The sequence below is a fragment of the Ptychodera flava genome, assembly GCF_041260155.1.
Source record: "Ptychodera flava strain L36383 chromosome 3 unlocalized genomic scaffold, AS_Pfla_20210202 Scaffold_27__1_contigs__length_13241970_pilon, whole genome shotgun sequence".
NCBI lineage: Eukaryota > Metazoa > Hemichordata > Enteropneusta > Ptychoderidae > Ptychodera > Ptychodera flava.
The window spans coordinates 10,893,970-10,966,058 of NW_027248281.1; positions in this window are offsets into that span (position 1 = coordinate 10,893,970).

Sequence of the window (72,089 nt, forward strand, 5' to 3'; positions counted from 1 at the left end):
TTAACTAAAGTATCAATGCAACAAAAAGATCCACATGAACGACACTATTGTAGTTTTTGAAATGTAGCTCTGTAGCTGAAACAATGTGTCAGAATAAGCTGCAGTCCACATTGAAAGTAATGGCATGATTCATGATCCAAATCGTTCATGGTCATTTCCAGTAAATCTAGGAATTGTAGGAATTCATCATCCTCTTCTTCACCAGCATTGTCATGAGTAAAAGGGTTGCCACAGTTATCGCTGCCTTGGCTGGAACAAAGGTCTGTGCAGGGAAGATTAATTTGACAGCAGACACAATTGGTGACATGTAATAAGAGAAAGCAGCTCCACACATCGTTCATATCGTAGTCGTTTGAATTTTATGTATGATATTGTGTATATTGTAAGTGTATATTATGTTATGTTTGGCCGTTTTATGTATAGTGTTGATTTGCCATGGCGAGACGTAGCCCTAATGTACGTGTCCTGCCCTAAGGGGTAGCAAGACTAATGTGACACTGCGATCCTTTGATGCTACCTTTCGAGAATAGAGTTGTCTTCATCAGTCCTTCATTTTCTTTTGGTGAAACATGTGCACTGATTGAATGATTGTAGGTGTTACCAATCGAGTTGTTCTACTGAAGTTCAGTTTGTTCAAGTACGGAAGCTAGAATGTCTACTGTTCGTTCAGGCTGTATTTGTGTATGCTCATTTGAATCGGAGATCGGACTGTTGTAGGTTTTGTGAAGTTTGGCATCATCGTAACGCTTATATTTCCGTTTCTTATGTATGTGATTAGGCTACGCTCACAAATAACGGTGAGAAGCGGAGGAATTCGGGTTGGATTCGAAAATTTCGGGAGATTGTAGAGGGGTACTTGGAGTTTTTGATCTGCATATAGGGGACCTGAAAATGTTTTGGTTCCCTTTTACTTTGTACGATTCCAAGCTTTTGAAATTAATTTAATGAAAATTTAATAACATTTAAATGTCATCCGATTGTCCAAAGTTAGTAATAATTAAACAAGATTTAGAATCGTTTTGTCGCATTTCATTACTTTTATCTCGAAAATATCTTGTATTCTGTATTGTCTTGTTGTTGCATGATTGTTCTTATGTATCGTAATGTTTCGCGTTTAACAAGGCCCTTGAATGTTGCCGTTTGGTTTCATGAACCGCACTGTATCTGTTGGTTTTGTGTGTGTTTTGCAGTCGAGAATGTTCTCTTTGTTGCACCGATGACCTTTATAGATAATGAGGTCTAATGATATGATTTCTTGAGAAGAGCGTTCGAAAATTTGAAAGTGTGATGCATTTGTTCATGTTTGATATGAATTCATTAAGCTCGTGTTGAGTTCCAATGAGAATCATACATCGTCTCTGAATCTCAGTCAGAGCGATATTTATTCAGTGTGTTGCTGAATTGTTCTCATTTCGTCTTGTGAAATGTAATGTCGGGAATTTCTGGTAAAACTTGAGATCCCGTACCGCACCCAAATACCTGACGGTAAAATTCACTATTGACTTGAAAGTGTTGTTTTTCAAGATCATTTTCAGCACAGCTATCATGTATTTTGTTGTTGGACTGTTTCCTGGTGGGCGTCATTTTGTTCACTTGTATTTTTAGCATGAGTTACCAACTTGTAAGTGGTGCTAGTATTTTACTGTTAACTGGAATAATCGCCATGGCTAATTAACACTTTATATAAAACAGCCAAACATAATATACACTGACAATATACACAATATCATACACAAAATGCAAACAACGAAGATCTGAACGGTGTGTTGAGTTGCTTTTCCTTCATTATATAACATTATATAAATACGATAAATGAAATATGGTGCCTTCCGTCTACATATTCCACATAACTGAACTGAAAATACAGATGTAACACAGATGTAGTAACCAATGATGTCTCCATCAAAACAAGATTTCTAGAGAAATTGAAACAAAAATGACATCAATAATACAAAAGGGCCATTCAACACACAGCTATTTATAACAAGATTGCAACTAATTTGGAATAATGGGATGGTGAAGTAATGTCGGTTTAATTTGCAAATTTATGCTTATCTGCTTTTCTTTTTACTTGTTTTAAGAGTAACTTGTTATATTTCAACACTCAACTATAGAGCACAAAACACGTTTTAGAAAATTTGCAAAATATGAAGACCCAATTATCCCGAATTAGTTCCAATTGGTTTTATGTATTCTTGTTGTTCAGCTATATGGAAATTAGACGGGAAAAGGTTCCAGTCTGCGTATCCTTAATAAACAAAAAATCAATTGCAAAACAAATTCAGATATTTATCCCCATAACGTGAGCATTATTCGTATTTACTACACAATATTTTGAATATTAAAAACTAGTCAAGATGTTTACGATTTAATTGAAAATATTCAATAAGAATATTTTGAATACACGTTTGGAGTTCATGATTCTATTCTACATGCAAATATCTATCATTTGATATATCACTTGATAGTTCAAAAGTAAGTTTAGAGTACTTAACAATGGATTTTTGTAATTGTATATCGTATTCATGCAAATTAGATACCCGTGTGCATTATGCAAATTAAATAATTACAGCCCTATTTGTCAGCTGCATATCGTCATTTTTCATGAGGCAGAGATAATAGGCTTTCAAATAACGTTTGATGTGGTTGTGTGATGCGGTTCTATGTGTTAAAATTATTAAAATATCGTTATTCAAAAGGGGAAAGTATGTTGTTCTACATTAGTGCGAAAACATTTTAGTAAAATCATTTTAATATCTCTTTGGATATCCGTTTTGTATTCTCCATGCAAATACCTTTCATTTGATACATCACTCGATAGTTTAAAGTATGTTTATAGTAGTTAATAAATTTCTAATTTTATATCGCATTTATGCAAATTGGGTACCCATGTAAATTATGCTAATTAAGGGCCACATCCGTACTTGACAGCTCCACATTGTCAATTTTCTTGAAGTAGAGATAGTAAGCTTTCAAATGACGTATGATGATGCAGTACGATTTGCCTTTTAGTATTACATTTTTTTTTAATATTGTTATTGAAAAGGGGAAAATATTTTTTTCAATATAAATATGACAATATTTCAGTAAAATGAATTTAAATATCTTTTTGGATGTCTGTTTAGTATTCTACATGCAAATACCTTTCATTTGATATATCACTCGATAGTTTAAAAGTATGTTTCGAGTAGTGAATAATAAATAACTAATAATATATCGCATTTATGCAAATTGGGTACCCGTCGGACTTATGCAAATTAGGGGCTACGGCCGTACTTGACAGCTAAATGTTGTTAATTTTCTTCAAGTGGAGACAGTAGGCTTTCAAATGATGTATAATGTGGCTATATGATGTGGCTGTATGTGTTCAAATTTTTAAAATATTGTTATTCAAAAGGTGAAAATATTTTTTTCAATATAAATGTGAAAATATTTCAGTAAAACCATTTTAAATATCTTTTTGGATATCAATTTTGTATTCCATATGCAAATACCTTTCATTTGATATATCACTCGCTAGTTAAAAAGTATGTTTAGAGTAGTTAACAATAAATTTCCTAATTTTATATCACATTTATGCAAATTGGGTACCCATATGAATTATGCAAATTAGGGGGTTATGGCCCTACTTGGCAGCTCCACATCGTCAATTTTCTTGAAGTAGAGATAATAAGCTTTCAAATGATGTATGATGTGGCCGTATGTAAGGTGGGTACATTAAGTGTGAAAAATAGGTGAGCCTGCCGCTCGCCTATAAGTTATGTTAAATCTACATTGGTTGAATTTGGATGGAATATTGAAGATGGTAGTAGTTATGCCAACTGATCATTTTTATGCAGCAAGGAGATAGTTCTCCTGCAAATGTTGAAAAGCCCCGTTCTTGCACGCCATTAATCAACTTGCCCCGTTAACCATAAATGCAATAGCATCTTAGGTATTTTGTTACCTGTATTTTTTCATGTGAACTTAAATCAAACACTATGCACTATGGGCAAAAAGGGCCCTAAATTGTTCAGTACAGCGCCCCCGCCGGACAACGCTTTGGGCTGGTTGCTAGTGACGACAGCGAACATTGTATCAATTTCATTTCAATAAATATCGATCGAAATCTGCTCGCCTGTCGCTCGTAATTTCAGGTTACGCCATGAATTTTTCCATGACAGCCCGTATATATTGACTGATGTACCATAAAATCAACGTATCGGTTGTTTTCTTCCACTCAAATTGAATCGAAGACAATTTGTTCAGTTTTGGTGATACTTTTATGTCTCAGCATATTTTGGCGCTCTTTTGACAAGTTTGGCGCCATGCGATCCGCGGGTATGCAACACAACATTGTAACAATTCGCAACAAAAGAATATCGATCGATAACGTTCACTACACGTTCACAGTGGAGACTCTACACCAGTTCGCTTTCGTTTCGTGTTATTTTTACCAATTTACTGCGATATTCATGGTTCATATTCACCCAAATTTTGTATAAAAGACAACAACCTGACAGGTATTTGATCTGTACAATTTAGGAGACACTTGCTGATTAATTTGCGTCAATTTCAGACCCTTGTTCTGCACATGTAAACGCCGTCAGATCGCCATATTGTTGACGGCAACAGTATATTTCAGTGATCAGAATAAATAGAATGGCAATAAAAAAATCTAACGAAGAAATTCAAAAATCTAAAATGATACGATTTTTGCTTATTAGTCAGAAGATCAGTGTACTAATTTTCATTATCATTGGTTCAGAATTGAAAAATTTAAACCGGCGAGAAGTTTGCAATGTGTTCGGTCGATCGGACGCGCATAAACGCCATTGTTTTCTATGGGAATCGAGATTATTCGGCACATCGTAAAATGAAAATACATCTGAAAAAACCCGCCGGACCAACTTTTTTCATTTCGCTGTTATTTCTCACAATATTTGAGATTAAGCATCTCATGAAGGTTCACTAAAACTGTGGTTTTAGATTTTTTGAATTTCCCTCTTATTTTTATGAAATGATGAGTTTACGATCGTTTGTGCTGTTGGCCGTGTTTTCGCCTATTTTTACATAGAGTATTTTCGCTTCGGTATTTTAAGAATTCCTTCATGAAATTATTGCCGAAATATCATAATGGACAGAGGAACATATGAGGAAATGGAATCTGCATCTCTTTCCTGAATATTTAGCTGTGCGGCTAGGAAATTCGGCGAAGTTTTCAACATTACACGGAAGCTTGATTTGGCTCTCTTTACGCTCATTCAGCGTATGTGCGGCAAAAAATTGTCACATGTTGAGTGAACAATATAGAGGTCATTTTGCCAACAGTGATGAAGGACAAAGATATGTAGTTCCAGCTTCCGCTCTGACGGACCACAATAGCACACTGACTCTACGGTTTTGAACACCATGCTGCATAATTCTGTAGCCTAAAGAAGCATGTTTGCAACCTCACTGAAAGTTTTATGATCAAAATAATGAACAATGTGCACAACAGATCAATTCTTAAGGTCAAGTCCTCCAAGTTATGTATGCCAAACTGTGAAAGTTCATTAGATGTGCAAATTATAAATTAACTCACTGGAAAAAGTGAAATGACTTTCAATATGGTTTTAGCCTTGTTTCATCAATGTATATAGCATAGCAAGTTTTTTAACTTTGATCAAGTAAATCCCAGTATATATCCCCAATAAGAAAAGCTCATTAAATATGCAATTTAGGAATTGGCTATACTTTAAATTTACTATCTATTATAGTATCTTTGATTTACATAGCAAGTTTCATCAAGTTTAGTCAAGTCAATACAGATAAATATCCCTAATTAATGAAGTTCTTAAAAATGAAAATAAGGAATTGGTTAAAGTGAAAATGCTTAAAGACTTTCAATAATGTTGTATCATAGTATCTTTAATGTACATGGCAGGTTTCATCAATTTGGTCAAGTCAATTCAAATAAATATCCATAATTTCAAAAGTTCAGCAAATATGCGAAATAGGAGTTGGATGAAGTAAAAATGCTCAATGACTTACAACAATGCCAAATCATAATATATTAAATGTACGTGCCAAGTTTCGTTAATTTTGATCTAGGCGTTTAAAATATACATCCATAAGTTCAAAAAATCACCACAAGTGCAAATTAGGAGTTTGATGAAGTTAAAAATGCTCAATGACTTTCAATAATGTTAAATCATAGTATCTTCAATTTTCATACCAAGTTTCGTTAATTTTGATCTCGTCAATTCTGATATATATAACCTTAGGAAAAATTATTAAATATGCAATTTAGAATTATCTTTCATGTCGACCCTTAATATCTTTCACAGCTGATACATCTTGGTATGATCTTAAAAATTCAAATTTGGATTGTGTTTTTGAGTGCACTGATGTTAATTAGCGTACGAAAAGTTTTATTCTTATATTAAATGAAATAAGTGACAGAAATGCACCACTTATTACCAAAACAGTTAGCGATAATAAAATTCGAAAACATTGGATTACAAAAGCAATCAAAAAGTCTATCAATATCAAGCATAAATTTTATTGTAAGGTAACCAAATCAAATTTTACCTCTGCTGTTGTTAGCAAGTATGATAAATATAGAAACACGTTGTTAGCTGTTCTCAGGAACGCTAAAAAGATATACCACAGTAATACTTTTACTGTATACAAAAATGATAGCAATAAGATATGGAAAACTACCAACAACGTACTTGGAGGTCAGAGTAAAAATGCAGTTAGATCTCTTCCAGAGACTCTGTGCACATCCATAAATGGTGTAGAACACATTGTTTCAGGAGAAATAATACAATTAAAGCGTTGGATAACTACTTTGTCACAATAGGGCCTAGTCTAGCAAATAACATCACTGAAAAAGTAGCAATTATACAGATTATGTTTAAGAACCTAGTTCAATGTCCTTTTTCATGACGACTACAACTGAATCAGAGGTTAAAGCAACGATTAACACTCTTAATAAAAAAAAGGCTCTTGGTCATGATGGAATGCCAGCCAGACTTTTAATTCATGCATCAATAGTCATAGCCAAACCACTTTCTTATATTTTTAACCAGTCTTTTATATCAGGTACTTTCTCTAATTTACTGAAAACAGCATAAGTAATACCTGTCTTTAAAAAAGGGTCCACCAAAAATCCAAAACATTACCGGCCTATTTCAGTTTTGCCTCTACTAAGTAAAATGCTGGAAAAATAGCAAACGCTGGCTTGATAAATGTAAATAAATGTATATTATAAACATCAATATGCATTCCGCAAGAAATATAGCACAAAACTTTCTCTAATTAATCTCATAAACTATATATTCAAACAAATAGATGAGGGCAGAGTAACTCTTGACATTTTTCTCGACTTCTCCAAAGCCTTTGATACTATTAATCACGATATACTTCTTGAAAAATTAGCATACTATGGTACACGAGGAATTCCACTTCAGTGGTTTACCAACTATTTACAGCAAAGGTACCAATAAGTGTCTGTCAATAATGACACTTCACCAAGTCTTGGTATTGAATGTTGAGTATCAAAGGGGTCAGTTTTGGGCCTTACAGTGTTTTTCATATTGATCAATGACATAGCCAGCTCAACAAACTTCTTCAATTTTCGTTTGTTCGCTGATGACACAAATATTTTCCACACTTTCCCTGAAAACAACTTCAATATAAATCTACATGATGTCGACTTGCAATTTAAAAAAGTTACAGATTTGTGTCATGTTAATAAACTTGCCGTAAATCGTGCTAAGACTAAGTATATTTTCTGTAGAAGAAATTAAAAGAAAAATAACTCAGCTAGGTTCACTCCCTATCAATGGTGAGATTATTGAAGAAGTTGAAGCCACATCATTTTTAGGTGTTGTTATTGACAGGCATCAGACATGGTCAAAACATATTGAACAGGTTAAATCTACAGTCAGGAAAAACGTTGGCATTCTTTTCAAAGTGAGAAAGTACCTTCCCAAACACATTCTTGTATTAATCTACAAAGCTTTCATTCAACCTCATATAACATATGGAGAGGTATGGGGAACCACATATCAGTCTCATTTGACGTGTATTCACCTAGCACATGAAACAGTCTGATCGATCAACCATATTAGGAGGTGCTCATTTAAATAAAAAATTTACATACATTAGTATGTAGAACACAATCCGGCCAATCACATCGCCGGATCTACCTGCCACTCACCTATTTCCCGCCTTTTGTTGTTAAATTCGACGACCTTTTCTTTTCAAATGTAGATTTCGGGGTCAAAAAAGTTGTTTAGGGATACCCAACCTCAAGAAAACTGAAGATCACAGTCCAAACTTACTTCCTTGTTGAGAAGAAAATTTTTCACCAGTGCTTTTTTGAAATATTAAATTTCGATTTTGGCGCCTTCATTGCATTTCGACGACAGCCGTATGACAAGGCGCGAATGACATCGACACAGACATTTACTCATACCGCCAGACGACAGTGCGTAGTCTCCTCGTCTTGCGATTGCAGAAAGATGCCGGGAGCGATTCTTCATGGAGTTTTGGCAGTTGGGATGGCCCATTACAAGGGTCCTCTAACTGTTGGGTCGGCGTATCGCCTCCTGAGAGAGAAATCCAACTCTCACGACTCGAATGCAGTCGCGATCGTTGAGAATGGGAGGGACGCCCGACAGATATGTGGACACCTGAAGAGAGATGCTGCGCGAGTGCTCGCAAGGGCGATCGACGCAAGGCTGTCTTCGACTGGTGTGTACTATCTGAAACCAAAGGGCGTCCCGTATTTCCATTCAAGGCGATACGGCTGTGTACAGTTATGTAATGTTGGGTTTCTCCTGGAGGAGGCCGACGTCGACCGAGCCCGTGACATTGTTTTCAATCAAGGATTCCGGGTCACATACAGGCCTTAAATGACACGTCTGTGTTCATACCAAACGGCCCTTTTCAGGGCCACACATCCTCCAAAAAGAGATATGCCGTTATTTTACGTTTACATAAATGTTTTTACTTTTTGTTCATTTCAACTCTCCATTGATGTGTTTAGGCACCCTCGATTTCAGTCGTGACATCAAATAAAATGACGAGGCAAAGCTTCAGAAGTTCAGTTACTTTTCATTCGCCCAAAAGCAATACTCTCTGGCATAGACCAGAACTTGCAGAAGAGATGCCTCAAGCTTCGCACTCAACTTTATTTATGTGACCCTTGAACCTTGCACGCAGTTACTGATTTCGAAAAACTTTAAAATGTGTGTGGCATTTTTGTTGATCATTTGTTTGGATACAATACATTGTCAAGACAAGTATTGACAGTAATGGAAAGAATATTCAATCAATGGCTGCAAACTTCTGAGGTTGAAATTCAAGAGTTAATATGAACTTTAAACTTTGCACTCTCTGCTCAACTGCCAGGGTTACATGTTCACTGATTATGTTTGCAGTATACAACCATGGATGATGGAGGTAGTTCCTACCTCCATGATACATATAAAAGCAGGGTTTTATGTACGTGCCGTTTGGAGGGATTATATAGGTAAGATACTGCAGTATAAATAATCAGGTAAGGTACAGGGAATGGGAATATAAGAGGAAGGGATTATGAGTAGATAGTACAGCATGGTGCCATCTGAAATGAGAAAAACTGAATTCTAAAAAATTGTCAGCAATAGTACTAGCGTAGAAGAAGCGAAAATAACCTTTCAATAGTCTAAATTTTCGTCTAAATTGACATTATTTTGACAGATTGATAACTCCAGGCAGCAAATAGGTAAGGGACATTACATGAATGATCAACATTTGCTCTTTCAATGTCATGTTAGTTTCAAATAATTTGTGACTGTACAGTATAAGGAATATTACCAATAAAGAATAAAAATACATTTAGTTGAATCACAAACAGCTGTCATATATTTATTGAAATTGACATTTATTTATTTCCTTCATTAATCTATTGAAAAAAATGGAGTGTGATAGTTAATACTCAATTTAAATAGAGGGCAAAAATATTTACATGATCTTGAATTTTAGAACTTTATGTGAAAATACAATTAAAGACATACATACATCACGGTCCTTCGGACCATGCACATACATACACACACAGACACACAGAGACACATACATACATAGATACATCCATACATACATACATAGATACATACATACATACATACATACATACATACATACATACATACAAACATACATACATACATACATACATACATACATACATACATACATACATACATACATACATACAAAAAGATAAACTATGTCATTTACCAAATACTGGAATCCAAACACTATATTTAAAAAATGAGTTTTTTGAAACACATGATTGTTTAAAGTTTAAATGATTTTTGATTGAATTTGAGTTGGAAAATTAAATGTTGTGTACATATAACACTCTGTATCTTGCCAGATGCAAACAAAAAATACAGATTGTGAATGAAATTATGTAAATATGAAATGATACACAATATATTCTTGATATAAAAATACATTTCGGTATAAAAATACAAACATGTATAAAATACAAATATGAGGCTATACAAAACAATACAAGAATATTGCACCAGAAGAGTTAATTACCAGGCTTCCAAACAAGTTTATAATATGTATGATTGAAAAATAACATTGCTTGATAATGTAAGAAAGGAATGAAAGTTATGATTGCTATTTAAAATGTATTTAAGATGAAATACTGTTTTATGAAAATATTGGTATTTAATTTATCCTTATTTGGAAACCTGAAGTGAATGGCAATTATTGCTAAATCAAAATGGGAATACAATTGTAAACTGATCAAAAATGTAAATAACATAAAGTAACTGGTCATAAATTAAAATGATGAGGTTAAAATAAAATAGTTGTCGAGCAGTTTAGGGTGAATGAGGTCATATCTGGCACACTGTTCATCTTGCCAAGGTTGCTGGCTGTCATATCACTGATTTTGAATGATGCCAAAAAATTACGTATACTGTTTAAAGTTATATTTTGAAAATTTTCCAAATGGATTTTACATAGTCATTACACTTGACCTCATCCACCCAGTGCTTCTCAACTGAATGCCAAGTACAAGTGTATAAAAGATCAGATCCAGTGTTACCTCAAGAGGATAAGAAAAAAAATTGAAATGATAATAATGAACATGATTTTTTAACTATATCTTTGTTTTGCAACGGCAGTCTCTCCAAAGCATTGTGAAACACCAAAAATGTAGCATGTCAACCTAATACCTTTAGATATATGTAAATGCATTGTAGTATTTGTTCACATTTGAATTAGTGTAAAGACTAAAATTCACTTGTCAACAATGACAAAGTTGTATACTTTGGTAAAAATAGAGTTGAAAGAGAGTCAAGTACAAGAAGAAAGTGTAGTTGACGTTTACATTCATATAGTTAACAAAATATCAGGATACAGCTGCAATCAAAGGAAAATAATGTTAATTAAAATACAAAAGCAATAAATCAAGAAAACTTCAAATAAAAGAGACAAAGGTTACTAAAAAACGAATGTAAATATGATCAGCCTGGAAAAAATTCAATATATTAGTATGATAGAGTGTACTGTATTATGTGTATTGTCATGTTACAAAACTTGGATCAAGCAGAGTTTATAAGATTAGCAAGCACAACATGTTTGCAAATGAAATGCAGTGATATTCACAGCTGCATTTCAAATTCAAACACGTCAGTAATAGTTTCTTGCAAATCTTGTAAACTGTGCAGAAAATCCAAAAGTTTTGATTTGGTTGTTGCTCTTTTTAATTGTGTGTGCATCTGTGATTGATTTGCAGTGGGTAAATGCTGTATGATGTCATGGCAGTCTTGTCGAAGTTGGGCATTTGTCTTGTTTTCATCTTTCTCTCTCTCCTGTCTTTCTGCAAAGGTAACATAGAGAGGATTTTTTTTTGCTGTGCCTGGGTACTCACCTTTGCAGATCATACTTACCAGGGTACTCCGTCTTCTTTCGGCATTGATGGTAAAATTGCCGAATTCACTGTCTAAGGCATCTCCTAAGATGGTAGTAGGAGACCGGCCTGCCTGATACTTGACATATTGCGTCTGTCTCAGTTTTCCCCTGAAACCCGTCAAGTCATTGGTGTAATCAGGATGACTACGTTCCAATGACCCAGGGTTTGCAAGGCTGACAACTGAGAAGACTGTCTTTCTCAGACTGGCCAGGGCATCATGCCTGCCACAGACAGTGATCCACTTCTGTGAGTCTGGTACTGGAGGAGCCCAGGCCTTGATGTTCTTGTTGTATTCCTCCAGTATAGCATCCGCACCTTGATGGGCATCAGGCCTGCCAGATCGTGAAATGGCCTCATACTTCTCCAAGGTATGGCGAAGTATGGATGGATACCTGACACGGTCAATCTCATCATAAGTATCAACAAGTTGATACATGGGATGATTTCGACCGTGCCACAAGGTGCGGATAAGACGTCGTCCAGCCCTCAGAAGTGGAAGGTCATTGTTGCGGGTACCCTGCCGAAAGAGAAAGATTCCATGTAAATGTCTAAGTAAGATGTTATACATGAAGTTCATATGAGAATCACTCACTGCTGCTGCACTTAACCAGCCCAGAAATGAACTGGCAGATACATCAGCAGTGGGATTGCACACATGAAATTCATGTAACAATTCACTCCAAAGACAATCTCTGAATTTGTGAAGAAGGTCAAAGGAAATGTGATGGTCTGAACACTTCTTCACAAATTCAAGCGATTTATCTGAGGAGTAACCCTGAGAAATGGCAAATTCCCTGTAAATTACATCCCAATACATCCCCACAAATGATTTGACTGCATTGATTTCTTCATGTAACAACCCCGTCCTTAAAACCACCCAAGAAAATAGTCCCTCATGATCATCTGATAAAATCTTTCTAATAATTACATATGGCAAACCATCACACCTGATTATAACCCATTCCCTGTAATTACAATTCCCACCCTCCTTGTCATGATTGAAATATTGTCGAACATTAAGCACTTCTTTGATTGATTCAGGGCAATTTGGGTTAACAAAAATAGGTGACATAACTGAAATATTGATTTGATTAGTTGATTCGGATTTATCGTTAGTATCAGCTCTAACTATGTTGGTAGTTTGCTCACCTGAACTATCTACCTTTACTTCACCAGTGCACTGATGGTATACTAGTGCCTTCTTTCTTCTTGTAGATCTTTTCCTGGGTGTAATAAAGGTAGATTTTCTACTTTTCCTCTCCATGTCCTTCCGATACTTACCCATCCAAATGCCACAACTTCGGCACTTTACTTGTCTTGATTTGCCCTTAATGTGTAGAAAACCACATTTCGGGCAAATCACAGTCCTGTCATCTTGTTGCTGTTTCTGTAGGTATGTGTCAATGTTGTCAGTCTGTGATGTTTGCTCTGAACCAAATGTAACTGAGGCAGACAAAATTAAGTCACTAACATAGGAAGCGACAGATTCATGAAGAAGTCTGTCAAACTCATCATAATGACTATCCTCTGTGTTGGTAACATCTGTATCTGAAACCTTTGGCCACTGACTTGGCTTCAACCCAAACTCATATTGTAGGGATGAGTTTGGATCCAGCTGAGAAGCAATAATGTTAGTAAAAATGTCCACTGTAACCTTATTGCCATTCCTGTTGATGTAATTTTTGGTTAGTCGTTGGGCGTTTTCATTGTGTTGTAAAAAAAATCTTTATATTATTCTATGTGATCTGTGTGATCGCTCTACCCATGTAATGAAACAAATTTTTGAGCCAACTCTAGAAGTCAATGCTTTCTCGAAGTCACTGAATTTTGACAGAAAACTTACTTGTCGAAACCCTAATCCCATGTCTAAATGAATGAATGAATGAATGAGTGAATGAATGAATGAATGAATGAATGAATGATTGATCGAACGAACGATCTATTGACGGTAATGCACGGAAAGGTGTAATGGTTAGGCATCTGTCAGAAATCAGTTGTCAAACCACGGTCCCTGTGGAGGGACTGTGGTCAAACAAATATATAATAAATGATTCTTTTATTCAGTCTCTGTTGGAGCGACTTCAATTTTAATCGCTGAACTCAGAACTGATGACGAAAGGAGATATGACACATGAAATATGACTTCCAGAAACACCTTCACAATAAACGCTTTACAGTGGAACTGAAAAATTATACACACGTACGTACCATGTTTCTCAAGCAGTCTGTGCAAACGGATCCCCGCTTCCCCAATCCAGCGAGAAAATGCCGGGCATAAAACGGAAGCTTCACGTTTGGGAACAACGGGGCCTTTTTTCTACTGCCCCAGGATGTGTGATTGGGACAGCAGCATGATTTCCGGTATCGCCCTGACTTGCAAGCTCTAGGCCTACTGCTCATCTTATCGCACGTCGTATCGTTACCACTCCACGAACGAACTGCAAAATATACCGCGCAAGACTCTGAGCATCGTCTGCTGAATTGTGTCACGGACGCCCTGGTTCAATAGGAGCCTAGACATACACAAGTGGGCGCGCAAATCAAAATTATATATTTTCAAAAAGCACTGGTGAAAAGTTTTATTTTCGACTAGGATGTAAGTTAAGTTTACACTTTCATGTTTTCATATGACGGGGTATCCCTAAACAACTTTTTTGACCCCGAAATCTACATTTGAAAAGAAAAGGTCGTCGAATTTAACAACAAAAGGCGGGAAATAGGTGAGTGGCAGGTAGATCCGGCGATGTGATTGGCCGGATTGTGTTCTACATACTAATGTATGTAAATTTTTTATTTAAATGAGCACCTCCTAATATGGTTGATCGATCAGACTGGAAAATGGCAGATAGAGCAATGACCTTTAGTCATTTCACGGCACATTCGACAGTTACGCATTCTTGATATTTTCAATTTTCACAAATTACAAGTTTGTCCTTTTATGTACGAGTTAATTAATGAAACCTTGCCTCGTCATTTTTCTAATTACTGTTCCATTCCATCACACTGCTATAGTACTCGACATAAAGAGATAGGAAACCTTTTTTCCAACTATCAACACAACTCTGGGCAAACATGCAATATCCTACACAGGAAGTATTTTATGGAACACCCTACTACATGGTATTAGATCAAAATCGTCTCTTAGCTCCTTCCGACAACCCTCAAAACAATGTTGACATACACATAAAGAAGATGCGCCCATAGACATGACGGAGTATTAATTCGTGTTGAACAAGAATTGATGTACTATCGCCCTCAAATATATGTCTTTTTAGATTAATCACTTATGTATTCATAAAGGAAATGGACTTTGACTAGCAGTTTCGCTATTTTTCCAATTCCTATTACCCTGTGACTTATATATATATATATATATATATATATATATATATATATATATATATATATATATATATAAGTTATAAGTATATATATATATATAAGTTATGTATATTTAAATTTGTTTGTAAAAAAGGGTAAATAAATAAATTATTATTATTTTATTATATTATTATTATTATTAAATGATCAACATTTGAAGAAAATCTTATAAAATTGTGTGCAGTCGTTCACAATGTATATCCGTTTTTTTCCTAAAATGATTAATTATGCAAAAGAGCAAAAGGTAAGCAAGCCACTTCCTTAAAAAGTAATCATTCTTGCTATTTACAAACTGAATTTATGTACTAGTTGTTACGTGACAGAAAAAAATTAAAGGTGAACTGGTGAAAAAAGTGAAAAAATGAATTATTACGAAAAAAAACAAAACAAACTAATTGCTAAGTCAGGTGTCACAAGATGGTAGGGACTGCCCTAGCCAACTGGAACATTAGTTTAGAATTGCCGAATATAAGTTTTAAAGGAACCAGAGTGTATTGTGCGGAAAAGAGCTCACATTCACACAATTGATTATGATTCAACTATTCTGTAATTTTCACCAAATAAATTAAATACAAAAAGTATGCACATTAAAATACCCCCATAAGAACTCAATATAATAATGTGCGTGACGACAACTTTTTGCAAATAAAAGCACAACTCACAAAAAAGTAGTATCTACAGTCCTCAAAAGTAGAACGACAGAACAAGCACTGATGACCGACGATTTGAGTTCCTACTTGCTTGAAGACCGGAAACTTGAAGACAGGGACGTAGACGTAGACAGCCGAGTTCCTACTTGCTTGAAGACCGTAAACTAGAAGACCAGGGACATAGACGTAAAGCAAACTTCCTACTTGCTTGAAGACCGTAAACTAGAAGACCAGGGACGTAGACGTAGACAGAAGAGTTGCTGGTAGTAGGTAGACCGTGCGGACAGTATACATATGGTTGGTACATCGAAGCTCACAACTGCTTGCTGGCTGGGCTGACAGGCACACCAGTTGAGTACAACCACTCACCAGAAAGACGTGTAGACGGCTAGCAATCAACTTACACTGAAACGAACATCAATGGTGACTTCACAACCTGAAGTAAGCAAGTTCCCTTCTCAAAATATTTAGTCTGTCCAACTGCGACCTCAGAACTGCTGGGTGTAACGAATGACAACCTACACATGCAGCACATGTAGTATGTTAATACATCCCACCTGTCGAACTCACCCGGTCAGTTCTACTCTTATTCTCAAACATCATGTGCCTATATCTACAATATGTAAACTCTCTGAAGTAACTATACATTATGTCGTTCACCCGATAGAAGTCAATGTACTGACAGACCAATAACCTACAAACAATAAACCATATCTTCACACTGCTCCCCCTTTGAGACAAAATTGGGGAGGTATTTTTATCAAATATGAACTTTTTCGAGTTTTACCGGAAAAATACGGAACTTAATAAATGAAACCAAATACAATTACAACTGTAACATATGTTTTTTTGAATGAATTACGGTATGAAACAACAGACAACTCCATATTCCAGCAATGGTTGTGTGATAAACACAAAATATCATTTAGTTCCAGTTTTATTCTGTGAAACTACGGCTTAGGTAATCAGCTCCAATATTTTCAGTACCTGTTATAAGCAGACACATTGTAGTCGACTGATTGCAAATACAGTGTACATCTCATCAATCTACTTGGCAATTTTAGCTTTGTTCAAACATCAATGGTTGTTGGTCTGTCTCTAAAATGAACTGCTTACCGTACAAATATTTCTGAAATTTCTGCAGTGCCCAAACAACTGCTAGACATTGTCTTTCAATCAAGGAATACCGTGTTTCTCTTGGCAGCAATTCCTGCTAGAACATACAGCTGAAAAATTCCCATCAAGAAGGGTTTGAAATAAAGCTGCTCCAAATGCTACATTGCTTGCATCAGTACGTAAATAAATGGTTACTTAAATCTGGGAGTCTCAAAACTGGCTCTCTACTTAACATACCTTTAAACAAAACGCTCTTTCTTGAGCATCGCCCAACTGGACCTTTCTTGGTTGACTTTTCGTCGGGACAAATTAGTAAGAGGGGTCCATATAGCAGCAAAATTTGTATCAATTTCTTGGTAATATCCTGCCAAACCTAAGAATGACTTTACTTCGGTTACAGTTCAGGATGTTTAACTTTGACAATTGCCTTTGTTTTATCAGACATTGTCATCAAGAGACCTCTACTAACACCATACCAGACCAACAAACTCCAATGAGGCATAACCAAAGAAAAATTTGTTGGCCTGGCGGTTAAGTGGGTATTACGTAATCTCATGAGAACTTCTCTCATGGTAATAAGGTGTTCATCCCATGTTACGATACCAGTAAAAATGTCATCCAGAATATTTGTAACATTGTCCAGCTGTCACAAACGTTTCTCAATGCATGGTTCAATGTTGATGGTGCGTTATTTAAACAAAACAGCATTTAAAAATTTGGTACAACCCAGAGGGTGTAAGGAAAGCCATTTTTCTTTGCACTCCCCTTCAAGGGGATCTGCCAATAACCTTTGGTCAGATCTATCTTGGTAAAATATCGCCCTTTGGATAAATGGGCTAACAATTCATTTGGATTCGACATTGGTTCTGATTCAAAAAACAGTTACCTTATATAGTTTTTTTGATATCGCTACAAATCAATTGAACCATTTTTCTTTTCCGGCAAAACTATCGGTGAAGCATAAGGCGATTCAGATGGTTCTATGACATTCATGTGTAATATCTTTTGAACTTCTTTTTTGAATTCCTCTGCTTTGGCAAACGGTAGAGGGCATGGCTTCGATCGATTGTATTCAGAAGTGGTCAATTTAATATCATGCTCGCCAACTGTGTTGTGGCCTGGGAGATATGTGAGCACATCTGAAAACTCCTGAGCAGACTTTTTAATTGATTTTGTTGTTTTTCGTCCAACTCAGGCGAAACATGAACGTCCGCAATAGACGAAGTCGAATCTGTAAATAAATGTCAACCAGCTTTGAGCTCGAAGGGGATATCGCAATCAGACTCGTCGCCATCAATAACAGCACTAGCAACACAATACATTACACACAACGCTATAACAGAATCAGTACATGGTCAGTTACATTACTGGTGTTATCACTAGCATCTCTCACTTCATACATTTTCAACAAATTTGCATTGTATAATTTAGACTTCCCATTCACATCAAAACGGTATTCTAAACCGCTACAACCTCAGTAATTTCGTATGGACCTCGCCATTTCATTAGCAATTTGTTATAATTTGTAGCAACAACACTAACACCAAATCCCCAACTTGAAAATTTCTTGGTTTTGCAGTACAGTCGTAATATTTCTTATAGCGTAACTGGGATTTGGCCAATTTATTCTGAGCCAATATAGGTTTGTTCTAGTCTCTCGCGCAAGTATAACACATACTAATACGTACTTTTGACTTCAGTGGTTTCAATTTCTTTTGTCCACAATTCATATAAAATGGTCATGGGCCCCCTAACTACGTCCATACAACAACTCAAAGGGAGAGAACCCAGTACTCTCTTGAGGGGCTTCACTGTATGCAAATGAAAAATAAATATGTAACGTATATCTTTGTGTATGGAACATTTCAATACGTTGAAATGTGTAGCATATATCTATGCAGTTTATAGGTATGCACAATGCAGATCTTTGCACACCAAGTGTACACTGTAGTTTTGCATTATTTTCAGTATACGTACGTGTATACTGAACGTATTTGAAACAAATACAGAATCAGTATATGTGTATATATTGTTGTATATCAGCATTTTGCCCAGTGTATATTGAAAAAGTATTTATCGCTTTTGAATAACAATATTTTAAAAACCTAAACACATGCAGCCACGTCATACAGCCACATCATTCGTCATATGAAAGCTTATTATCTGTACTTTGAGAAAATTGACGATGTGGAGCTGCCAAGTAGAGCCATAGTCCCTAATGCGCATAATTCACACGGGAATCCTTTTCGCCTGAATGGGATATAAAATTAGAAAATTCATTGTTAACTACTCTAAACATACTTCTCAACTATCAAGTAACATATCAGTTGAAAGGTATTTGCATGTAGAATACAACATGGTTATCCAAAGGGATATTTAAATTTATTTCACTGCAATATTTTCATATCTTTTTTCAAAACATATTTTCCCCTTTTGAGTAACAACATAAAAAAAAATTAAATATGCAGCCACATAATACAGCCATATCATTCGTCATTTGAAGGCTTCATATCTCTACTTTATGAAATGGACAATTTTGAGCTGTCAAGTAGGGCCATAGCCTCTAATGTACATAATTTACACGGGTACCCAATTTGACTAAATGCGATATCAAATTAGAAAATTCATTGTTACCTACTCTAAACATACTTTTCAACTGTCAAGTGATATATCGAATGACTTGTATTTGCATGTAAAATACAGCTTGGATATCCAAAGAGATATTTCAATTGATTCAACTGAAATGTTTTCATATTTATATTGAAAAATATTTTCCCCTTTTGAATAATAATATTTTAAAAATTTTAACACTTGCAACCATGTCATACAACCACATCATACACCATTTGAAAGCTTATTATCTGTACTTCAAGAAAATTGACAATGTTGAGCTGTCAAGTAAGGCAATGGGTACTAATTTGCATAATTCTCACCGTACGCAATTTACAGAAATGAAACATACAATTATGAATTTATTAACTAAGGGAGCCGTCATTATTTACGGCCTGGGGGGGGGGGTCGGAGGAATTGCTTTCGAAACTCCAAAATTTCGATTAATCCCCCTGCCAACCATGACGTGTTTTAGTAACCCCCCTCTCTGCTACAGAAAATTTGAGTGACCCCCCCGACCCCCCCCCCCCAAAAAAAAAAAAAAAAAATTGGGAAAGTTAAATATCTATACAGTAAAATGGATTGCTGCTGCGACAGGCCCTGTACAGAGCCTTTTCAAACCCTGTGGTATAGGTCTTTGTTGGAAGGAGGTTCCAATTGCTGTGGCAGGGGCTGATGTACAGGTCTGTATCCAGTGCTCTTGTGACATGCAGTTTTTCTGTAGGATTTTTTTTCAAGAGGGGGAAGATGTGGTGCAAAAGCACCACAAGAGACCGCATAAGCGGTCGCGGGGGGAGGTCAGGAGGGGGATGTCGCCCCTCCTGCCATTGGAGCTTTGAAAAATAGAGATTAAAATGGTGTTATTTGGTGGCACTTGGGGAGTATTTTTTCGTATAAAAAACTCAAAGGAAAATAAATCTGAGACAGTATTCCAAAACTATATTTCAGTTCACTGATTTCAACTATATTTTTTGAAACCAAAAAAAATAGCGACAGACATACATTTATTCACATTTATTATTTATTATTATTTTCCTGCAATAAAAGATGGGTTTGTTGTCAAGGCATTCAACTGGTTTTAAACTTTATAGCATCAGAATAAGCTTGCTTTACACATTTTCCCCTATCGGTAACCTATACAATGTAGAATATAGAAAGCAGATGTTTCTCATTAATGATCAGGCAAGTATATCAATCTTTAATCAGGAAATACTGAAAAATGTACTCAGTACTAGCCTCTAACATACGGCTTGCCACGTCGAATCGCTGATCATTCTCGTCTGAAGATCACAATAACGTGAAACACATAGTGTAATGAGATTTTATTTCTACTTGAAACCACCTGTATTATGATTTATATATATATATATATATATATATATATATATATTATATATTATATATATATATATATATATATATATATATATATATATAATATATATATATATATATATTATGTGTGTATGTCTGTGTGTACACAATTACCGGGAATGAATATACATATCTTTACTATTATTGTTGTATTAATTCGTAACTCCACTAAATGCTTCAATACATGTCAACAAAATTGAGTAGCCCCCCTTTCTTTTTCTCTACTTTTGAGCAACCCCCTTGTAGCTTTCGATTTTTTGAGTGACCCCCCCAGATTCCTCCGACCCCACCCCCAGGCCATAAATAATGACGGCTCCCTAAACATACTTTAATGTGACTGAGAAATGCTTGATATGCAACAATATATAAACACATATACTGATTCTGTACATGTGTCAAATACGTTAAGTATACACGTACTCATACTAATATTGATATATAATCCCATGGTTTTTTTCTCTGTTTGACGTCATCGTATACGAGTGTTTTTCGCGGGAGCCGTACAACTTCGAGCCAAAGGCGAGAAGTTGTGCGGCTGTACGAAAAACACGAGTATACGATGATGTCAAACAGAGAAAAATTCCATGGGATTATATATTTATCACATGAACAGTCTTCTTCTTTTTCTTTGATGCGGATGGATCAAAATTATTGTAACAAATTGCATGATTTTTATCACGATATCGATCACGACAAATCGGTAAGTGTCGCGACGTGCACGTACGAACGGTACCATTGCAGGAAAAAAGTTCCGGTTGATGACGTACAACAGCGGTAATATGGATTTCTTATCTGTGCTGGTGTACGTCACACAGGTGAAATACGGGCCAGTTCATGTGATAAAATGGAAAACTACAATGTGCACTTGATGTGCAAAGACCTGTATTACATATACTCATGATCTACAAAGATGTACGTTTCGCATATCGACGAATCGGAATGTTCCACATGCAAAGATATGCGTTACCTATGCAATTAGTATTGCGTTCCATATACTTCAATATACGTAAATATACTGAACGTATATCAAGCATTTTACCCAGTGAATACAAAATAGATATCCAAAGAGAAATTAAAATGATTTTGTTGAAATATTTTCATAATGATATCGATAAAATATATTTTCCCCTTTTGAATAACGATATTTTAATAATTTTAACACATACAGCCACATCATACAGCCACAACATCCATTATTTGAAAGATTATTACATCTGCTTCACGAAAATTGACGATATGCAGCGGCCAATAGAGCCGTAACTCTTTAACTTCCATAATGCATACGGATACCTAATTTGCATGAGTCCCATATAAAATTATGATAATCCATTGTTAGTTACACTACACTGGCTTTTAAATTATCGAGTGATATATCAAATGAAAGGCACTGGCATGTAGATATTCTTATTGAATACTTTTATTTAAATCGCGGATATCTTGACCTATTTTAATATTCAAAAAATGTGCAGTAAATACGAATAATGCCCACATTATGGAGCATAATATCCGAATTATGTTTTGCAAATGATTTTTGTTTGTTTATGATACGCATACTGGAACCTTTTACTGTCTAATTCCAATATAACTGAACAACAAGAACATAAAAAAGAAAAACGATTGGGACTAATTCGGAATGATTGAATCTTCACGTTTTTCAAATTTCTCAAACGTTTTTCATGCCCTATAGCTGAGTATTGCAATATTACAAATTACTCATAAAAACAAGTAAAAAGCAAAGCAGATGAGATTACATTTGCAGATTAAACCAATATTACTTCACCATCCAAGTCCGAATTAGTTCCAATCGTGTTATAATTACACTGAAAATCGACCGTCCAGCAACACTCTGTGGGTTGAGTTGTTTTTTCAATTGATGTCAGCAGCCGATTATATTGGGCGAACACAGCAGGGATGAAATCAAATCAGTGATATCAGTGAAATCATTGATATCGAGTGGCAAACTCTGACGATTTCTTGTCTGTGCTTAGTGTAAGTTGTCTCATTGAGACTGGCTGCCTGCTTTGAAATATACAATATCACTTATTTAATTACATCCCTTTGTGTGTTAGCCCAATATAATCGGCTGCTGGCATCAATCAAAACAATGACGCATCCTACAGAGTGTAGCAGGAAGGTCGATTTGCATTATTGATGTCATTTTAGTTTGACTTTCTCTATAAATCTTTTTTTTGGTGGATAATCACTTGTTACCACTTCTGTGATAAACCGATCGTTTCAGTTATGTGGAACATGTAGACAAAGGCACCATATTTAATTTATCGGATATATTGGTATGTAATAAAAAGAGAGCAACTCTATACAATGTTCATATTTTCGTTTGCGTTTTGTGTGCGATATTGTGTATATTGTTATAGTATAGTATGTTTGGCTGTTTTATATAAAGTTTTGATTAGCAATAGCGAGTATTCCTGTTAACGGTAAAATACTAACACCACTTTCAAGTTGGTACCTTATGCCCAAAATACACAGAATGACGCACTGTCGGAAATAAATTCGTAGGACACCCAATTATAAGTGGATGATGCAGTCCAATCTTTCACATATCATAATTCATTGACTATTTTCTCAAGCAAATCTTAATAAAATGATCAACATACATCAAAGATATAACAGGCTTTAACATACGATAGCTGAAAAAAGTTTCGACGATGCGACATTGGTAACACCAGACAGTGTGTCAATGTACACAAGTACACCGCACAATGAAACAGTCAGCAGAGTATCCAATCAGTAAAGAACCTCAAATGATAACATAATCAACAACAATATACATAAACAAACTATGCTGAAAATAATATTGAAAAACAACACCTTTCAATTCAAGAATGAATTTCACCGTCAGATATTTGGGTGCAGTATAGGATGGCCACCTTCAACGGAAATTCCTGACATTACATTTTACGAGACAAAATAGGAATAATTCAGCAACACACAGAACAAATATCGCTTTGACTGAGATTCAGAGACAATGTATGATTTCATTTGAACCCAACACGAAATTGATAAATTCATATCAAATATATAAAATGCACCCTACTCTGAAATTTTCGAAAGCTATTCTAAAAAAAATCATAAGCGTTATACCTATGCCAAACTTCACAAAACCTACAACAGTTCTATCTGCGATTCACATGAGCATACACAACCACAACCAGACCAACGGTGGACATTCTATCTTCCTTACTTAAACAAACTTAACTGCAGTGAAACAACGTGGTCAATTAGTACACACGTTTCACCAAACGAAAATGAATTTTTAGCGACTGATGAAGACAACTCTATGCTTGAAAGATAGCATCAAAGGATCGCAATTTCACAGCAGTTTTTCCACTCTTGTGCTGGTTCAGGGCAGGATACGTAGATTAAGGGTACGCCCGCCATGGCCAATCAACACTTCACACAAAACAGCCAAACATATCATACACTAACAATATACACAATATCATACAGAAAATTCAAACATCTTTAACATATAAACGATGTGTGGAGTTGCTTTCTCTTATTACATGTCACCAATTGTGTTTGCTGTCAAATTAATCTTCCATGCACAAGGCAGCGATAGCTGTGGCAGCTCTTTTACTCATGACAAAACTGTTTAAGAAGAGGATGATGAATTTCTAGAATTACTAGATTTACTGGAAATGAATGACACTGTATCGCCGTCAACGATTTTGATCATGAATCATACCATAGCTCTGACTACAGCTGATGGGGATCTTTCTTTATGTTTTGATGAAATAGTAATTGGTGATGCTTTCCCAACATATCTTAATGAAAAAAATGTTGGCGTTCAAATCATTAACAATATATATGTTAAAAATCAACGTATTATATATATATATATATATATATATATATATATATATATATATATATATAACACGCTTGGAAATATTTTGGGTTTATAGGATTTTGAAAATTTTATCAAAATTATTGAAAAATAAGGTATCAGACCATAATTTATTGCTACAGACTAAGGTAAATTTCTTAATTTTGTTCAATCTACTTGGCAACAAAGTTAAGCTAACTGTTTTTTACTAAATCTAGTCAAATTTGCTGTTTTTGAAAATGTAAATGCAGTGTCATAAACAAAAAGTTTGCTAGCCTGTACTTATCATATAATTCTGCAGAATGTTTGAATCTTACAAAGATTCATATCCTTTATCTGCTTTTGATATATCACAGTTGTCAAAGTGCGATTTTCAAACAGTTATTATCACTACTTTGTTTGACTGCTGATTGTACCTTGTAAAGTCTCTTATTTTGCCAAACTGTCATTTTCATTATGTGGTAGATGTTCAGGAAACTAAGATATTTTCATACTTTTGAAGTTAGTACCTCAATAGGGCAAAGTAAAATAGTTAAATTCTATTTCTTTATTCGATCTGTTTAAAACGTACAAGGTATTCAAGTAGCTGGTGAAATATTTGTATTAAAATGATATTTTGAAATTGAAAATTTTAAAAAAGTCTAAAAATTGTTCATGACAACACTATCCTACATGATAAAATATCCCTGTAAAATTACGAAGGCAAAAAATCAACATGAATTTATCATCCTTTATTTTTCAAATGCTTAAATGATTCCTACGTTGCACTTTCAACGCCACCTTTGACATGACCCTCTATATTTCAGGGCCATCTTGGACATGACCATCTATTTTTCAAGGCCACTTTGAACATGACCCTCTATTTTTCAAGACCATCTGGGACATTGCCCTCTATTTTTTAAGGCCACCTCAAAAATGACCCTCTGTTTTTTAAGGCCACATTGGACATGACCCTCTATTTTTCAAGGCCACCTTTGGCATGACCCTCTATTTCTGAAGGCCGGGCAAAGATAAATCGCGTCAACTAATGTTAAAGGCCATGTTGATTAATGTGTTTAGAAGGCCATGATAGTTATGATTTTACATTGATGAGGACCACAATGTCAAAGGACAACGATTATACCTTGGGTTAAAACGTTAAGGTTTGCTCATTTTGGAAATCATGATTGTAATCCTTTTTTGTTAGTGTTTTGCTCATGAAAAAGTAATCAATCTTATAAAAAGCTGTTTGAAATGTTCAATATGTGACCTCAATTTTTAGCTTCGCTGTCAGCGACGCGGAGCTTATCAAATAGGTTGATTTTCCGTCGTCGTCCGTCGTCGTCCGTCGTCGTCCGTCAACAATGGCCTTCTCCTCTGAAACCGCAAGTCCAATTTCTTTGAAATTTTATATGCAGTTCACTTGGGGTGACCTCACTTAAGTTTGTTCAAATCGTGGTGAAATTTGCATATTTGTATTTTTGGGGCATTTTTTGGTGTTTTTGGTAAAAAAATCTTCTTCTCTGAAACCGCTTGTCCGATTGCTTTGAAATTTGATATGCAGTTTACTTAGGGTGACTTCAGTCAGATTTGTTCAAATCGTGGTGAAATTTGCATATTTGTATTTTTAAGGCCATTTTTGTCATTTTTGGTAAAAAAATCTTTAAAAATCTTCTTCAAAACTACCAGTCAGATAGCTTTGATATTTGGTACATATGTCCCTAGGGATGATCTATTTCAGATTTGTTCAAATTGTGCAGAATTATGCTAATTTGCATTTTTAAGGCAATTTTTGCCATTTTTGGTCAAAAAATGTATTTCTCAAAAAGTACTGGTCTGAAAGTTTTGAAATTTGGTATACAGGTTTCTATAGAGGAACTAAGTAATATATATGAATTTCTGATGAAATCTGTAATTTTGTAGTTTTGGGGCAATTTTCACCATTTTTGGTCAAAAATGTGTATTTCCAAAAGTACTCATCTGATAGCTTTGAAACTTGGTATACAGGTTCCTACAGATAAACTAAATGATATTTATTGAAATTATGATGAAATCTGCAATTTTGTATTTTTGGGGCAATTTTTGCCACTTTTGGTCAAAAAATGTGTATTTCCAAAACTAATCATCTGATAGCTTTGCAATTTGGTATACAGGTTCCTACAGATCACCTTAATGATATTTATGGATATTATGATGAAATCTGCAATTTTGTAATTTGGGGCAATTTTGCCATTTTTGGTCAAAAAATGTGTTTCTCAAAAGTACTGGTCTGATAGCTTTGAAATTTGGTATACAGGTTTCTACAGATGAGCTAAGTAATATATATGGAATTTCTGATGAAATCTGTAATTTTGTATTTTGGGGGCAATTTTTGCCATATTTGGTCAAAAAATGTGTATTTCCAAAACTACTCATCTGATAGCTTTGAAATTTGGTATATAGGTTTCTATAGATGAACTAAATAATATTTATTGAAATTATGATGAAATCTGCAATTTTGAATTTTTGGGTCAATTTTTTCCATTTTTGGTTAAAAAATGTGTTTCTCAAAATATACTGTTTTCGTGTCTTGTAAGCCCTTGGGGCTGGGTGAGGCAACCAAGCTGTTTAAGACCACACATGACACTTTAATAAATAGATATAACATAGCATAACATAACTGCTCTAACAGCTTTGAAATTTGGTATACAGGTTTCTATAGATGAACTAAATTTGATCTATTGAAATTATGATGAAATCTGCAAATTTTATTTTTGGGGGCAATTGTTGCCATTTTTGGTCAGAAAATTTTATTCTCCAAAAAACTACTCATCAGATAGCTTTGGTTGACATGTTCTTAGGGATGATCCGATGTGATATATTCAAAGTATGATGAAATCTTCGATTGTGTATTTTTGCAGCTATTTTAGCTACTTTTTTCTGGCCACTGCATTGAGCTATCAAAGATTTCCACCTTCTTCATCAACATGTGTCAAAAATAGTTATTCTCTACATAAACACAGCGGAGCTATATCGGCCGCTAGGTCGCTTGTTCATATTTAAACATAGTTGGGAGTTCTAGGAGAGACTGAATAACTCCAGATGTCAACAATTTGTGATTTTAAACTACCTTTGAATTTTTACAACAAAATACTCAAATGACAAACATCTCAATTTTTTTCCAAAAACAAATTAAATTGTATTATTTTCAACTGGATATATAGATTAAAATATTACCATGATATGTACAATTTTGGAAAGCGCCATACAAGGGAATTAGCTATTCAGTCACTGAAGCGTTTGCCTATTTTTTAGACATATGTACCTTGTAAACAACCACACGCAGTATTGTGTAGATGAAAAACAGACATATACGAAGGTAGTAAAATATGACTCGTTTTCGAAACGCACGGCGTCGGTTAAGATCAACGCATAGCTGAACCATGCTTCGGAACTTTAACCAAAGTTTCACTTTGGAGAGGTATATTTCGAAGAAAATACAGTACTTACCTTATCCCATAAACTTACAAGTCTTCAAAAACAGATGAACTAATTAGAGATAAAAAAACTTTCTTATGACATATGATGTCGCTCTATGATGTGGCTGTATGTGATAAAATATTTACAATATTGTTATTCGAAAGGGGAAAATATAAACATGACAATATTTCATTTAAACCAAATTAAATGCCTCTTTCAATATCCATTTCGTACTCTTCATGCAAAAACCTTTCATTTGATATATCACTGGATAGTTTAAAAGTAAGTTTAGAGCAGTTAACAATAAATTTCTAGCTTTTTATTGCATTTATGCTAATAGGATACCCTTGTGAATTATGAAAATTAGATGCTACTGCCGTACTTGACAGTTAAACATGTCAATTTTCTTGTTGTAGAGATAATAAGCTTTCAAATGATATATGATGTAGCTGTATGTTGTGTCTGTATGTGTTAACGTTTTTAAAATATTATTATTCATGAGGGGAAAATATTATTTTCAATAGAAATATGAAAATATTTCATTGCAATCAATTTAAATATCTCTTTGGATATCAATGTTCATTCTTCATGTAAATACCCTTCATTTGATATATCACTGGTTTAAAAGTGAAAGTTTAAAAGTAAGTTTATCGTAATTAACAATGAATTTTCCAAATTAATATCGCACTTATGCAAATAGGGAACACACGTGAATTATCCAAATTAGGGGTATGGCCCTAATTGGAAGCTCCACATCGTCAATATTCTGGAAGTAGAGATAATAAGCTTTCAAATTGAGTATGATGTGGCCTTTTGTAAGGTTGGCACATTTAACTCCTAAAATAAGGCCCTTTGTGGATTCGCCGCTCGCCTAGAACGGTATAACCTTGATTTAGATGAAAGAATCGTGCAAAACTTGGTTTTAACGGAATGAAAAAGCTTCAGTGAAAATTTCGTAATCAGATCTAAGCAAACTAATACGTCTCAAGGCTTTTAGAATATAGTTACTGTAATCACCTTTTGTGGGATGGGAGTGTGAAAGCAGCTCTGCAACAGGAAGTTTGAAGAAGGCCATCGAACAACGATTGTCGAAAACCGTAAGAAAATCAGCCCCTAGAATCGACCACTATATTTTATAAATTTCTCAATGTACGTCATACACACCTAGTGTTTTACCATTTGCAATGTTCATGAGTACAGAGGTGTATTCATCTAGACTAATGGGCTCATAAAGGTTAATAACTGTCAGCAGGTAATTGAAGGAGATAATGAAACTGAATATTTTTGTGCTTTAGTTAATGACTCAATTCTTCAATCTTCTCATCGGGCCAACTTTCAAAGAATTTTGTATTTTATGTACAATAACCTTCAACATTAAGAAGGCTAGCATTGAAAACAACGTAGTGGATTTTTACTGACACAAGGATTTATAGGAATAAAAAATGTAACAAGAGAGTGGTCAGATAATCCATTAGGAGAGTCAATAGAAACATATTTTATTTTCAATGTCAACCTCTTGTCAATTAAAAAAATTATCAAAACGACATTAATATTGATGCTTTTCTCCCTTCCTAGAAAAAAACTGTTTATGGAGATGGCGTCAGCGTCAGAAAGCTTCCAACACAGGTCAAATAAGGAAAGGACTTTCAAAAAACTACAAACGTTGTTCAACCTTTCCAAGTCAGGGACAAGAGTGTATGTCTCCCCTGACGATATTTCATTGTCAAGGTCAAAATAAAGGAGTGACTTACGAAGAACATGCAACAATCGCCTTTATTAGCAAAATATGAACTTAAGCAAATAAATACCAGTGCTGTTCATTTTAAAATGCAAATGCAGTAATCGACCCTGAATCACGCTTTTGACAAAAATAACATCTATAATTTGAGTCCCAATGGCCATTGCCCTTGGGAACTTATGCACACCCATTTTGAAAAAGAGTTTTTATGATGAAACTTTGTAAAAGTATTTGCCACACAGAGCTCCGCTAGCACACAATGAGATATGTCAGTATTGCTAATTTGCATATTTTATGAATTTTTGTATGTCTAGAAATACTGCAGCAAATTTGATAAAATGGGTAAGATCTTTAGCTAACAGTCTCTTGATACTGCACAAACATACTTAGCAGTGTCCTGCAAATCAATGGCTTATTTGCATATTTAATGAATTTCTATCTGCAGAAAAACTGCATCATATTTGATGACACGTGGTACTGATGTTGATCTCTCAGTACTGTAGTACAGTACTACTGTGTGATGACAGTAAATTGCATATTTAATGAACTTTGATAATTAGTGTGATTTGTCTAGAATTGATCAAATCGATGAAACGTTGCAAAGATGTTTATATTTGGGTAGTGTAATGGCGTGCATTTGCATATTTAATGAATTTTCGTTTTAGGCTGACATGTCGAGAAATGGTTCATAAAAATTCATGCAACTTGGTACAGATAATCAGCTAACATTAGCAGTGGTATTTTAATTGATTTTAATTTATATATTTAATGGACTTTCCTAATTATAATGATATGTCAAGAAATACTACATAAAATTTGATGAAACTTGGTACAGAGTTTGATCTCACATTGCTGTAATACAATTCATTGACACTTAGCAGTGGTATCGTTTATGAAATGTGATACCGCTGATAATCTGTTAGTGTTATAATAGAATGCAAGAATTTTTTGCTACATCCAGTCGATTATTTACTAATTGACTTATTGAATGACCTTTTGTAATTATGTTGGCAGCCCATATTGGTTTTACGTTTTCACCACTATAGAACTCATTGTTTAACAGACTCAATTGAAAAATATGACTCTATCCTCTCCAAGGACTTGTTATCAAGGTACCCATTAACAAGTGGGGACTATGTCATCAACGGTGACTAGTTGCTTAATGGAAACAGCAGAGCAAGAAGAGCAGAAAGACTTGTTCCATGAGAGAAATAAATAGCATACGCAAAACGACTTATCACTCTGTTTGGATTGGTTTATTGTAGAAAAAAAATCAACGCAATGCTTGGACGTCAACTATTAACAATATAAGATATCTGAATTGGAATCCTTAGGTTTGCTTCAAAAATGACTTCAAAATCTGTGACCTGATTTACCCTTTTAAGGAAAGACTCTGCAATACAATAGTTAAGATCAATATGAGATTTCCTGTTAGAACAAGAAATGCGAAACATTTTTGGACATTCGAATCAAGTATCCTCACTTCATCAAACCTTCAATCTGTTAATATCATCTTAAACTTTTAAGCGAACTGATTCTGTATCGGTCTTAATATTTTAGCATCATCTGCATATAACAAACTTTTAGAATTTGTACAACTATGTGGTAAATTCTTTATGTAAATGGTAAACAATAAAGACCATGTAATGACCCCTGGGGTACACCAGAAGACACTGCACCCCATCAGAAAAATGATTGCCAACCACTACTCTCTGCTTGCGGTCAGCTTAGTAGGATTAAGCAACTATAGCAATTGACTTTTCAATACATGTCGCTCAAGTTATATACAAGATGTCTATGATTGACTGAATTAAAAGCTTTACAAGAGTCAGTAGAAACACTATCAATTTGAATTTTCTTATCAAAGCAATCAGGCAAATAATCTACATAACACACAAGATTAGTTTTGTTTGACCTGTGCTTAATAAAACCATGTTGCGAATAAGAAATATATTGTTTAACATTGATTGAACATATCATCAAAACTAGCCTTGTCAAAAACCTTACCGAGAAGTGAAAGAAGTTAGACAGGTTCATAATTGGTAACATCACATTTGGTACCTCTTTTAAAAAGTGGAACCACGTTTGCGGTTCTTAGCTGGCTTAGAAATTTCAAACTTTTGAGATATTTAGTGAAAATAACAGAAATAGGGTAGACAAGTTGTTCAGCACACATTTTATGCAAAATACCAGAGATTTAGTAAAAATAATAGAAAGTTGATAGGCAAGTTGTTCTGCACACATTTGAAGCAAAATAACGAGATACTATCAGTACAATATGCCTTATTAGGGTCAAGTGATTTAGGATGGTTTAGAACGGTGTTTGTAGACACATTGATATTACATAACACCTCGTCGGTGACATCATCAAAACATGGGACGGTACGCAGACGAATTAACACTATTATGACCCTCGATGCGCCTTGTAAATAGTGCCCTAAATTCACATCGAAGATCACAAGTTTCTGTAATTTACCATTTCCCAACAGGAGTTCAGGGGCTTCACTGCGTACGCAGCGCGGACATACAACATACACAGCACTGCCCATGCAACTTCTGCTCCGACCAATATACACCACACGACCAATAGTCCCGTAAACTGCAATAAAACTACTGACCATTTATCCGGAAGAACAACTATACAATTCTGGCATGGATGTAGCGTCCTGATAGCAAAATTCCGTAGAAAACCTGGTAAATTCTTCCAGGCGAAACTGCACTAGTCCTTCTACATGTGCCTTGTTCAGAACTCGTTAGATTCTTTCAAGAAAAACAAATGCACATGCGCCTATTTCTATCCTACATCCTTTTTACTTTCACAGCGCCAGGGCGCCAGACTACAAATTCACTTTCCAAGCCAAGCGAAGCTAAGTACAAGAGAACTGTCCGGTCAAATCATGTTGCCAAGCATGATATCCTAACATCCTGGACCATGCCCAGACCTCGTCCGGTCAAATCATGCTGCCAAGCATGATATCCTAACATCCTGGACCATGCCCAGACCTCGTCCGGTCAAATCATGCTGCCAAGCATGATATCCTGACATCCTGGACCATGCCCAGACCTCGTCCGGTCAAATCATGCTGCCAAGCATGATATCCAATACATCTGTAACTTCATAGATAATCAAATGCTGAACGTAGTGGGTTGACTGGCCACTACTGGATCATTGTTATTATAGCTGCTGGTAACTGCAAGCACACCAGTACCACTAAGTATGTGCTTCCAGCAGTGTGCACAGCTTATCATATGGTCTCTCCAAAATATTAGATCTGGTCTTCACCAATACACGTCGCACCACACCTTTTTGGTCAGGCATAACTTTGACGATTACACCCTAAGGCCATGCATTTTTGGAGGGGCTCCCATCCTTTACCAATACGACATCTCCATCCTTGTAAGTTTTACTTCACTTTCAACCATTTCTGCCTTTCTTGCAGGGAAGGTAAGTATTCCTTTGCCCATCTTTTCCAAAACAAATCTGACAGATACTGCACTTGCTTCCGTCTTTGTGCAGCATACAAGTCGCTCCTCTCTGTCACGCCAGGAGGCATTGTTGCTCCCTTCATAGTAAGCAACATGTTTGGTGTCAATGCTTCTAAGTCTCTAGCGTCGTCCTACGATACTGTAATTGGGCGGCTATTAATAGTGTGCTCCACTTCACACAGGAAAGTATGAAGACTATCATCTGTGAGCTGTTGCTGCTTAACAATGACATTCAGCAACTGTGATAGTGCGAATTTGCCTTTCCTATACTCCTCCAAAGTGGGATCCATACTGCGGGTTAAACTTCCATTCTATACCTTCTCTCAACAGGTTTTCCTTGATCTTAGCCTGGTTCCATTTCTCGAGCTCCTCCTTCAACACTCTATTCGCTCCAACGAAATTGGTACCATTGTCTGATCTTACTGACTTCACTGGTCCCCTCGTAGATATGAATCTTCTCAATGCATTGATGAAAGAATCCGTACTAAGAGATTCTGCCACCTCTATGTGAACAGCATGTATGGTTAAACACATAAATATTACACCATATTGCTTTACTGTACTTCTCTTTATCTTCACCTCAATCGGTCGAAAGTAATCAATGCCAACATTGGTAAATGGTGGTTCATTCGACTGCAAACGATCAGCTGGCAAGTCTGCCATCTTCTGCTCACAAAGTCTGGCTCGCTGACGTCTACAAGTCACACATTTACTGACTATACTTCTAGCTGCAGAGTTTGCGCCAGGGATCCAATACTTCTCGCATAACTTTGATAGGATGTAGGCTCGCCCAAAGTGTTGCCCTCGTTCATGTATTTCACGCAACAGCAACTCTGCAATATGTGAACACTTTGGTAATATCACAGGGTGCTTTGCTTCTTCTGCTACCGTGGACAAACTCAGACGTCCTCCTACACCAACAAACCATCTGCTCCCATGACAGGATCCAGTCTGTAGATGTTACTATTTCTTTGTGACTTCTTGTCTGTATAGCGATCTGCTGACAAACTCTCAACATCTTTGGGAAACGCTTTCTTTTGTACAAACTTGATGATCGCAGTTTCTGCTGCTTTCATGTCTTCCACTGTAATTTCTGTGGTCCATCAACACTACAACTTTTGTTCTTGGCACGTCTCAACAAGTATCACCAGCTGTACGTATCCAAGCCACTGCTTTCTTCAATTTATACCATCTTGAGTAAAAGGCCGTGGGCTAGAGGGTCTCTACTTGCACCCAAAAGGATAACAAACCTGTATTTTTCAAAAGCCTCGGGATCCCTAGAATACGAAATGAAATTTTAACAGAAAAAATATAGCGACGCAATAGCTGTTATGGTCATGTTTTGAAGGGTACCGCAAAATCACCATTTTCCAACCAAAATGCATTTTCGTCAAATTTGTCTTCTTATAAGTCATGTGCTGAGCTTATTAATTAACATAACCTCACTTATTTGGTATCATTAGAAAAGGAATTTATTCGTCTTTAAAATGATATATTGTACTATGCAATATATTGTACAGTTTTTGTGAAATATGACCAAAACTTACCCCATACCCCGAAATTTAACATTACAAATTACAGTAAATCTAAAATTTTACCAATTTTTTAGCTTGGCATAATAAAATATGCAATGCTTTGTATGAAATCTGTTTTATTTGATACAGGGACATGTAAGAAATATGAAATTTAAAAAAAAAATATCGGGACTTTTAACCAAAAAAAATATCGGGACTCTACACTGTGTTCCCTCTAAGGTTTTGAAGAGGGTGCGTACGAAACTTGAGATACGCGTGATTGCCTCACAGCTGGGTCCGTTCATGTATATGCTAATTTATTGAGGTACAATCACAACGTAAAATGAACGTTGGTGGCAACTGCGCCGCCAACGGGCGCTAAACTCAAACCGCGGAAGTAAAATCTACGCTCAGATCGCACATTTCGCTCCGAGTTTACATGTAATATCGTTTCCAAAACTATTACCGATCAAAATGACTGAAACTAAAGTTGCGCAAAACATGAAATTTCACTGCGAGAGCAGTCAGAGACACTGCGCAATTAGCGCGCAAATAAGCTATAGCGGGAACACTGCAGTCTAGAGCTGTAATAGTTCATATTTTGAAGGGTACCGCAAAATGACAGTGTTGCAGATTTGCATGCATTTTTGCTATATCTGTCGTCTTATAAATCATCTGCTGAGCTTGTTTTGAATATAACCTCACTTGTTAGGTATCATTAGAAAGATAATTGACTAATCGTAAAAATGACATTTTGTAACATGCAATAACTACTATAGTGTTTCATGAAATATGACCAAAAGTTTACATTGAAAATTGCAGTCATAGCTAAAATAAAATTCTAATTTTTTTTCTAGACACAAAACATCTGGTCGTTTTGCGATTGAATCTGTTTGTTTGGTACAGGGACATGTCAGAAATATGAAATAGACTTTTAACAGAAAAAAATTGGATTCTACAGCTGTAACAGTCATATTTTGAAGGGTAGCGCAAAACCTAAGTGTTGCATATTTGCATGCATTTGTGTTAACTTGTCTTCATATAGGTCATCTGCTGAGTTTGATTTTGCATATAACCTCACTGATTAGGTATCAAAAGAAGAATAATTGACAAATCGTTAAAATGACATATTGCAACATGCAATAGCTTGTATAGTTTTTTTATGAAATATGACCAAAAGCACCCAGTACCCCAAGTTTACATTGAAAATTGCAGTCATAGCTAAGAGCGTTTTTGCTATTAAATCTGTTTTATTTGGTACAGAGACATATCAGAAATATGAAATAGACTTTTAACAGAAAAAATATTGGGACTCTACACCTGTAACAGTCATATTTTGAAGGGTACCGCAAAACCACAGTGTTGCAAATTTGCATGTAATTTTGTTATATCTATCTTCTTATAAGTTATCTGCTGAGTTTGATTTTAATATAACCTCATTTGCTTGGTATCATTGGAAGATAATTACCAAATCTTTAAAATGACATATTGCAACATGCAATATCTCGTAAAGTTTCATAATATATGACAAAAACCTACCCCATACCCCAAAGTGTACATTGAAAATTGCAGTCATAGCTAAAACCAAATTCTACAATTTTTTTAGCTAGACACAAAAAATCTGGCCGTTTTTGCTATTAAATCTGTTTATTTGGTACAGGGACATGTCAGAAATATGAAATAAACTTTTAACAGAAAATATATTGGGACTCTACAGCTGTAACAGTTATATTTTGAGGGGTACACCGAAACCACAGTTTTTCAGATGCGTTTCAGATGCGTTTTTGTTAATTATGTCCCATTATAGGTCATCTGCTGAGCTTGTTGTTGAATATTGGTGGGTATCACTAGAAAGATAATTTGATAATTTGCTACAGGGACATGTCAGAAATATGAAATAGACTTTTAACCGAAAAAATTGGGACTCTACAGCTGTAACAGTCATATTTTGAAGGGTAGCGCAAAAACTACGTGTTGCATGTTTGCATGAATTTGTGTTAAACTGTCTTCTTATAAGTCATCTGCTGAGCTTGTTTTTAATATAACCTCACTTGTTAGGTATCATTAGGAAGATAATTTACAAATCTTTAAATGACATATTGTAACATGCAATACCTAGTGTAGTTTTTATGAAATATGACCTAAACTTAAGTTTACATTAAAATTGCAGTCATAGCTAAAATCAAATTCTACCATTGGTTTACCTAGAAATATAAAATAAGGCATTTTTGTATGAAATCTATTTCATTCGGTGATGGGTCATGTCAGAAATATAAAATAGACTTTTTAACAGAAAAAAAGATCGGGATTCTGTAATTGTAACAGTCAGAGTTTGAAGGGTACAGCAAAATTTCAGTATTCCTGACTTGCGTGCGTTTTTGTTGAATCTATCTTCTTATAAGTCATCTGCTGAGCTTTTTATAGAATAAAATGTAAATTGTTAGGTATCATTAGTAAGATAATTTACTAGTTTTTAAAATGACATACTGTAACATGCAATATCTTGCAAAGATTTTATGAAATATGACCAAAACTTACCTCCATACCCCAAAGTTTACATAGAAAACTACTGTCATAGCTAATGTCAAATTCTACCAATGTTTTGCGCAGACATGAAAACGTGGGCAATCTTTTGTATGAAATCTGTTTTATTTTAAATTTGGCCATATCAGAAATACGAAATGAACTTTCAACAGAAAAAAATATTGAGATTCCATAGCTGTAACAGTCGTATTCTGAGGGGTACCGCAAAATCTCAGTATTCCTGATTCGCATTCGTTTTTGTTAAATCTGTCTTCTTGTAAGTCGTCTGCTGAGATTGTCATTAATTATAACCTAACTTGTTTAGTGTCATTGAAAAGGTAATTAACGAATCTTTACAATGACGTATTGTAACATGCAATATCTTGTACAGTTTTCATGGAATATGACCAAAACATACCCATACCCCAATGTTTATATGGAAAGTACTGTCATAGCTAACTTGATCAAATTCCGCGAATTTTTAGCTAGACATGATAAAAACAGCTCTGTTTTGGTATTAAGTCTGTTGTATTTGGTACTGGGTTATGTCAGATATGTGAAATAGACTTTTAACAGAAAAAATATGTGGATTGTACAGTTGTAACAGTCATATTCTGAAGAAAAATGCAAAATCAAAGTACCACAGACAGGCACCATTTCTGTTAAATTATTCTTCTTGTAAGTCATCTGCTGAGCTTATTTTGTAACACAACCTGGCTTGTGAGGTATCATTAGTAGGACAATTTATTCTTCTTTAAGATGACATATTGTAATATGCAATGTTCTTCATAGTTTTTCTGAAATATGGTCAAACTTTACCCCATACCCCAAAAGTTCAAATCGCAAATTACGGCTTATCTTAAATTCTACCATTTTTTGCTACACATAATACAAAAGGCAATTCTTGTATGAAATCTGATTTATTTGTTACAAAAGTATGTCACAAGTATAAAGTAACTGTTAACGGGAAGATTATACAATTTAGTAGCAATTTGGATCATTTTGGAGGGGGAACCAATACATATTAAGTGTATTTGTTTCGGCAAATTTGCCCTGATACCTGAATACCATCAAATTATATTATATTCCTGTTAAAACTTAATTTCATATTTGTGATAACCTTTTTAACAAAAAACACAGATTTATTGCATACAAGCATTGCCTTTTGTATACAAAGTTAATAAATTGCAAAAATGGAAGAGTTTCAGATTTGCAGTAATTTGCTGTGTAAACCTTGGGTATGGGTAGTTTGGTCCTATTTCATGAAACCTAAACAAGATATTGCATATTACAATATATCATTTTTAAAAACTAGTAAATTACCTTTTTATTGATACCTAACAAACCTGGTTATGTCAAAAAGCAAGCTCAGCAGATGACTTATAAGAAGACAGATTTAATAAAAAAGCATGCGAGTTGGCAATACTGTGATTTTGCGATACCCTTCAAAATATGACTGTTACAGCTGTAGAGTCCCAATATATTTTCTGTTAAAAGTGTATTTCATATTTCTGACATGCCCCAGTAGCAAATAAAAATATTTCATATGAAGCATTGCCTTATTTGTTATGTCTAGCTAGAAAATTGGTAGAATTTGACGATAGCTACGAAAGTAATTTTCGATATAAACTTTGTGGTATGGGGTAAGTTTTCGTCATATTCAATGAAAACTATATAACATATGGCATATAACAATATGTCATTTTTAAAACTACTAAATTAATTTTTCGATGGTACCAATAAACATGATTATGTAATAAATATTCTCAGCAGATGACATACAATGGGACAAAATTAACAAAAACGCATATGAGTCTGCACTGCTGTGATTTTGCAGTACCCTGCAGAATATGCCGGTTACAGCCATAGAATCCCAATATTATTTCTGTTAAAAGTCTATTTCATATTTCTGACATGTCCCTGTACCAAATAAAACAGATTTAATAGCAAAAACGGTCAGATTTTTTGTGTCTAGCTAAAAAATTTGTAGAATTTGATTTTAGCTATGACGGCAATTTTCAATGTAAACTTTGGGGTATGGGGTAAGTTTTGGTCATATATCATGAAAACTATACTAGATATTGCATGTTAGATTATTTTATTTTAAAGATTTTTAATTATCTTCCTAATGATATCTAACAAGTGAGGTTATATTCAAAAACAAGCTCAGCAGATGACTTATAGGAAGACAGGTTTAACAAAAATGCATGCAAATCTGCAACACTGTGATTTTGCGGTACCCTTCAAAATATGACTTGTACAGCTGTAGAGTCCCAATATTTTTTCTATTAAAAGTCAATTTCATATTTCTTACATGTCCTTGTACCAAACAAAACAGATTCAATAGCAAAAACTGACAGATGTTATATGTCCAGGTTAAAAATGGTAAAATTTGATTTTAGCTATGACTGCACTTTTGAATGTCAACTTTGGGGTATGGGGTACGTTTTAGTCATATATCATGAAAACTGTACTAGATATTGCATGTTACAAAATGTCATTTTTACGATTAGTCAATTATCTTTCTGATGATACCTAACAAGTGAGGTTATATTGAAAATCAAACTCAGCAGATGACCTATATGAAGACAAGTGTAACAAAAATGCATGCAAATCTGCAACACTATGGTTATGCGGTACCCTTCAAAATATGACTGTTACAGCTGTAGAGTCACAATGTTTTTCTGTTAAAAGTCTATTTCATATTACTGACATATTCTTGTACCAAACAAAACAGACTTTATCGCAAAAGCGGCCAGATTTTTTGTGCCTAGTTAAAAAATTTGTAGAATTTGACTTTAGCTTTGACTGCAATTTTCAATGTAAACTTTGGGGTATGGGGTAGGTTTTGGTCATATTTCATGAAAACTATATTAGTATTGCATGTTGCAATATGTCATTATAAAGATTTACACATTATCTTTCTAATAATACCTAACAAGTAAGGTATATTTAAAAACAAGCTCTGCAGATGAATTAAAGGAAGACAGGTTTAACAAAAATGCATGCAAATCTGCAACACTGTGATTTTGCAGCACCTTTCAAAATATTACTATTACATCTGTAGAGTCGCAATATTTTTTCTGTTAAAAGTCTATTTCATATTTCTGACATGTCCCTGTATCAAATAAACAGATTTCATACAAAGCATTGCATATTTTATTATGCCAAGCTAAAAATTGATAAAATTTGAGATGTACTGTAATTTGCAAAGTTAAATGTTGGGGTATGAGGTAAGTTTTGGTCATATTTCACAAAAACTGTAGCAGATATTGCATAGTACAATATACCATCTTAAAAAAATAAATTACCTTTCTAAAGATACCAAACAAGTGAGGTTATGTTTAAAAAAAAGCTCAGCACATGACTTATAAGAAGACAGATTTGACCAAAATGCATTTGGTTGGAAAATGGTGATTTTGCGGTACCCTTCAAAACATGACCATAACAGCTATTGCGTCCTATATTTTTTCTGTTAAAATTTTATTTCGTATTCTAGGGATCCCAAATCTTCTGAATAATACAGGTTTGTTATCCTGTGAGGGGGGGGGGGTGCACTTAGACCCTCTCTAGCCCACGGACTATAATAGTGTATCTGTTTTTACACCGTTTCCTCTGCATTGACGGATGTTGTACTAGTTGCACTGACCGTCACTCTGCCAGATGTCTGTCTTTCTAGGCAAGTTGTTCTGCACACATTTGAAGCAAAATAACGAGATGTTATTAGTACAATATGCCTAATTAGGGTCAAGTTATTTAGAATGTTTTAGAACGATGTTTGTAGAAACATTGTTGTTACATAGCACCTCGTCAGTGACATCATCAAAGCATGGGACGGTACGCAGCAGAATTAACACTATTATGACCATCGATGCGCCTTGTAAATAGTGCCCTAAAGTCACATCGAAGATTACAAGTTTCTGTAATTTACCATTTCCCAACTGTGACATACGCGGACATACAACATACACAGCGCTGCCAATGCAACTTCTGCTCTGACCAATATACACCACACGACCAATAGTCCCGTAAACTGCGATAAAACTACAAACTAATTATCCGGAACAACTACTATACAATGCTGGCACGGATGTAGCGTCACGATAGCAAACTCCGCGAAATTCCGTAGAAAAACAGGCTATTTCTTCTAGGCGAAACTGCACAAGTCTTTTTACATGTGTCCTGTTTAGAACTCTCTAGATTCTTTCAAGCAAAACAAATGCGCATGCGCCTATTTCTATCCTAAATCTTTTTTACTTTCACAGCGCCAGGGCGGCAGACTACAAATTCACTTTCGAAGCCAAGAAAAGCTAAGTAGGAGAACTAGGCGTCTCTACAAACACCTTTATCTTGTCTTTGACTTCAGTTGAAACACTACTGCTGCTACCCAGTGGTGTTCCCTTTCAGATTTTCGATCAACAGACGAGATTTGGTGGACAGACTCGAATTAAACTCATCGATCTCGATAAAGCGAGTTAACATTGAGATATTACTCAAAGTTGAGTTGTTAATTCTCGACTTGACTTTTATGACTTTGATTAGCCTCAAAAAAGCCTGCATTTTCATGAACTCATGTATTGTCTTTCTGAAGATTTTCAGTACCGCTATCGTCGTTTTATGATGATTGATAATGAGGACAGTGTTTACGAATATATCCTTTTAATTCAAAAGAAAGCAAAGAAGCTCATTAACAGACATGTAAACAGAGTAAAATGAATCACAATGGTGGACCTGAACAACGCCATTAATATTTTCATTGTGTAGCAAAACATGAACTTGTCGACTAACTGACTTGCCTTGCTACAGAAGAGGGTTAGCGGAATGCTGTGTTATTTCCAACAACTCTGCCACGTTCCTATAAATATTCTTCCGAAATCTCATCAAATATGAAAGAAGGAACATTTGACAACATTATTTTTAGAAGCCGGTTAACCACATGTTAAACATAAAGTAACACTTCAAAAAGAGTGAACTTTGTATCAACATGTCGTTCGACATTACCGAGTGTTGTAACATAACAGCGGACTTATTTATTTGACAAGTGGCAACATAATTTTCACTTCCAACTCTCTTTGCGAATTTATCAACATTACTTTCAACGGGAACACTCCTAACGTCAGTTCACCTGATGGCATGCGTTCGTGTCTGATTCCGAAAGGGTCTGTCCATATTGCCAAACATATGAAACAATTGAAGAAAAATTTAATCGAAGAGAATCCACCCAATCGAGGAAGAAACCGGACGGAAAATAAAACCAAAATGATGCAGACGCTAATCACAACACAAAGTGATGAAAATTACGAGGATGGAACTTCTCACTGGTCGAATAAGAAAACCAACGGGAATCCTTCTTCTATACGCTATCCAATAGAGTGGAAGAAGGAGAAGAAGAAGAAGATTTTGATTTTTCAATGAAACGTGTATTACTAAAATTAAACCCTTATATAGAAAAGCACATATGAAATCATTTTTGATCAGTTTTTGAGACGAAACGCATAATTAAAATCAGACAAATGCGTAAGTAGCAAATGATGGTCAATTACTGAAAAAACTGAAAAAGTTGGACTATAAAAAAATCAGCAAAAACTAGCAAAATGGCTTGACACTGAAGCTGGAGCGAGACGGAGATAACCGGTAAAAGGCAAAAAGGTAGCTATATCACACCAACATGAGGAAAGATACCAATTAAATCTGAAAAAAAGCACAATTTTGTCATTGACAGAAGTCAACATTCGAGGTGCATGATAATTTTCCATTAAATAGGGAAAAGCACATCAAACTTCAGAAACAAGAAAAGAGCAACAGAAATTTGCAAAGAATTAGATTAAAAACACCTTACATCGTGTAGAAAAATGCCGCCTAACCACCCATGAGAAGGGACATGCCAGCCAAGAATCTCTCAATTGACTACCCCCTCTCATTACGAGGAGCACGGAGCCCAGGTCGAGTTATTAGGTGTTGGAAAAAAGGAGAGTGTGCTTAGAGGTGAAAGTTCACAAAAGAAAGAAGTTTTCACAACAATATTGGATATATAGTAATTATGCCAAAAAACGCCATGCCCGTATATACCCGTACAAGCTAAACTCACGCTCAGCGCCAAGCACGAATATATGTGTACACGGCCTGAGATTCGCTCAGGCAAGTTTGGAACTTGATTCCCGCGTTTAAGAGGTCACCTGACAAATAAATCCATTCCTTACCCTTTGAATCCACTTCTGATCCATATAAGGAATAAAATAGCGACATAATCTGATGTAGCTACGGCAATTTCCGGTAATTTGAGCGACCTTCGAGGAAATTGAGTCAACTATTTTTACCGTTAATATCTAATCGGATCTGGTCGCTGACTCTACTGAAGTTAAATACATTCTAAACGTTTTTTTTTCCCGTACATCCTGAAAACGATGGTTTTGTACAAGTTATTTGCCAAATTCTTTACAGAAATGACATATTTTGGTATTTTTGAGGATATTTTCAGAGAAAATGAAGATTGTTGTTGATCGGTCGAACGTGATTGTAAAGTTGAACAGCGGCTCGAATGGCATCACCACGGAGCATCTGAAAGCTCAAGTTTTAGTCTGTCGGTTCGGTTTCCTAGGCCAGAAACACTAATAATGAAGAAATTCGAAAGGATTTTCACTAAATCTTAATTTAATGTGTGATTCTAGAGCGATTAGGTCTGTTTTTATAAAGTAAACTTTGGTATTGCGGCATTCTGCACTATGTATCGAGCGGCCAAAATGGCCGCCGATCACGGGTTTGTGTGTACAAAATGTACAACACGGTACGTTCCGAACTGTTGGCCTCGCGTCGTATTCCTATGTCTATAACATATTATTTTGTCGAAATATACCCGACATGTAATTAGTTATTCCATATTTATTGATTTCTGTTCATTTACTGACGAATCTTGTTGCGTGCTCGTCAAAATACGTGATTAAAATTTCATAAGTGTTCACATTCAACTAGACTGTCATGATCATCGCGATTGAACGTCAGGGACGGTACGGCTATCGAAAGCATTCAGAGGCGAATGAATGTCGTTCGTATTGTACTTCGAACGTATTTTATTTAGTTCTTGAACCGAATTTATTTTCTCAGAAGTTCAGGTAGTGCATTTTGTGGTGATGTTTGTAGTCGTTTGTCAATCACAATAATGGAGTTGAATACGCCTCTGATTTGAATTGTCTTTAAATATGGCAGCTTGGTGCCAGATATTCAATCAATCAGTTGTTTGTGTTTACTTGCGATGCCAAAACCTCTCAAACATACCCCCTCTAACTTAAAAGGCAACATTCATTCAATAACAACAACAACTGAATAATGTATGATAGCAATGACAATCCAAATAAAAAAAATCCAGGTTAGATTGTTTCATCCGTCAATGCAGAAAGAAATACACAAACAAACAAACAAACAAATAAATAAATAAACAAAGATAAATGAATAAAAGATCTTGTTTAGGAAATTCAATCATGTTGCTGATTAATATTGTGTAGCGTTTAAGCTATATTTCACTTGTGTTATATGCTTTTGTGTAACTGTGTTGAAGGGTATGTGGTATTTGTATTATTGACAAATACCAACAATCGTTTGTTTGTTTATTATTTACATTTGATAAGTCCCGCTACTGAAAATTGCACCAAATGTTGTGTCTTGTCATGACATTTAAATTATGTAAATGTTTGCACGCATTTGGACAAAAAGATCTACTTTTATAGTGTTTTTATCATTTTCATTGCATTTTGAACCAAAAATGTGCCTTTTAAGCCCATTTTAACCAAACCTTGAAAGACTACTCAAAGCTTCTTCACTTCCTGATCTTTGAAATTCATACTGGTTTGGCTGGGCTTCCAAACATAGGAAACACACTGTACCTGTCTAAAAGAAGGGTAGCATGTCAAGTTTATTGGTTCAAAAAGTTCTTGGCATGTGAGGCTATATGACATGAAAGTCTATGGCGGCTAAACGGTTAATGTCTACAGAAGCAATGATGTCATTAACACACCAAATGTTTGAATTGAGAGTGGAGTAATTGTATTCTTCTAAAATGTGAGAACAAACTCGCCTTTTGAAAACAGAAACATACATTTATTGAATTTCGTCTCGTCACATGAATTGCAATTTCAGCGGTCATAAAGAGAAAATTTTAAAAAGAAAAATAGTGATCTTTTCCATGTACGATTTATCAAAGGGTGGGTTTAAAACAAACCATCAGTACAAAATCTTGCATTCCTGACCAAGAAAACGGAGACAGAGTTTACGAAGGAAAATGAACAAAGAAGAAAGACGAGGACAAGTTAAAATATGTGTAAAAGGTTTTATCTGGCACTGCAGAAAACACAATCAGAGGATGAGCTAAACCCTACAAATGCTACCCTTTTCAAATGTATACAAGGGACAATTCAAAATAATATGGTCATCAGTGCCTTTACAAATAAGTTTGAAAGGACGATGACAAAAATGAACGACAGCAAAATCAATTTCCTCCTCAAAAGAACTTTGGATTTTGTTTTCCAATCACAGGGAATAAAATTAACCTACGTCTTAACCGTATTTGATAAAATTCTATCCGAATGAATAGAAACAATGTTTTTTAACTGGCTTGGGGAACGGAAAATGTTTTGGAAAGGATGAAAGTTATCACAAACTTCTGTAATACAAGTACTGATAATAAAGTGATTAGCAAGAGTTATATCAATTGTAAAAAAGGGCTTCATGGAAAATGTCTTTGATTAAAAGGGGCTAACTTTTCTCAGGAAAATACATAACTTCCAGAAACAGACCAAAAATTGACTGTAAAAGCTGAGAGGTGTAATTGAGATTATAAACAATTGTAAAATAAAAATCAACGAACAAAAGTGAAGGATGATGCAGAGCTGAATACATATATCTTTGAAGATAATTTAACTTGAAAGCTTTCAAACGTGAAAAGAGATTGATCAGATTTTGCCCTCCTACCTTCGATGACGCAAAAACCGATTGACTTGGCAACCATTGTTTTCCTAGCCAGAAAATAAAGAAATTTGTGCCGAATTTAATCACTGATAAAAGCAGGAGTACAGACTGAGGCTTATTAAACGATGAAAGAGTTTGGTCGGAGCAAGTTGATTCATAACGACAACACGGCCTTGGAATGACATAGCAGGAGCATATCTATTCCACCAAGATAACTTATTGTCAATATTGGTAACACACTCACTCCAGTTATTTGAAAATACTCATTACTGTTACCCAAATACGTAACAAGTACTTTGAGACTAATAACATTCCACAGAATTTCAAGCAGACGATCTTTACGCTCAGGCCATGAGCCGACCAAAAGACTTTGAGTGTTACGATAGTTAATTATTGCATTACTGGTATGCTCATAGACAAAAAAAATATTTAAACCTAAAAAATATAAGTATTACAAGTGAGAAAGATATCAACGTCACCAGTATAAGCTGAAAATTTACATTTACGATCACCTGAATTTGGAATCATAACACGTTGAATATGTCATCTTGTCTAATTCTGTGTATGAGAGTCGATTAAAAATGCATAAAGCTGACCTGATAAAGAGCAACCTTGCCTTATACCAAGTGAAAACTGAACTGGAGCAATAAGAGAGCTGTTAACAGGGACAAGACTTTACGTTTCTGTATATAGAAGTTTAATTTAATTGATGAAACTTTCACTAAACCAAAACGCATGCTGAGTTTAAAAAAGATAATGATGACTGACACGATCAAAAGCCTTTTTCTGATCAAAAGAAAAATACAAAGAGGAAAATTCCTTTGATTATGAGAATGAATGCAATCTCTGATTAAATGAATATTATCAAAAATCTGTCTACCTGAACAGTATAACTTTGACCTACATGACACATATTTTGCAAAAATTGTTTTAAACGAAGCGATGAGGTTTTAGTGAAAATTTTATAATTGAGCAAGGCAAAGTGATAGGTCTCAATGTCTTGGAGAGAGAGTTATCACCTTGTTTCGGATTGTGATAACAGCTCTACGACAGGACGTTGGAAGATGGCCATCGAAAACTGAATGTTGAAGAACCTGTTGGAAATCTTTCCCTAGAAAAGGCCAGAATTTTTCCATAAACACCAGGCATTTTACCATTTGCAATGTTCTTGAGTGCAAAGGTGTACTCATCAAGACTAATACGTTCATTAAGTAGAGTAACTTTGTCAGCGGGTAATTGAGGGAGATCATGAAGCGGTGTATTTTTTTCTTCAGGTACACTGGCTCAGCAGTATAAAAAAAATCATAAAACTGGCTAGTAAGTTGACGAATTTCTCTCTAATTTTCGCAGTTGTACGGTCTGTTCAGTACATTAAACGCCATTGTATTCTATGGGAAATTGAGCAGATTAGACACATCGTAAAATGAAAAATACATCTAAAAAAAACCGTTGGTTTCATTTTTTCATGTACTATATTTTTTTTAATGTTTGGTATGACACATATCATGAAAGGTAACTAAAACTCTATGGTTTTATGTTTTTGAGTTTCCCTCTTATTAAATAAATTATAAAATGAGGAGTTGAAGATTGTTTTGCTGTTGACTGTGTTTTTACTTGTTTTGCATATGTCTGTTATCGCTTACGTATTTTTGGATTTCCCTTGCGAAATTCTTCCCAAAGTATTGTAATTGTAAGGGCAGCATATACGGGAAATAGGACCTGTTGCTCTTCATTAATATTTAGATGCGCAGCAAGGAAATACGGCGAAATTTTCAACATGACGCGGGAGGTGAAATTGACTCTCTGAACGTGCACTCCACGTATGTGTGGCGAAAATTCGGGACGCTACTACCGTACAAAATGGGGCGCCTTTGGGCCGTAGTGGACCGGGATTGAGAAGTAAACAAAACCCAAGATTCATTCATATTGAAATCTGAAAAAAGGAGTCTCAGGAAACTCAAGGGAGTGAGGCTAAACAAGTTAAGATGATGACAATGAAGTGTGGGGGGATCAAGTGAAAAAAACGGGAATTTAGGGGAGCGCAGAGAACAAAGAAGAAGCAAGGGTTCGTACCCTGTTTCATTCGGCATGGACGTCTGCAGCAGAATTAACACCTTTTTCTTACTTGAGCGTCAGTTGGTTGACTGTTTTTACGGGTCAGAGGTCTTTGATCTACTGAATTTTCATCAACAGATGTGACTTTGTGAGCGGGCTCTGACGGTGCATCATTGTTTTCAACAAAGCGAGTTGACGTTGAGGTTTTACTGAAAGTAGAGGTTTTAATTTCTGGAGCATCATATGCTGATCAACACCCTCATTTACATTTTCATGACTTTCAACAACGTACTGATCCATTAAACCCAAGTTTTCATCAACACAAATATCGTCTTTCAGACCATTTCCAGAATTATCGTCTTCTGACGATCTATAGTTAGGACAACGTTTACGGATATGACCTTGTAGTTCACAAGAAAAACAACGCAGTTCATCGACAGATACGTAAACGGAATAAACACGATCATCATATTTCATCTTAATAACACCACTGATGTTTTCATTATGAAAAAAAAAGCCATTAACTTGTCGTCTAAATGCTTCAGCGAATCGTTTTCACAACCAAGAGGGATTGCTTTAATATTCCCAACAACTCTACCAAGTTTCCATAAATATTCTTCCAAAACTTCATCAAGAATGAAAGAAGGAACATTTGTAACGATATATTTATAACAAATTACTTGTTTACTACAATCAGATTTACACAAAGTAACTGTTTTGAGTCGTTCATCGAGGAAAAAGCTAAAAATCCCATATTAGAGCTTTATGTTTTGTAGCTGCTAAGACAGGAAAGAAACCAAACGTCAAGTAATAATATTTGTTACGGTACCATACATGAAGTCGGAGACATGATTATTATCTTGACCTATCTTTCATATAATTTTTGCAATACATTTTCAACGCAGTTCAATCAGAATCACAAAGAATGTATTTCAGTATGTTATTTTGTTAAGACTTCTTTGTTTGATGCAGGCTCTAGCATGACAAAACCCTGTATTCCTAAAATATCGTCTAAAATATACTGGCAATATCGACAATCTATATGAAACTTTCTCATTCTGTGCTTCTGTTATTATGTCACTTCCTGCCTCCTTTTTTGAACTGTTGGATGTTGAGCACTGCGTGTAAGAAAAGGCAACACGACGTTAAAATCATAATTGAGGCAAATGAAAATCCGTAATGAAAAGATTTTTCCCCGATCCATGCCATTACATAATACCTCTGAAGTTATTTAGGTGAATATAAGTAAACCCAGTAACAATAGAGAATCGATCAATTCTCCAAGTTAATATTAAAAATGATGCAATTTGTTTCTATATATCATCGCTTTTTTAGCAATGTATCAGAATGTATATTTGTATCTTTATTCTCATTTGTAGAACATAAGTGCATACCACTCTGCCATCCAGACAACTACGAATGGAGCAGCAAAGATGGTACCTTGGTTGAAATCAAAGGCAAAGAAAGGACAAAACTTGTTACCTGCAAAGAGGCCTTGACATTATTACGTAACATCGAATATCCGGTTTGTCCAATAGCTATCGTTGGTGATAGGCGAACGGGAAAGTCCTACATTATGAGCCAATTGCAGGAGCCGAGGCGGGAAGATTTTACATTTGATATTTCATCAGCTATGGCTGCAAATACCATAGGTAAGATTGGAAATTACTCTAATGTTATCATCAAGTAGAATATTCTCAATTACAGTCGATAAATCATAAGAAAATCTGATGCTAATGCCCTTAAAACCACTGCAACTCTTCAGAGGAAGTAAATGACTTTGCAATTTTAAATATTTACATTTTAACATGAGTATAGGTCACTATATCAATGTGGCATGAGGGCGGTGCCTTCGTGTTATGTGCTATCACTAGTGCCGAAATATAGCTGTGAGAAGACTGTTCGTTTAACTTATTTGTGTTTGTATTTCGTATTTTATCGAAGGCTTTTCGCAGAGAAAAAATTACCTCAGCTTTACAAGATCTTCCCTATTAGGTATTCGACGTTTCAAAATCATCTAAAGCAATCAATCGAATGTTACTTAAGCTTGAATATTCAATTTGGTATTTTGTATGACATACACGTTAATAGAGACTGAATTATGTCTTAAACAATATAACAATATGTTTAAAGACAATCTGGTTATTCCAAAACGCTCCTATAGGCCAAGCTTTATTCCCAAAAGACTTGTATAACCTACTGTAAAGTGGTAATATTTGTTGTCCAAAGAAACATATATTACAATTGAACTCTCACATTCTATCGAATAATGTGATTGAGTCGTACATTAAAAAAGTAATGTGACCTGTTTTTTGATGACAAACTTTATTTAAGGCATATGGATGAGCGGTGAGCCTTTCTTGAAAACCCTGAAAATGGTGAAGTTGTAGCCGTCTTACTGTTTGACACAGAAGGACTCGAATCGATCGAAACAATGGGGGAAGGAGACGATCTAATCTTCATTTTAACCGTTTTGATCACATCCCTTCTCATTTACAATGGGATAGGAGTTGCGAAGGCAGGCGATTTGAACAAACTACGGTAAGGTTTACTTTTTTATCAATCTCAAAAAAGCAAGTATTGTAGAAGACTTGGCTAAAATGTTCTAGAGTTTCATCCAAAAAGAAATACTGTGCCAAAAGAAAAGAATCCATTGAGAATTCTTTTGTATTTTGTTCTTGATACTTTAAGAATCGATCAGAACATTACAATATACATTCTGTATTCCGCCGGAATCCACTAGCAATCAAGCAATGGATTCTGTCGGATACGGAACATTTTTTAAGAATCCATTGTTCGATGCAATGCAGGATTCTGCTGGATTCACATGTAATCCATTATATTTCAGGATATTGCTTGATTCTCATGAGTAATCAACTGTATATATTTCAGGATACTGTTGGATTCTCAAATTTATAGAGAAACAAGGGACCAGTACTTTTGCCTTGTTTGATTACATAATAATGGGAGGGACAGTTGCCACTTGTAATCATACTGATTATTAACCGACTTTTGCATAATTATCCAACACTGGCTTCTTGGGAATCAGGGTCCTCTAATAGCACTATTGCTTTGTACTAGCTTTTGACTCATGTATTTCTACTCATACACACATCACACACACACACACATTATATATATATATATATATATATATATATATATATATATATATATATATATATATATATATATTTACATTAACACATTATCAACACAATAGTACTCTATGTACAAGTGAAGACACCAAGATTGAATCTGAAAACTACTACTGCAATTAGATAGACAAAACCACAATCAATGTAAATGATTTATTTCTTCTTTATTCTTAAGAAATGTGTGAATGTTGGTAAAATAAATAAAAGGCAATATAAAGCATTAAGTAAACTGCACTGAATAATAATATACACAAAAAATCAGTACAATTTTCCCGAGACAAATTCAAAGTTATCTTCAATATTGGCAAAAAAGAATTTCCATAACCTTGGTAGTTCTAATATCAATTAATGCAGTCGCTTTTCAATATGCCTGGGACTCACAGGGAGAAATATGGTATATCAGAACAACATCCCCATTGACCTATATACACAATTTTGAAGCAATCTGTTGACCTATTTCAGAGAATCTTTTTTTGTCAAAAACAGGAAAATAACCTAAAATACAACAAGCAACATAGTTTCTGAAAAAGTCCACTCTTATCGATTGCTAAAAATTCCAAAATTCTGTCAATGACACAGTGGTGCTTACATTATCTGTACCTTTGAAATGTCTTGTATACCCAGAATCTGTATACTTCTACTGTGAAAGCATTGATGTTTCGATGGAATTTTTTTATTTTGGCAGATTAATCAAATCTGCTCAATTACATCCCAGTGACAATTTTAATTACATTAGAATTCATTGTTTCACAGCCAAATCTGTGGAAATAAAACTCAGTGAATCATGTGTCCCAAACAGCAAAATAGTGAAATTAAATCTAAGTGAAAATTAATGCTTTGACAGAATGTTGTAAATTTTGGCAATACGTTAAAAGATATACATGTTCAGTATTCCTAAATAATGTACATCTTTCTTTATGTCAATTGAGATGTTTCAGCTAATAACTGCGGAATTCACCAAATTACAAGATCAACTTCATGTTTCTTTAAATACAGGAATAAAAAATTATGTCAAGAGTTTCTTGATTGGAAATGAAGCTCTCAGGTTATCTACACAGCAAGGAAAGGTAGACACATGCCTGTAACAGAGGTTAATCAATAGCATAACAGGCCCAGCTAAATAACCTTTGTTGTAGGACCAGTAAAAATCTGTCAGATTTTAGGGTTGTGTGTAAATCCTTATTGTTGGATGGATTTTAGGGGTGTAAATTTGTTGTAAAATTGGCAAAAGTCGACGATAGAAGCAGAAACAAGCGTTATTGTTTGAAAATTTAAAAAATTCAGACCATGTTAGAGATCATTGTTCACAGCACTATGTACAAGTGCTGCAACAGGTTGAAATACAGCCATGTGTTCACAATACTGGATACAGACCTGTACACCAGTCCCTGATACAACTCCTTCCGTGTTTGCTGACGCAGATCTGTATCATAGTTCGTATTAGGGCCTATACAGGGACTGTCACAGGGGCGATTTTTTTTGCAGTGTATGTTTAAATAACTCTTACTTATCACATACCTGTATGTGTACTATTAAATCGTAGCTTTTGTTCAACTCATCAAAATCTTAACAACTGGCATAAATTGCTCTGAAAAACACAATCTTGCATATATCAGGACAAATTGATTACCGCTTACTTATATTATTTTAACAGACCTGCATATAAGATTTCAAAGCAATCTGACGAGCAAATTCAGATAAATATTTTGACAAGGAAAAGAAAAATACCATCTACAACATGGTGTGGCTCACATTTGTTTTAGCATGTTTAAACACTGTATCACTATACTGTGTCAAATCGCTTAGTTTGTCAGACTGCCAAAAAAGCCTTTTGGTAATTATCCTTCTATCAAGTAGGAACTCCTCGTCAAACTCTGCAGTTACATTATTCCAGAAACGCTGCCCATCTGCATTAATCACTGCACTTCTCCTCTTTAAAATCTGTAAGTAGAAATGTTAAATGTTGGATATTTAAAATAATGCAAAGAGAGAGATGAATTTTGATGGTATAATACTTATAGGTCACCATCATAACTAACAATATGTTGCATTTGATATTTCAAGATCAACTCTGGTATCATGACTTACTACTGATATGAACATCATTATTTTGCAGTCTATTCCACCTGTGCTTATGAACATGAGGAAATTCATGTATCATTTTATCATAGGCACCCTTGTCACAAAACCTTTGAGCACATTAGAATGGAACTGTCAATTAACATTACCCTCAACTAAAGGAAGTTTTGCTTTTTAAATTTTATTTTAACCAATTAGACAAAATTGTTGATTCTGTGTATCTAATAGTAGATTGTGCTAATTGTGCAAAGACCCTACCCCGTAGTACAAATATCCCATGATACATTCTGATTTGTACCAACAGATATTCCCTAGTCCAGCCAGGCATAGCTCACATGTAGAGAAAACTGTAGACTACTTAAAATAAACATTTTGAAAACATACTTTGAAGGAGACTTATTGTAAATTACCATTTCAAATAATTTGTAAATATTATGGATCATTTAGAGGAGATATACATTTTATATAATTTTCATGAAATTACATAGCCAGACATACAGAAAAACTTGAAATAAAACAAAGATACTTGAAGCATCTGTCTAGTCAAACAAAAATATATTTATTTTTTTATATTGACAGGACAAAGGAATGTAATGTTAACTTTCAACAGAGACTGGCCATCTCAGTCAGTCATTTGTTTGATTCGAAAAGTGTTACATTTGAGGTATATACATTCTGTGATTTCTATCGTTTTTAAACTGAGATTTAGAAACTTTAATCTAGCTTCTCAATATATGTACTTTTAATGCATAATAATAAAGAACGTTATACATAGTTTTTGTATAATTGTTAGTATATTAAACAGAAAAAGTTATAGAAATTTCAACCTCCATGGTACAAATCATGAAGAAGTATAGGTGAAATATTATATAATGGAAGTAATCACGCACTGTGGTCATTCAGTGGATGGGAGATGAAATGTGCCAATCAGGGATTTAATCATTTAATGGAACAGCACCCATGTTCTTCCCATAATAATTAAAGAGTATAGGCCAAAATTCATTAATTTTGGGGAAAAAATAGCCGATATTGTATCAGAAATTCACGGGGGGGGGGGGGGAACATACATAATAAATCAAAAACGCTTAAAAGTGAATAAAAAAGTTTATCTGGTGGAAGATCTAACTCGCTTGCAACATATACATACTGAAATAAGACAAATATGAACATGAGATCATTTTGGGGGGTTTGTTTTATTTTTTGGAGGTTGTAAGTTAATATCTTTCTAATAATCATGTAAACTTTTTTCTACTTAGCAACAGAATAAAACAAGGAGGGGTTGGTCCCCTCCAAACCTTTGGAGATGATGGTGTTAGTTCTCGGGTAGCGATAAGTTGGTGCCACTTGTATACCTGATTGTCTGTACAAATAATAAGCACATGTTTATAATCTTTATGAAAAATAAGGTATGGCCTAAGCATCTAATTTTAGTTTACCCTTATCATTCATCGTCACCGTAAATATCATCATCTACTGATAGTACAACATCTGAAATATAATCACGATAAAAAATACAAGAAATGAAGGGAAAAATAAGTTAAATCAAGATTTGAATGCCATACGTTACACTTCACAAATAGGTAGTCTCGCACTTTCTTATAAAAGAACTTCAGTCTAATTCTATTCACTACGGGTCACCCCAGTAAAAGTACATGTAAATGTTATGGTCATAAGTTTTTATAGTTTACCTAATTAAAGAGTGGAAGAAGCTTCTCTATAATGCTTTTGGGAATTATACAAGGCACTGGTGAAAATAGAAGATATAGTACTTTACTTCTGCGAAACCAGCTTGCAGGTCATCATGTTTTCAGACTCCTCATCGTATTTTTGGACTCGTCATCGTGTCCTTTATTCTCGTTATTGGTGTTTTCAGACTAATCATCGTGTATTTCACTCTTGTCATTGTGTTTTTTAGACTCCCCATGCAGGCGTCTGAGCAAGAACATGCCAGAGGACACTACTCGATGATCAATTACAGGGTGTTCTATAGCATATATGATGCAATATGGGGCCATACAAATGATTGATAAATTTTCTTATATTCATAACTCAAATAATTTTCCAGCCACACCCACCATAAACTTATCAGTTCTTGTCATTCAAAAGTAGAGCATGTGTACCAAATTGCATATACCAGCACAATCTGATAAAATCGCATTAATATCATCCCTAGTTATGTGCCTATCGGATTTCAAAGCAATCTGACGACTGATTTCAGAGAAAGTGATTTTTGACCATAAAACAGGAAAAATTGCTCCAATATGTCAAAATTCACAAGTAGGTGAGTTTCACCACAATTTCAACAAACTGAAAAAACGTCATTTAAAGCAACCTGTCTGGAATATTCCAAAGTAATCAGATGATTAGTTTCTGCGAAGTGTTTTGAAATTCGACAAAATTGCAAAAATTGCCATAAAAATATAATATTGTATATAAAGTGTCCCCCTTCCCTTAAAAATGCCGATAAATCAACCATGTTTCCATCGAAGATTCAAACTTTTCCTGGCAGGATAGCAAAGGAGTTCGATGAAAACTTGGTTAATTTATCGGAATTTTTAATGTAAGTAGACCTTTGTGACTAGAATTTCACTTGCATCCAAAACCATGCATAGAAATTCAAAAGTAAATTGCAAGGGAACTTTTCACACATATTATGTGCTGCTAAGGTAGCTAACTGTAAGCCGCCACTGACTGTACCCTAAATTGATGCAGTGTTCTCGATAGTGTAATTATACACTCTATAATTTTCTTAAACAATAAAAACTCATTTTCATAAACAATTTCAAAAATTGTTTTGCAAATAAGCCACTATTCGATCAGAAAACTATTGGGAGAACACTGAGTTGTACACTTCGATGCTACAAAAATTACAGAAAACACAAGCAAATTTATTCCCCTGAGAGTGATACAAGATTTTGAATTTTACCAATTAGAAAACTGTCAGAAGCAAAAATGGCACACATATAAATATAATTACACTAGTACTCCAGGAGTCCTGAGATTTCTGTGTGGTGGAGTAGCTACCTGTCTGTACCATGAACGAAACTGATCGAATTTTTGCTCAATATGAACCAAGAATATGCTTTGATAACTTTTAGTCAGGTCCGACGCATCCTCAGCCTTATTTGACATTTCTGCAAACTCATTGTGATTACATTCTGGAGAATAGAATTACTGTTTGAATAAATTTTGAGTTCTACCAAAATATACAAATTACACAACCACCACGATTATTTCTCATTTTACGTCAAAGGGGTCAAGTAAACTATTATAGGTGAACAGTTAGATCAGATCTGTGTCAAGAAGCTAAAACACTTGAGTTTCCATTTGAAAGTGTATTAATGTAAGTTTTGTAAGAATTTTAAATGTATATAACCATAGACTTCATTTGTCCAGTTGGCCAATCAGAGTAGACAGGGCCTGACCATGTGACAACACGCTCCCCCCCCCCCCCCCAACGATGTACACTAATCAGGGGATCCACATGTGAATTACCCCCAAGGAACTACATAGACAATAGTTGTCATCTTTGACATTTGCTACATATTGACCCATGGCATTAAATAAACAATGATGGTAGTGGTAGTTATGATGGTATTCACAAAACGAACAAATTTCAGGATGAAATAGACTCTAGGTTTTCAGCCTCAGCAACCATCAAACAAACCAGAAATTTTGTTGATTCAATAGCTAACTATATATATGTTTCCAGCAGGCCAGTGATGGAGAAACTGTGATCAAGCCTTTGTTCTAAATGTTTTGACATTTGATACACAGAATTAACAGGTCATGACCAGTAAGTAATTAACACTTTACCAAACTATTGTCCTAAAGCTTGGAAAAAACAAACACACAAACTGTATCTTCATGTGTCATCTCAATACTATAATGGGATATTTGACACGATGTAATTGTTGAACAATTGATCCACGCCCTTATGTCCAAATCGCCACATTGGAGACTCTGGAAATTTGCCGTTCTCATACCCAGTGTTGCAGCCAGCTTCAAATTTTTGGATATAATGCCGCCTCACTTTAGATTTTGAAGGTCACTGCAGAATTTAGGAGACATCACATAAACATATTTAATTCAGTACAAACAAGAAATGAAGAAGGGAGTAAAACAGATTGTCAATAAAAACAACTTAATCATGTGAGAGCTCAGAAATGAACAAGAGCAAGTCATTTATGACCCGTTCCTTGAGTCCTTGAGAGTGGGGATTTAGCCGTGCGGTTCTGTCTGCTGCCTCCCCGCTAGGCGACTGATTCCGTATGTTGTGGGTTCGAACCCGATTGAAACTAGCCGTATTTTCTACCCTAGGATAATAGTTCTGCTGGTGGACAAAATTGTCCCCGAGACTACTCATTAGCCAAGTTATAGCTTTGTATTCATTGCTTCGCTTCGATAAAGTTTGTGTGTGCGATGTGTGATAGTGAGCGTACGTGCGTGAGTGCTTCACGAACTCTACAACGTGTGGCGCGGTCGCAGTCAGAAAAATATAACAACTTAGCTGGCTATAGAAGCACTCTTTTTGGGAGTGGGGATTAAGCTGTGCGGTTCTGTCTGCTGCCTCTCCGCTAGGCGACGGATGCCGTATGTTGTGGGTTCGAACCCGATTTTAAACTAGCCGTATTTCCAACACGTGCAGTGATGCAAATACTGTATTGCTGATGTGTCAGTTTTTCGGTGCGCAGCTAAATCATCGCGATCAACAGTGCTCAGTAAACGATGACTTGATTCAGTGAATTCATGAATACCGACTGTTTTGGAGAAAGCCTGAAATGTAACAACCTTTATCGTATCACCTCTTTGTCGGCAGTTATTAAAGCCACAGTACTCACACCATACGCAATTTACCATTAATTACAACATCGCTTCAACCCATCAAAACGACAGGTTGAAATCTCATTTCACATGCATATATGCAAATCTCATACCGAAGCGGCTTCACTGGGATGCAAATGAACGAAGGGTGCAGTTGCCAATCGTTATATTAAACAAAGGACTGATTACTTCTAAGAATACCTAATAATAAACTATTTCCCAATCGACCTGCGTATCATAATGTGGCAAAGTTATCTAGGAAGGATAGCAATTCTATAATTTTCAGGGCTCAAAGTTGCGACCATTTTAGTCGCATATGCGACCAAATTTGACAAAGTTGCGCCTAAAAAATGTAGGCTACTCGCATTTTGCGACTAATTCTACGCAAGGAATAATTTCCATCGTATTTCACATAGTTTGCAAGGGTCATGACCCTGAAATCAGACGTGCCAAAAATAGATTTTAATAAACATTTGACGTCGCCCACTCACACAAAGGCGAGCGCGTCTCTACCGCTACTTTGTTTTGGTATGACAGAGGTTACATGTTGCCAAACTGTCTGCTCTCGGTGTTCAGCTTTTCTTTTCAGCTGTCAAGACATGTGATGAATTTAATCACAAATTAAATCACGACCCAATCAAATATCAGTATCATGTCAATGCTGTCATAATCAATTTCAGTGGACCAATAACCATCACAGGAATTAGCAGTAATTAAGGAAAAAAATCACAAGCAAAAACTTTCCCCCACGTGCACACTACCTATATTGCAGTCCAAGATGTCGGGCCCACTAGATCGTTATTTTGGAAAGCAAGGGAAACTCTAGCTGTGGAAACGCAGCTATCGGGTGGTAGCGTGAGTTGCTATGCGAGTCAAAGGTCAACCCCGCAACCTTTGACCCGCATAGCAACTCACGCTACCCCGCCAACAGATAGCTGCGTTTCCACAGATAGGAAACTCAAGATTGATCAGGTTGAAACTTGTTCTTCTAGTGAATGAGACGCAACAACATGAAAACGAAAGCCCCAGCAGAACACTGGGGATATTGATAGTACCAGTGATCGTACCGTTCACACGGACAGTGTACCAGGTCAATCATTCGATGACGATGTTCCGTCTGTGACGTGTACACATGACAAATGGATCCACAGCACAGCAAGAAACCGAGTCAGAAAGTCGAGCCACAAAATACAGGAAAAACATGCCAAACAAAAGTATGGGATGAAAAAGTAAAAAAAATCCCTTGCAAAATACGTGACAAGTCGAGAATTTTGAGATTGGTTTCGGCACGACAAAGAAACGGACTTGAACTACTGTTACTGTTACCAAATTGTATGTATAAACGCAGATTTAGAAAAAAGTACTACGAGATAAATAATGGATGGCAACTTTCACCTTATTTGATATGTACCACATTGTTTGAACAGTTTCAAAAATGCTCCTAGTTTTTTGGGTTTGCTCCTAAAATTTTGGACTTAGGAGCAAATTGCTCCTAGCTGAAAATATTAACTTTGAGCCCTGATTTTAGCGTAGCATTGACATGTTTTTGTTCGACATTAAAACCATATACAAAAACAAAGCATGTGTTTAAAAATTAGCTTACGAGGACAAGTACAATGAGACATACACTGATTTTCTTAATTTCGAAATTTAGTCGATCGACACCCGTGACACACTTGTCCGACATTATCTTTGATACCACTGATGTCCGATACGACATTCTCTTCGACAAGCATGTCCGTTCTCTCGATACCTCGGCACATTTGTCCGACAACCTCTCAAATGGGTTATTTCTCCCGGGGAATATATGGGCCACAAAATGCGGACCTGTGACCTTTTATTTCATTTTTGTATAGAATTGAACTAACTTTGCATCAATGTTTCTCGGCTAATTTTTTTTTCAGGATTGTTTAGAGAGTTTCTGATGCAATGGTCAGCTGAGATGGCCATGTCTGATAACAGATTCGACAGGCAGCTTTCCGTTGACACGTTGTACAAAAAAAACCAAACAAACAAAAAACCCGTTTGGCTCATCTCAAGTATTAACCATCTGGTCGCTAGATTTGAAACATTTGAAGGACTTCCTCTGCGAGAAAAGTGTACCTTTTTCACACGATCTACATTTGTTGCATAGTTTTTCTTGTCTGTGGCTTTTTTGCATTTTTTAAAAAAGTTATCTTTCCATCATCTGTTTTTCACATGTAGTTCTGACGTCGCGATGGTCGGACGAATTCCGATCGCACTGTTTTGATGTCAAAGGAAAGTTTCAAAACCAGCGATAATCAGAAATTCTCCAGGACATTTGAGGAAGCCATTTGGCCGATTACACAACGGCCATGATGTAGCTAAATGATCTGGGCCCGATGTGACGCGCTACACTTTGACAATTAAGTTCTAACTTGATGTGGCACTTTCTCCCATGTTTTGATAATAAACAGCTCTTCGTGCTACCTTATAAAACATGTTACAATTTTTTTTTCCTGTGGTGCTTGACTTTAGTTGGATCGAGTAGATTTGGGCTGAAATAGTTGCAGTTGGGCCAACTTCTGCACCGGGCAGCTCCCTGTAGTCCCCGGGTATGTACAGGGAGTATTTAGTGGGACCAATGTCATGAGGAGTTACCTAGTCAGTAGCATTTGTTTCATTGTTGTCAGAGTGCACCCTCGTAGTTACAAAAGAACAACTGTATGCTTGATTTCAAACTATGATTGTCACAGTTCCAGGCTTTAACAATATCCTATCTCATTTTTATCAAGTTCGGGACCCGCTAACATCTTGTTATATGCAGTGTATTAATCATTGTAATTGAATTCAACGGTATCCATAATGGGTATAGGGGTGAATTTTCTATACCTGCACTTCTTAGGCTGCGTTCACAAAAAATGGTTGGGGGGGGAGGGGGGGGGGGCTGGAGGAATTCAGGGCGATTCGAAAATTTTGGGGTAGTAGGGGGGACTTGAAAATTTTGCTCTGCCTGTAGGGGGACTCGAAAATGTTTGATTCCCTTTCATTTTTACATTTTTGAACTCCAAATTTTGTAGGTAATTCAACGAAAATGAAAACCATTTTCATGTCATCCAGTTGTTATAATGTTAGTAATCATTTAACAAAATCTAGAACCATTTGTCACATTTAATGACTTTTATCTCGAAAAAAACTAAACGTGTGATTTGTCATACAAAAGCAAACGAGCCTAGTAACAGGGCAGAAGCTGCAACTGTTGATAATTTTTGCAATATTTCTGTGTAATGTACCAACAACAATTTCTTGCTGTCTCCCTACATCATAATCAAACACACGACATTAGTTTGTCGACAAAGCCTGTATATATAAATATGTATAAGTGATATTTTAATCAGTGACAGTCAGTTGTTAGTGATACAAATGCATGGTACACATACACAGGCTGTGATAGCAAGCTGAATACTGGACAGTTCAACATGCTGTAGGGAGTAGAACAAGAACGCAGTTGTATAAACTGAACAAAAATATTGTCAAAATTATCAAAGTTAATACAGCTACTGCCTACGGGCAGTGTCACTATCAGATACTGCCCTGCTACTGCAGTGTTACTGTCACTGCATACCTGAGCAGTGATAGAGATAGCTCTGACTCTGATGTACATGGTAGTTGAAGAAGAGTTTGTGTCAAATGACGCTCATGACAGTGAAACATACTTGTACACAAGATTAGGCCAGAGAGCAACACATGGAAGACCAGGAGACTTTCTGGCATATGAGAATAATATAAAAGAAAAAGATAGGGTCGCCATATTCAATTTTCTAAATTTTCATATTCACATTATAAAATAATACATTAGTAAACCTTTGAACAGTAAAGACTAAATGAAAAAATATGTGACTAGATGGAATTATTTATTTTTTAACCAAATTTGCCATTATTACACCCAAAATTTCAGAGATTAAAACATTTATTTGATGGAATATTTTAACCTTCCAATATTGTCAATTTTGAGTAGCATCTAATTCATATATGTCTTGTACTTTTGAAACAAATTTTTGGTACGTCACTGTGCTCAGTTTTTTACAATATGGCAATTAGTCAGAATTCACAATTTGCATACTCTTTTATGATCAACATTTTGTGTGCTCTTCTGCAGGGGCAATTGACCTGCCCAGATTTAGATGAACTCAAGTAGGCTTAGACTGATACTGTTAATCCAAAAGGTTCACTGATACATTTAAAAATGAATCAATTTAAAAATTTGCCTTAGAAATATGACTTACAAAGTACAAATAATAGGTAATGTTGAACATCTGCGAGCGGAATTGAGCAATACGTGTTTATTGTGTCTGCGCGCACATTCTTTGCAAATATGCATGCTGGTGATAGTTGGGGGGACTTGAAAAAAATGATCATATAGAGGGGGCATACGAAATTTTTTAGGGTATTGAGGGGGGATCTGAAAAAAATAAGATTTCAATCGCCATTCCTCCTGCCCCCCTAATCGTTATTTGTGCACACAGCCTTTCACCCCAGCAAATCTACAATGCATTGTGGTTAGGAATCCGGCAATATCCATAGAGGATGACAAGCTGTATTCCCAAATCAACTTCTTAGAGTGTCTAGCTACATACTTATAGAATCCATTGCGTATTATACCACTATATTCTCTAAACTGGATAGCAGTGGCTTAGCTTATGGATTCCGCTGTATACTGCTTGAGTCCACCGAACCATATTCTAGTGGATTTTGATAGATACGGAACATTTGGCACAGTGAAAATTCTGTAAACTGAAATTCTGTAATATTATCTCAAGTGGTATCAGACAAGGCAATATATATATATTATATATATATATATATATATATATATATATATATATATATATATATATATATATATATATATTATATATATATATATATATATATATATATATATATATATATATATATATTTCAAACTCTTCTTACGCCTTTCTGAAATAAGTAATGATAAATTAAATTTAAGCTAAAAACAATGGAGTTTCATAAGCCCATCTCATCCAGGAGGTCTCATCAAATGCCGAATGAAACTCAACACAAAAAAATTGGTGCAAGTTGGTGCTTAGGTTCCACCTTAAAGCGCAGTGGTCGTCGCGCTGCGCATGCTCCTGAGGGGGTCCCCCCTTGTTGACAACATATCCGAGAATGCCGCATGAGGTTACGGGTTGATTATTATGTTTGCGATATTGCCGCTGATATGGCGGCTGATTTGTCACAAGCATACCAACTTACCAAATCTAACACGCAATAAAAGGTCAATTAATCTAAGTTAAATATCTGCTGAATATTGAACAGTAATTACACGCTGGATTGAGATCACATTTGATCATGATTTTCTTGAATCAGTTGAATGGGGCTCGCTCGAGCCATGGAGCTAAACACTTACCCGTACACGTGTATATGCCAACAGACTATCAATGACCGGGCTCTGGTCTACGACATCGCTAGCAAGGACGAGAACTTTCATTTCAAGAGGCCCAACAGGAGTACAATTGACAAAAACGCAAGCTACAGAAATCTACAGCTCGCAGAGCAATGCCCGCTGCAGCAAGAAACATCTGTTCCGTGGTCTGCATGAATGTCGGTGTCAAGAGAACCGGGTATATGGTGCGCTACACTCGGCTGTGGAGAATCCAACTTCACTACGAAGTTTACATCGTTTGGGGTGCAAACGAGAATTCCGAGTACAGGTATCAAGTCAAGTGAAGGACCTTTCATAGGTCTTCTTGTTATGTGGGGGTTATCTCATTTGAAAGAGGATTCAGACCTACCCGGCAATCAGGAGGTACAACAACGAAGTTTGCGTAGCACCGGTAGGCCCACACTAGCTAGCCGTTGGATCTCTGCGATGTCCGTGCACAGGATCTCTCAATACGTCCCTACGTGTAGCCATGAAATTTTCCTGCCAAATGCTGCGAAAACTCGCTCGTCTTGTCTATTGTGTCCTGTCATTTTACTTTTTCTTGCCACGTATTACTAGAAGAAGTAAGAAATGGTGATCAACAGTGGGTCGTGGGCCAAGTCGTCGCGGGGCCGGTACGTGGTGCAGCCGGTTGTGGGACCGGATTCTCTTATATCCGTGTATGTCAATGCGATGACCTTCTCCCTTATCGAAGCAATAAAACAGCATCTCCCGTGTCCTGCTCTGGCTTGCCGATCATGGTCTTGAGTGTAATTTTTAGCGACGAAGTTACGTAACTGAGGAAGCTTATAGAGTTGGGAGTAGCAAAGTTGACGTCACTTCCATCAACAACTTCCGTAAAACTATTTTGTCACACCACGTGATCAGTGTTATCTAACAACTACAGCATACCATTCACGCTGCACACTCACTATAAGCGAAAATAGTATCGTGTTGGATTGACATTATAATTGAACTTAGAGCGTGCGTGTGAGTGTATGGCTTACATGAAAATGCGATAGACAATGATGCATTTACGTTAGAACGTCCATGCTCAATCAAATTGTTTCTGTTCTGTCGGTGTAAATTACGAGATTGGTGGATGTGGATGGACATCTTGCGTGCGTTTGGTCTTTGTCTGACATGCATGTCGTTTCGATCTCCTTTTTACTGTGCAGGGGAGAATGAATTACGTTCCTCATGGGTTTCAAATATGTAAAAAAAATACGTGGATTTACGATTTCGTTTGCAAAATTACGAGCGAAAATTTCAGCTTCCCATTTCATCGGCGCAGCCGTGCAAGAAACCTCAGTCTCCTACTACCTCCATGATCACATGTTGTACTAGCCCTGCGTACGATGCTGTGTGTTCCGCTACAGCTAATCGCCCCGCTCACCACAGCCCTGCAAAGACCCGTACGTAGGGTCGGTGACTTCAAATCCATTTTGGGACTTGACGTAAAAAGCCAAATTACTGCCGAAATTCAGCATTCTTGGGCCCAAGTCGTATCCCAGCCTACCTCAGCTACTCGATCGCTTCCAAAAATGCCAGTCTTTTATTCACTTCTCGTAAATAACCGTCGATGTCGGCAACTCTCTCGCTAGCCCTGCGTACGATGCTGTGTGCTAGACTGGCATTTTTGGAAGCGATCGAGTAGCTGAGGTAGGCTGGGATACGACTTGGGCCCAAGAACGCTGAATTTCGGCAGTAATTTGGCTTTTTACGTCAAGTCCCAAAATGGATTTGAAGTCACCGACCCTACGTACGGGTCTTTGCAGAGCTGTGGTGAGCGGGGCGATTAGCTGTAGCGGAACACACAGCATCGTACGCAGGGCTAATGTTGTACCACACGAACATGAAGGCCTCTGAAACACTCAGTGTGTAAGCGTGTGGAAATTTTCGTAGTGTTTTTTCTCATTTAATTTGGCAAATTATCAGCAAAAGACTCAATAATTCAAGGTAACCCTTTCTTCTCAATCGCTTCCTGGAGTTTCAAAGTCATACCAACGAAAATGAGTGAAAAATTTCGGTGCAAAAATCGTGCATCGGCAAGAGTAGAGACCGAGGGTATTCATACAGAAATAGCCCATGATTCGAGCTTGGTTTTCGTGTTTTTCGTTTGAATTTTGGCCAAATAGTCGCTTTTTAGCGGGTTTTGAAATTTTTAAAGCATATAAAAACATTAAAATGACTTTTCATTAACAAACGAAATAAAAAAAATAGAAATTCAATTATTTATCTTCAAAATAAAAATATTTTTGGCAAGTGAATCATGCAGCTAAAAAGTGATCAATCAATGTTTTGGACGAGTACGTAGTGTGAGCGATTTTCGTGGGATTCCCCGACCGCTGGTTCATTGCTGTGGCGCTCGAATACGCACTACGCAGTCAGCTTCTGTGAAACGGGATGAAATTTTCATTCAGGCGAGGCGTTTCAAGTTACTCTTGAGAAAAGTTACTTATTTATCAGTTGTTGTTTTACTGTTTCATGACACATGTTTTGATTCAATCACTTGTTGACCTGAAAAACAACGATATTTAGCTGCGGTAACAGCTGTCAAAATACTATCGTTTTCAAAGTACATTTTGAGTGAACTTTGTCGATGAACATTCTGAACCATCGTGTAATGTTATGCTTGTCATAGTATCTGCAATTGGAGAATTACTTCACATAGAATAATTTGTAAATGTAAATCAGTGCTGTTGAAGATTATTTAATTGTCAGGGTGTTGCCAAATCTTGTGTGTAGATAGGCCTAAGTATGTCCGGTTCTGAGATGAGCTGTATTGGCATGATCCAGGACTCCGCTACCTATTCGCCAATTCGCCAAATGCGAAAGAAAGTTAAAAATGGCTACAAAATTCCTGTTTGGCTAATGTAGTGGCTATTGAATTCTTACACCTCCTCAACAGAAAACTACACCTATTAAACAATAAAATGTTGTGAGATGTTGAAACAGTTACCCTCCTTCCTACAAAGTTGCAATGTATTGAAACACTTTACTCTCCTTTCTACAAAGTTACAAATTCCCTGGTACGTAAAACAAACACTGTTGCTGTTCGATACTACAATACATCATGAACATAACGTCCATGATACACTGAGGCCTGCTTTGCCTCTGTGAGTCCTGGGTCGTCCTTGAGTCTATCAAAAGTTTTACCTACTTTGCTGTATCAAAATTTGGCCTGCAACTACTCAGTTTGATAGTAAAAACCATTATTTCAAAGGAAACTTTCACAAATGGAGTCATAATACAAAGGAAAAGGAGAAAAACTGAGGTTATCTGAAAGGTCAAGTCTAGGTCATCTCATCATGTGATGTCATGCATGAAGACCCCCTAATTACGCAATTATGGTTCACAAGAAACTACCTAGGGTGGTCCAATAGGTGAAAGGTAATTTTGCTGCCTTCCAATTTAAATGGCATTCAGCTTGATTGACTCCCATTCGGCCTACTTTCAAACTGCTATAACTTATACAAGAAATTATGTGATTCTGAATGATTTTAATATTTTTGTAGATTCCACCAGTTTAATGATCTAGAAGTGAACATCACCAGACATTTCTTAATGATATCAAAATATCAAATGAAAATATATCTGGGCTAAAACTTTTGAGTCTGAATTTGTAAATTTACCAAGAATTTTCGGAAGCTAGAGGGGAAACTGACATAACAGTGTGATGGGCGGACCAGAAAGTCCATGGAAATCAAGCAGGTTGTTCTTACGGGTACATAAACATTGCTGTTTGGTGTGTTGATTTGTAACACGTACACTATGCTAACATGTTTCAACACCCAAGGAAACATTTGCAACTTTATAGTCAATGCGACATATTACTAAAATTATTTTAATTTTGTATCGGAATATCACAAAACAATGTTGTGATCATCGCAGTCCAGCTGTTATGAGTAAGCATGTGTACTTGGCTGGACCGATCAAGTTTCTGCAAAAAATCATTTCACTGTCATTGACAAGCTAAAGTGACGTCTTTAATAAATGAGTCCAGTCAATATCCTAAGAAAATCAAGGCCATCAATGACACGAAGAAAGTTTGTCAGTCCCCACGGACGAAGTCTGGGGGGACTTATAGATTGGGTCATGTCCGTCTGTCCATGCGTGCGTGCGTACGTCCGTCCGTCCGTTCACGCAGACATCAGACTGAGACATGCCCTGGTCAGTTCTTTCAAACTTTGCACAAGGATAGTACCCTACCCCATACAGATGCACGTCGATTTGTTTCACAATGCGATCAAATTTGGCCGTGTTAGACTTGGAGGACTTTTTAGTTTACACCTCCATAGACTCCCATGTATAAGGCAGTTCTCCATAGACTCCCATGTAAAGGCAGTTCTCCATAGACTCCCATGTATAAGTCAGTTCTCCATAGACGCCCATGTATAAGGCCAAGAAAAATAAAAATTTAGTTTCTCATCGTATTCTAGTGCAAAAAGGATGCAGTGACACAGTTTTTAGTCCCCACGGATGAAGTCCAGGGGGCTTATAGATTGGGTCATGGTGTCCGGGTCATTGTGTCCGTTCGTCCATCCGTTCGTCCATCCTTTCACACAGATATCTCAGACATTTTGACAAAATGTCACGTGACATTGGTGACCTTTGACCTCAAATATACGTATTTGTCCATAACTCAGTAACCACAAGTGCTACACCCTTCATATATGGTATGGTATGATGGGATGACGCCACATATTATACCTCATTAATTATGCACATATCTAATTTTGAGCGAGCCAATGAAGCTAGAGGTCTGATTTTTGGTATATAGGGATAACTTAGCAATACAATTTTTTTTTGACATGTCACGTGACCTCAATGACCTTTGACCTCAAATATACATATTTGTCCATAACTCAGTAACCACAAGTGCCACACCTTCATATCTGGTATGATGGGAGACCTTATGACGCCACATACTGTACCTCATTAATTATGTGCATATCTAATTCTGAGCAAGCCAATAGAGCTGGATGTCTGATTTTTCGTATATAGGGATAACTATAGGATAGAAATTTTTTGACAAAATGTCATGTGAACTTGATTTTTTACCTAAAATATACGTTTATGTCAATAAATAAGTCCCACAAGTGCTATGTCCTTTATATTTAGTAGGATGGGAGACCTTATGACAACACATGCTTTACCTCATTTATTATGCACATATCAATTCTGGCAAGCGAATAGAGGTAGAGGTCTGATTTCTGGCATATACGGATTTATTAGCAATACATTTTTTTTTCAAAATGTCACGTGACCTCAATGACCTTTGACCTTGATTATACATATATATATGCATATCTCAGTAACCACAAGTTCTATACCCTTCAATTTTGATAGGATATTAGACCTTAAGATGTCACATCTTGTACCTCATTATTATGCGCATATGTATTTCTTGGCTAGGCCAATACAGCTACAGGTCTGATCTTTTTTCCCAATTTAGAACAATAACTTAGACATGCCTCATGTGTTTCAAATTGGGAACAACGACATAGACCTATGTGCCCATAGATCTCAACATATCAATCCAGTGATACTTCTTAATGACCACATTTCCCTGCCCCATCAAGACTAATACTCCTATTACTATGTCATTGTCAATGACTTGTTTAGAATTATATTTTCGTTTTAAACTACAGTTCTTTGATGCAGTGTGGTCGTCTGGCAATCCATCATCACGGCAGATGTAGTGCATCCAATACACAGTCCACACTGTCCAATCATGCGTGCATGTTTTCCTGTTATAATTCAATAGGGTCAGAATTTTGTAGCAAGGAACATACACAATCTTGCAGATAAATCAATTTGGATGATCTATGTACATCTATGCAAATTCCAAGTTTGGTGGACATGTGAAAATTATGTTTTTTGCCTTCATGTACAAGATGGCATGTTTACCAAGCTGGATACTCACTGCTAAAAAACCAATAGGTTTTATTACAGTTTCACATTTCAACCCTTTCTTTGCATCTTTCTCAGCAACATTCCCCAAACCTCTCTCCTTGCATCCCTACCGCTAAATGCACTGAGGAGCACAGTGTCATCATTGACGCTATTTTTGTGTTAGGCATTGTGCTTGTTGTTGGTCTACATATGTATATATATATATATACAATGTTGATCATTTTAGTGATGTGTTTTTACTGTGCTGTACATAGCACATGTACAATCAGTGTGACCGCGCGCGATCAAACCCATTTGTTCACTGTGACTGCATGCAGTAAACTCAGCGACATAATGTGCAGAGTGTCTCAATGTTCGTAGCCTTACATGAGTTTATAGATAGAAATACACCACTGAAGTTGGTTTCCGATCTTAATATTTTACTATTGCATGATGTTGAGTCTTACAAAGGCGTTAACAAAGTGAGGGACCGCTCCCATCTCACTCCGATTGAAGTTGAGAAGACTTATGTTTACAAACATTTATGTTTATCAACAAAAAATCGCGCACGCGCAGCGCGACGACCACTGCGCTTTAAGTTAGACAAACAAGACGGTATCCAAGATTACTCAGAGCCCATGTTCAGCAACATACAAGAGGTACGCCTATAGGCCAGGGAGATTTATGAGGCGCCAGATGAAATCTTCCCCATTCTCCTGGAAACGTTGAAAAAGTGGACACAGAGGGGCTCAGGCTAGATAGTTGAAAGAGTTACCAACCTCTGGCTGGATATCACTCATTACCAACTCCTGAGAAACGGTTCCTATATCCAACTACCAGTAGATCTCAGAAACAAGAAGGCAATTACTAACGTGACACTTGACACTCTACTCAGCATTGTTTCCTGCAAAGAATCATGTAGACATGCCACCGATATACCATATCAAGGACGGGTTGAACAAGGCCTTCAGAGGGGTCGATGCCCCCAACCCCTCTCCCAGATAGGTAAGGTGGAGAGACAGGGAGGCCTGGCCATAAATGTCTTTGGCGGGAGAAAAGCTTTGTCATTGTCTTCCACATCAGCATGCAGCCAAGGGAAATGACCTGGATCAATGTTATGTTGATTGAGGCAGCTAGGAAATTCCACTACATCTGGGTTAAAGACCTCAACCGGCTCTTGAATAACTAGTCAAAGCACACCAATTACACACAAATCTATGTATGCTGCCTCAATAGTTACACCAGGCTGGACCGCCTCTCACCAGACTCAGTCTGCGACCCCTGCCACATCAAGGGGCTGTAACATTAAACATTGCACAACCTTAAACCACAACCATAAGCTTACCTATCATCCTCCACCTGCGGGGCTATGACTCCCCTCTCCTGATGCAGGTTATTTCGAAAGTAAAGGGCAGGATCATCGCCGATGACAACGGAAAATATATATCCTTCTCACTTGGACAGCACTGATCCATTGACAGTGCCTTGTTTCTGTTGACTCCTTACACAAGCTTGTGGCAGCAAACCAACCCAAGGCCTTCTGCATAACAGCAAAGTACAAGCCCTGCAAAAAGCGATGAGCCCACTTGCACTGTAAAGGCGTCTACCCTATGAGTACATGGATGACATGGAGTGGTTCACTAAGCCCAGAGGCCTTCCATAGCAAGCCCTCTGGCTCAGGTATCGAAGAGCACTGATGAACAACCCCATCTTTGAGAGAACCATAGACAACCACTCTAATCAGGTCAACGTGCAGCTTGGCCGTATCATGGTCAACATCGCAATAATGATGGCCAAAAAATTCATCGTCAATAATCGCCACATTACCTAATACTTTGAGCAAAATAACTTCATTTACACTTCGCCGCGAAATACATACAGGTGGCATTTTTCGCAACCGATTTACTGGCGTTAATAGGCGTACATGTTAGCATCGCAAAAGTTGTAATGCGATAAGGTATGAACAAATTTACTGGTAACGTATAAAATCAACCAATATCCTATCAATGAAGAGATAACGTATCTAATCAACTGATAATGTAGCAAAGTTGATTTGCAAAAGTGTGTTGTATAT